Genomic DNA, 72,089 nt, shown 5'->3' on the forward strand with positions numbered 1-72,089 from the left:
ATGTTTGCTTCCACGGTACGAGCAAAGGTGGATAATCAGTCGGGAGTCCAGGAAGTTGAGGAGATAGCAATTGCACATTGGAATGAGCTTCAACATACGTAGTCCAAGCATTATTTGCCTCTTCCAATGAGGGATACTTTTTAAACGCAACCCCAGGGAAGCGAGTTACTTGTTCGCTACAAGCTATCCAACTTTCATAGATACCGGGGACTTTGCCAACAAAAACAACATAATATGCCATTCCTAGAAAAAATTCAATTTCATAAGCAAATAAATAGGGACTTCAAAACTGGGCAGCAGTAAATGACAGTGCAGGCTTTGGTTAAATTTGGGCATGACTTCAAAATTGGGCGGAACACAAACGAATCTAAGATGGTTAAAGTTTTTTTTCACTTACCATCATGAGAAGTTATGGCTAACTCTCCCATGCTCATGTATGTGGTCAGATCCTACTTGTCCTTATCTCGTCACACAAATTTTCATTGCAAAACAATATTGAAATATCACACATGTGACACCACAAGCTACAATAGTTCAATTATGAAACAACAAAAAAATCAAATAATCTGAGTGTACTTTGGTCCAATGCTTCTTTGTTAGGTCATATTGACCCCAGTGTACATTCACAATCTTGTTTTGGTAGGACCATTATGACCAATTTTTTGTCATGTTTCGTCAAAGTTACAGTCTTAAAGGTATCTCTTTCTAGCAGGGACACATAGGACTTCAAATGGCCAACACTTCTACTTAGCTGTGTCAGGTTGTTTTGTACCTGTTATTTGTGAAACTATTTTCCTTAAATTATAGAACAACTCTCTTCCAATTCTAATGCTAGAGAAACCAAAGGTAACACATCTTGCTAGAGAAAGCAAAGGTAACACATCTTGCATCTTGCTAGAGGCATGTACATATCAAAATGAAGAGGCATTTAGAAATGTTTTTTATTTTCAGTTACATTTTCAGGGAAAAAAATTACAGAGATCTCGAGGGAGATAATATCCAAAAAGAGATAACAAGCCTCAACAAATATGGGTATTTTACAACTCTGTTATTATTTTTTTGGAGTTACATTTTCTGGAAAAAAAAATAACAAAAAGATCAGCACTGATAGCTTCTAAAATACCCATTCTAAAAAAAAAAAAACCCTCCAGTCGTTACCCTCCAGTCGAGAGAGAGAGAGAGGAAAAGAGAAGTTACCCTCCAGTCGGTCCTCTTCTTCTTCGATCGATCTGTTCGTGTTAACTGAAAAAACCCAATTCGGACAAAACCCTAAACAGATTTCGACCAACCAAACGAACGAACAAACGAGAGAGAGAGAGAGAGAGAGAGAGATACCTTCATCGATCGTCTCTCAAATCGCCCTCTCTCTCTCTCTCTCTCTCTCTCTCTCTCTCTCTCTCTCTCTCTCTGCGTTTGAAGCAGAATGAAAGCTGGGAAAAGAAAGGATCCGGCTTTTTAGCCCGGATGACCCCCGGAACAAATTTTAACCCGACCCATGCTCCTTTTAACCCGCGAGTTCCTCCTTTCAAATCTCAACGGCTGCAGAACGAAGTGCGCATTTTTGTTCGCTGTCGACGTCCTCATTTGACATAATTTGAAACAATGACGGAACTATAACGGAAAATGTTACCAATCACCTCAAATGTTGATCTTGTATTTGTAGAAGTTCTGAACATCTTGCCGGCTGGGCTAGTAATTATGAGATCGTCTGCATCATGTAGTCAACATGGATTAAATTTTCATTTTGCTTGGTTATTTTGGCAAGCAAAGAGACATAATCAATTCCACAACATGTTTCACCATTTTGTTGTCTTTTACTACAAACAGTGAAAGTACTTAATTTCACTGGTGTTCCATTTCAGTCTCTTAGGAACGAAAACGAAAATTTAGTGGCTACGTATAAACCAATCTTGTATGGGATTTATTGGTAGGGTACATTTATGACAAGATTCTATGGAATTCTTAGCTGGGCCCGTTTTAAAAGGGCAGGTGGAATAGGGGATGGCTCACACTTAATATTCCATAGTCCACATTTATATAAACACATAAGTGCTCTGTGTGATAATAAATTGTACTCTTTGTTAAATAAAAGTATACTCCATGAGTAATCTTTACTTGCTCTTACTACCTCGGAGAATGATAGTTGGAGGTACTGAACTCCATAGTACATTTACTACTTTTACTGTGAAGAAATTACAGGTAAATTTCACTGACCTCCGCTGAGGTTTCTCAAACAAGAACTAACCTCCAAACACCTCAATGGCGGGAGCCTTGTGCATTGGGTCTTCGTTTTTTTTTCCCTCACAGTTTTTCTAGTTAATTCCCTTATTTGATATATTGTTAATTTTTTTTCTCAGCTAAAATAAATCATGTTATATCCAGAACCGCTTTTTTGTACAGGCTGAACAATATAATTGAGCCCTTGTAGATGATGAACTGCATCGTTTACTTCAAAGCAGAACAATGAGAGTTCTCACAACAAACGAGGAAGTTGTGGAACGATCGATAGACGCATATGGTGGATTATTGGTAAGGTCCGTCCATTCATGGCAAAATTTGTTGGACTTCTTAGGTGGGCCCCCTTTCATAGGGCAGCTGGAATAGGGATTTCCTCACACTTAAGCTTCCATGCTCACCAGTGATGTAAAATACAAAGTGCTTTTTGTGATTATATGTTGTAGTCTTTGTCAACAAAAATTGTACTCTTTGAGTAATATTTACGTGCTCTTGTTACTTGGGAGAATGGTAGTTCAGGTGCTGCATTCCATATTAATGGTACTACTTTCACTGTATAATTTATGGTAAATGATGTGTATAAATATGAAATAGGGAACTGATTTGCATCTTCATTATTTGGGTGTTGTCTTATAGAAATACTCACTTCATCTTCTTTTTGCCTCATACAATGTTTGATGGCTCCCCTCCTCAATTCCCATCCCAACTTTCTATGTACCTCAAGTTCACATAGTCATAACCCCCCAAACATTAACTACAATCCAAAGAAGCAAAAAAACCACAAAAAACCTGCATACTTTATGTAGTCCGGTTCGATTCACAAACCCAGAAACAAGCAATACAATCCAAATTCTACTTGGGTATGGTATGGGCGGTGTTGGTAAAAAACCACTAAAGTGGCTATTTACATTATTATATTGACTTTTCCTCGCGATCCCCGGCATCTTGATGAAGACTGGTCATGGCGGCCTTCTGAGCATTGTCAAGCAGCTACACTTGTATGGTGTTATGCTTGCAAACCAGGGTGATCTAAAGTGACTATCTACATTATTATGTTGACTTGTCATGGTCATGACAATTCCCATAGACTTGATGAAGACTGCCCATGTTGCCATTTACAGCAGTGTCAAACATCAAGGACTTCTGTGGTGTTACGTTTCCGTAGGGACCCCCTTTTCGTTGTCTTATGTTAGTTAATGGATGTTGTATTTATGCATGTTTGATTGACGGAACTAGGTGATCGAGATTATGTCCATCTTAAGTTTGTAAATTAGTGGGGCCATTTTAAGGCAGATGAAATAAAAATCAATTTTGTATTATGCAACAAAATGTACATATACTGCATTCAACAACATTAATTATATGGTCTACACAGATGTTTGATGTATTTTATTAGTAATATTTCAATGCTCTTACTAAGTCGGACCATGTCTGCATGAGGTGCCGAATTCCATACTACGTTTGGTACTTTCGCTGACAAATTACATATATTAAAAATGTCATAATATTAGTGAAAATGTCGGTCAAGAGTTATTGTTAGAGTACATTCATGACAACATTTATGGGGGCACCTTTTGTAAGGGCATCTGGAAAAGGGGATGGGTCACACCTAATATTCCATACTACATAGTTATCTAAATAACCTTATTGCTCTTTGTGATTCAACGTTGTAGTCTTTGGGAAAAACCAATATACTCTTTGAGTAATATGTACTTGCTCTTACTACCTCGGAGAATGGTAGTTGAGGTGTTGAACTCCACAGTACATTTGGTACTTTCACTGCCAAACTGTATATAAATAGATAGATGCATAAGGTTTGTCAAGTTATATCGGCGGTAGATTTTTTACAAGATTCACTGGGCTTCGTTGGTGGGCCCCTTTCAACAGGACTGGTGGAATAGGAGCTGGGTTAGGCATAATATTCCATACTCCAGACAGAGTTATATTAAGAAAAAAGTGCTCTTTATGATTCTAAGTTATAGTCTTGGTGAAACAAAAATGTACTCTTTTAGTAATTTTTACTTGCTCTAACTACCACGGAGAATGGTAGTTGAGGTTCTGAACTCCATAGTACATTTGCTACTTTCACTGCCAAACTATATTTAATTAATGTCTTCCTGTAGTGAAAATGTCATAACGTCAGTTCCAAATGTCCTTTGGTTTTTTGTTTTTTTGGGGGTGTTTCATTGCATAAGTGATTGATATTTGTTTTGGCTTGTAATTTGTTGTCCTCATACCCATGTAACTGGTTTATAAAAAAAGGGGACAACAAATAAATACCAAAAAATGTGGATGACAATTCAAATTGGGTTTGAGCCTTGTGGGTGGAGAAATTATTCACTACCATTACAGATTAAACTGGACATAACCCTTGTTCGTGATTTAGTGGGAGAGGGATACAATGATCCAAACAAGTACGTTGTTAGCTTCAAGATTTTCATTGTGGTATCAATCTAGAAACGTAATGGTATCGATGGTACAATAAAATATTGGCCAATATTTGACCGTCCAGGGAAAGATTTATTGTTAGACTTATCTGAACTATGTCCAAATAATGTCATAATGTTAGTCAAGAATTATTGGTAGGGTCCATTAATGACAAGATTCACTGGCCTCAACATTTCCTGTGGTGGGCCCCCTTTCATAGGGCAGCTGGAATAGGGAATGCCTCACACTTAATATTCCATACTCAACAGTTACGTAAATTAAAAAGTGCTCCGTGTGATTATAAATTATATTCCATGTGAACAAAAATTGTACTCTCTGAGAAATGTTTACTTGCTCCTGTTACCTCGGAGAATGGTAGTTGAGCTGCTGAACTCCATAGTAATGGTAGCACTTTCACTGTTTAATTGATAGTAGAAAATTATGTGTATAAATAAATATGAGATATTCAACTAATTTGCATCTTCATCTTCTTTCTGTCCTCATACAATGTTTGTTGCCTCCCCTCAATTCCCATCCCAACTTTCTTTAAACCTCAGGTTCACATAGTCATAAACCCACAATCATTAACTACAATCAAAACTCAACATACTGACTTCGTCTTCTTTTTGCCTCAATTCTCATCCCAACTTTCTTCATACCTCAGCTTCTACTACAATCCAAACGTAACTTTCCCAAGCAGTTGCTTAAAAAATTTCTACTTGTTGCGCGTGAACAAGATGCAGTCTGTTTCGATTCTAAAACCCATAAACAAAGAATACAAGCCAAACTTCTGAAATGCTCTTCCTTCACAATCTATGCTCCTAATATACACTTGTTGTTGGGTTATTCTTTTTTGGTATGGGCAGTGTTGGTAAAAAATCACTAAAGTGGCTATCTACCTTATTAGGTCATTCTCACACCCATTTGGAGCATATCTCATAATTTCGAACGCTGAGTTCGATATAAGTTCGAATACCAAGAAGTCCATTTCTTGTCATTGACAATATGTCACAAGCTTTCCCAAGCAGTTGCTTTTTCCATAAATTTGATGATAGGTTCATTGCATGCGTAAACCTATCTGCTTGGGTATGGTATGGGGGGTGTTGGTAAAAAACCACTAAAGTGGCTATTTACATTATTATGTTGCCTTGTCGTCACGATCCATAGCATCTTGATGAAGACTGGTCATGGCGGCCCTTCTGGCATTGTTAAGCATCTTCACTTCTGTGGTGTTATGCTTGCAAACCGGGGTGACCTAAAGTGGCTATCTACATTATTATGTTGATTTGTCATGACGCAGAAACAAACAATCCCCACAGATTTGATGAAGGCTGCCCATGGTGGCATTTCCAGCAGTGTCAAACAGCAAGGACTTCTGTGATGTTACGTTTTTGTAGGGATGGGACCCCCCTTTTTGTTGTCTTATGTTAGTAAATAGATGTTGTATTTACGCAAGTTTGATTGACGGAACTATGTGATCGAGATGATGACCATCTTAAGGTTGTAAATTATTTGGGCCATTTTAAGGCAGATGAAATCAATTTTGTATGCAACAAATGTCCTCCTGCTGCATTAAACTGCATTAATTATTTGGTGTAAACAGATGGTTTATATAATTGTCTTAACTTACTAAGTTCTTTCTTTTGTAATTTCTGAAAAAGTTGGTTGAGGTGGAATGGAAGTTCGCGCACTTAACTTTCCACACTTCTTCAAGTCAACACAACATATGCTCCGAATAAATAAATTATATATATGGTTTTCATTGATGTATGATTACCTGGGAGAAAGTAAGTTAGATGCGGACTACTAAATTCCCATATCCTCATGGCATATAAATACCACCAAGTTGTGCAAACAATGTTAACACAGTAAGAAAGTTCTCCCACTTCTGTGTCATCACAAAAAAAACCACTAAGAATATGTAGTTCATTTGAATTGTTCACAAACCCACAAACATGCGAGCAGAAGACAAAGTTCATAAATTGTCTTCCTTTACAAAGGTGTGTTGTTCTCCTGTTCTTCTTATGTATGGGCGGTCTTACAAAAAAACCACTAAAGTGGCCATCTACATTATTATATGACATTGTCTATCTATCACGATAGTGCTGTTTATGTTCTACTTATTTCCCTCCGTTCGGAGCAAACTGCCGTTGAGATAGATGGGGTGGGTTGAACAATCTAATTACACATCCAGCGGTACAAAGGAAAAATTGGGAAGTCGATCGGTGGGTGTGAAAGTTATGAGTGTCTGCTGTTACTTGCGAACGACTGCCGCGTATTGAATAGGGCACAGTATTTGCTTGCTCTTACAACCTCGGAGAATGGTAGTTAAACTGTATATGAATACTTGCAAATCAATGTTAGTCAAGATAGATTGGTAGGGTAAATTTATGACAAGGTTCGCTGGGGTTTCTTAGCTGCGCCCTTTTCATGAAAAGGCCAGGTGGAATAGGGGGTGGATCACACATAATATTCCAAACTCGAGTGTTATGTAAACACACAAGTGCTCTCTCTGATTCTATGTTGTAGTTTATGTGAAAAAACAATGTACTATTTGAGTAATATTTACTTGGTCTTACTACCTCGTCGGCAAATAGTTGAGGTGTTGAAGTCCACAGTACATTTGGTACTTTCACTCCTAAATCGTATATAACTAGTTGCATAATGTTTGTCAAGAAATATCGGTAATGTATGTGAAGATATATTGGTGGTAGATTGCTGACAAGATTCGTTGGGATTCTTAGGTGGGCCCCTTTCAAAAAACGTCGTCGTGGAATATGGGGTGGGTCACACATAATATTTCATACTCGAGAGTTATATAACGAAACAAATGCTCTTTATGATTCTCAGTTCTACTCTTTTTGAAAATAAAATGTACTCTTTCAGTAATTGATACTTGCTCTAACTTCCTCGGATAATGGTAGTTGAGGTTCTGAACTCCACTATATATAATTAATTAATGTCATAACGTTAGTGAAAAAGTCATAACGTCATTCCCAAATTTCGTTGGGGTTTTTGTATATTTTTTTGGGGGTGTTTCATTTTTTTGGCCTTCTAATTTGCTGTCCTCATATCCATCTAAGTGGTTCAAATTGGGTTTGAGGCGGCTGAGCCTTGTGGGTGGAGAAATTATTCAATACCTTTACAGATGAAACTGGACATAACCCTTGTTCGTGATTTAGTGGGAGAGGGATACATAAATTGCAATCTTAAAATTTTGTAATATCTTAAAAATTTTACTTCAATTCATACAAGAAAGTTTGATAATTTAATTTTTAAACATAATCCAAAAAATGACGTTGGCTCCATGATTTTCATTGCGGTATCAATCAAGAAATGTAATGATATCGATGATACAATTATACATAACGGCAGACCGTATGGACCGATACACAAGTATATAATGTTACTGGAGATCGAATGTCTCATTACTTAATGGCAGATACACAATATACATAACGCACTTTACAAGGGACATTTACAATGTTATCGGATACAATATTGGATACAGTTAGGAACCATTTCAAGCTGGTGCAAACCTTGAATTTGTTAACCAAAACATACTTCACACACAGCAGTCAGTTCCACGCAAAAAAACCTGCAAATGCACTTGCCTGTTTAACACAAACAAACACAAACACCTCTTGGATGGGCCAAACGACAAATACACCTGCTATTAGTTTTATGCGTCTACCAAGTTTAGGATTACAATGGAGGCTACCAAAAAAGAGGATAACAAATGGTTCCATACCATTTCAACTAGAGCATAGCATTGAAGGCTACTGAAGCGAACAACAATAGCTTTATCCACTAGCCTAACCTTAAGTGTAAATGCAGAGAACATAGATAACCTAGTTGCTATTCAGTAGCAGCAACTAGCTATGCAGCCTTGACTATATAAAAAACTCGAATCCAGCAGGAAGCAGTAATAGGACCACATAACAGTAATAGCTGTAGACCTATTGAAGCACAATAATAGCAGCACCAGCTATGCAGTAGCAGCAAGTAGTTATGTGCTGCTTGTGAAATGGTACAATCACTACGGAATGTACCAACAAAATACAACGTCAACGTACGAAGGCTAGGAAAAAATTACAATGCTTCTTCCTCTTCTTCTTGGTCGTCCTTTGCTTCTTCTAACTAACTCTTCTTGGCGAGCTTGGATACGTGTCGAACACTCAATTTCATTTGGCTCAGATAATTTGTAAATTTAAGAACACTTTTTGATGGACTAGTAGGCTGCAACATTAGTTGCCAATTTGACCTTGTAATGTTGCCCCGTTTAAGTCCTAAACGTATCTTCACAAAATTTATCATCATAGCCACCAAATATGGCAAATAGCTTCATTGGTGCTGCAAGCAGAATATTGGACACAGTTTGGAACCAAAACTGCATTAAAACCTTGAATCTTCCACAAATACACCTGGTCATGAACATACACACAGCTGCTGCAAACTTTTCAAACACCTGTTGAACACAAAAAACTCCACTAAAACAGTCGTAACACATGGGCACACCTCTGGACACAGTTTGTGGTGTTTCAACCCCACTTGGACATTGCATAGGATGGACACAGATTTGGACACAACAGTAACAAAAAAACGGGGCCTAACAGAACCTCCAATATCCATTAACACTGTAGATTGGACACACACAAACACAGCATAAGTAGCATTACTTCCACTTGCATAGCAATGTGCAGTAAAACTGCATTGAAAACGTTAATATTTTTTATACCATTAACCTGCTGCACACACAACACTCAATTTCAACAAAAAACAACCTATCTGCCAATTTAAAGAACAACAAGCTCAACTTAGACACAATTTCGACACATAGGAAAAACACACCACTCCATAGCTCAACACATGCACTCACACACATGAAACCTGCAGCCAACACACCCCTCCAAAAACAGCACAAGACAGCACACCCATAAAGCTGTTGAACCTCCATGGTAACCCCATAAAGCTATCTTATAGTCCCTCTGGCTCAGATAATAGATCATCATAGCCAACAATATATGCCAATGCCAAACACACACAGACATGACAGCATGCTCAACTCAGAAATAGCAGAAACACAGAGTCATGCTTGAACACCAAAGTCTAGATTTTCATTTAGTTTTCTGCAGTTTGTAGTTTTGTGAACTGCATATTCCAAACACACACCCACACACCTGCATTTCACCATAGCCAACAATATATGCCAATGCCATACACGAAGCAAGTAAATATAAATTTTTGGCTCAGAAATTTTTGAAATGTTCAAAGCAACTAAGGCGGCAACAATAGTTGCCAATTGACGGTCTACGGTTGCCCCGCCTAAGTCCTGAATGTACATATAAAACTTTTGTCATCATTGCCAAAAAAAGGTTGAAAGTACTAGTACCAGAATTTTCATCACTCCGAAAACAACAACAGTTCCAAAACAACAACAACAACTACACACAACACACAACACACACACACACAGCAGTCCAAAAACTGCATATATGAATGCAGTTTGAAAGCAACCTTAGGCTCAAATCAAATATCATCACAGCCAAAACCACAAACACTTGGCTCAGCTTGTAACACATCATAGCCACGAAATTGGTTATGCATTTCCATAATAGCTTGGTAACAGCAGAAAATAGCATGCTAAATCAAACTGCAGTAAAGCTCAACAGAAAACCATGTTCAAAACTGCAGCAGCCATGTGCAGTTTGTCATGATGTCCACTGGGCTCAGAAAAGTATTAGGACAAACATGAAGGTACTCATGGCTGCAACAAAAGTTACCCCGCCAAGGCACTACCTTCATTTACATTGTAATTGTTTCATCATTGCCCTATTAGGGGTACCGAATCAGCCATAACAAATTGGGGATGAACGTCTTATAGCAGCACCATATGCAGTAGCAGCAACTATCTATGTGGTACTTTTCAAATGGTGTATCTTGCACACAAACAGGAGCACAATACTCGTGAAAACATTCTCCAGCAACCGTGAGGTGCACCATAGGAAAACATATTGAAAAAACAGCTGCTACCATAACAGAAAACCATCTACCATAACATAACAGCTCCCAGCTTAAGAAACAGCAGCAAGATTCACCATTTGACATAATATAAAACAACACTAACCTGTACTACATAGGTATTTACATTTCGCCCTGTTCAAAGTATGTAAGAGCAATACATACATATGATACACCACTAAAATCCCTTTTTCATAATTTGAAGCCCAAAAAACATATTCTGCATATATTTTTGAAGTCTTCATTTGGTCGGCAAATATAATAAATTGACAATCGCAAAAATTTGGAATACCATGCATTAGTTGTAAATTTCCAGTTGTAACGCATTGTAGACACCCCAATTTAGACTTGTCGAATTTCCTGAATTTGTGGCCCTGAGGCTCCCCGATGATGAATGTGGATCAAAACAAGCCATGTGCCAATTGAGACGTTGCTCCATGAAAGAAATGGCCAAAATCAATCCCAAGCGCTCTGAAGCGGTCCCAAGCGCTCAAAACTGTTTTCCAAAAAACCACTGGCCTGGCTCACTCTCGAGCGTCGAGAATAAAATCCCAAGCGCTCGACACCACTCCAGAGCGCTCGAGATCTCTCCCAGTGCCTAATGGGTGAAAAAGATTCCCACTATCCATGCAAGCCATCATTGCTTTCCCTTTGAACCGGCTGAGGTGAGTCAACACTCAACCTCAGTCAGAGAAGATATCAGCTGAAGATTTCTTTCTTTAAAAAAGGGGTTTTTTCAAAATCATTTGATTTTTCAAAACCATGGGTTATATGCTCTATATATATACCTGGTTTTTTTCTGCTGAAGGAGGACGAAAAGGGCTCTCTCTCTAAACCCCTCCTCTTTTCTCTCTCTTGTTCAAGGGAAGAAGCTTAAAAACTCAAACTTCTTTCCCAACTTCAAAGGTTTTTTTCCAAAATCATCAAGGAAAAGGGCAAAAAATCCAGAACACTCTCAACTTCTGATCTCTTGTCTTTTTCACTCTACATTCACCTTTCACAACCATCCAAGGAGTAGAGTGTCAAGCAAAGGTAGAAATATTTCTATCCTTGGTTCAAATCAAGAGGCTGTTATCCTTTCTGAGGGGGGTCTCTCAGCCTGTCCCAGACCTTAATTCTGGGTGCATGGTTGGGAGACCTTAGTAAAAAAAAAGCAAGCAAAAGCAAAGAGTCCATAAACAATGTTTTCCCAAAACCCCCTATTGGAAACACTCCAGAGTGGTCCTGAGCGCTCGGGACTGTTTCCAGTCCCATGCATGACATTTTGGTGGGCAGTAGGCTAGGGGTGAGGTGCACTCGCAAGTAAAGTGGTTTTATTCTGGCATGCAGACACAGGAGATTATTTTTCCTGAAACAGAAATGTTTCTTACAAATCTCAAGTAAGAACAAAATTTTCCTAAGTCAAAAATAAGATTTTCTCTTCTTAAAAACTTAGATAAGGGTGTTTGCACGATGAAGTGGTGCCATTTTCTATTTGAGAGTAAGCTGGCATGCAGCTAACTCCCAAGCGCTTGAATCCATTCCCAAGCGCTCAGGAGTACATGCATGCCATTGCGTTTCACTTTCCCTGTCTTCTGTGTTTTTCGAGCTTCTTCATGCATGGATGTGTACATTCTCCCTTTTAAAATTGTAGATCCGTTCGTGTAATGGCAAGGATACATGACTTGAAAACTTGAGGTCCTATCTCAGTCTTTTAAGTCCTCTGCTGAGCCGGTGGTCTGCTTAATAGTATTTCATTTTGCAGTCTTTACATTATGTTCTGTCAGTACTAACAGAAAGTGCAGGTGAGGGTTCAGACACTCCCAAGCGCTCAAGAGTTCTCTTGAGCGCTCGAGAGTGAAGCCAGTAAGTTGTATTGCGTTTCTTGCTATCTTGCTGTCTTTCATCACATAATCCCCTTCTATACATGTGCACAAGCATACATTGTTATTTGGCATCCTATTCGTGGCTAACAAACTGTGCAGGATTAGAACTCCCAAGCGCTCGAGAGTACTCTCAAGCGCTCGAGAGTGAAGCCAGTAGCAGTTTATATAGCTTTGCCATCATGCATGTGTCCATTATCACTTCATCACTCCTTGTACACAAGCACCAGCATACACCTTCTATTTGCCACACCTGTGGATACCTGCTACGTGTTTAATGAAACAAAATCCATTTGAAAAATCCCACGAACGTTTAGTAGAGACCGACATCGCGTCGGGCAAGGGGGGTGCCGTAAAACCCTTCCCCTCTCGTAACATGGCTTTCGAACCCTCGAGTGATCTCTGGTTTTCAATTCAAATCAATCAATTTTCAAATTGAAAATGGTTTCTCGGGTGGCGAACCATAAATCCGGGTGGCGACTCTTCAAATTTCTCAAATTAATTCGATGGAGCGGTATGTGTTTTTCGGGCCGCCCCGATCTCACCCGGGGCTGTGGTAGCCCACAATGGCAACTCCGCTGGGGAAATGATTTTATTAAACTTGTGAGCCAAGCTTGAAAAATGTTTGTGGGATTTTCAAATTGAATTCGTTTCATCGTCTATTTCTTGTGTATACATCTTGTGCAGCCCCGCTGTTGTGTTTCGGCAATCCTACCCGGCTTGCCGGTGATAGGGAATCCTGGGACGCTCAGCAACCCTCGACCGTGATGAGTCATCTCTACCGTTTGTACCATTATTGGGTGTACACTCAATAACGGGAGGTATACTTTGACTCTAGTTCGGGGAACCCATTTCAAGCCAAAATCGGCCTTTGTACATGTTCAGCAAGCTTTAGAACATTCCAAATTAGGACAGGATCCTGCAGGGTAGGGTTATGTGCTATATCCTGTCTGTGTGCTGCATTTCATCTCACGTCATCATGCAGTCAGCCACGGTTCTCGAGACTTGCTCGCGCGGTCTTTGGGAGGTTGCCGAGACCCGATGAAGAGTCACGCACCCTTGTGCGTGTTGTCAACCGTATGAGTCCTCAAGCGAAAACCTAAAGGAAACTAGGATTTTGTGAAGTCCTTGACTAGTGTTTGGTCAGAGAATTAACCAAAGGGAGGAATGACACGGAAACAGAACATCGTGATACCGACACCGCCCAGGCTAAAAGCAAATGTGCTGCTTACGCCATTTCGGTTATCGTATCATGTTGTTCACCCCAAGTCATTCCAAACCGATGGGCAATTTCTTGATGAAATACTAGCCGAATAATTAACTTATTTTAGCATCTTTTGGGGAACGACGCTTCCTAAATGAGGATACACCTTAAAAATCCGAGGATCAAGGCAACCTCTCATAACAGATATTCAATCATTTTTCAAAAATCAGAGTCGATGACGGTGATCGTGACGCACACATTTTCCAAAGAATTATGCACAAACTTCATAAAATGTAAGCAGGGACCACAATCTGAGCACGGTTTTTGCTTTGCTATCAGTTCTGAGCAATTGGGCCAAGGAAGAAGAATATCATACCCTCATAGACCAGACCCTTGGGACAGAGATTGGAATGGCTCCAACTTCAGGCAGACCCCGCCAGTGCATCGGATTCAAGGACGGAAATGGACCTGCTAATCGGAAACCTCAACCCAAACGGAGACAACCCAAACCCTAACCTAATCCCAAACCTTAACCTTAACGGAGGCAATCCAAATCCTAACGAAGGCAATCCAGACCCTAATCCAACTCTACATCCCAATCCAAACCCGGAACCGAACCAGGAGATCCCAAATGGAGAAATGAGGCAGATCACGCAAGCTATTCAGCGTCTGGGCGAACGTACCGACAATCAAATCGCTCAACTCGTGACGATGATAATCGGGGTTGCCCGACGGCTTCCAAACCCAAATCCAAACCCTAATCCAAATCCAAACCTAATCCCAAACCCAAATCCAAACCCTAATCCAAATCCAAACCCAAATCCAAACCCAAACCCTAATCTAAACTTGAATCCCAACCCGGAGCAGCTGATCCTCGAAGTGGAAGCCCCGCAGAACACCGAGATGGCAACAGTCTTGGCAAAGATCACCCAGTTAGAACAGTCTGTTGCGAGAAACGAGAAGATTGCCTCGACGGGTTTTGCCATCAACAAGCTTTGCCTTTTTCCCAATGCAAAGCTCCCAGAGAAATTCAGACCGATCGACTTCGCTAAATTCGACGGGACCGGGGATCCGAAAGCACATTTAACGGGGTACATCGGAGCACTGTCTATGTGGGGAGTAGAGAGAGATGCCATGGCCTAGATGTTCTCCCGGACTTTGGTGGGACATACTCTTTACTGGTTCACTTCGTTGGATGAAAGGAAGAAACGCTCGTGGGAAGACATATGCGCGGCTTTCGTAGCGCAATATGATTACAACATCCAACTGGAGGTTACCACTCGGGAACTCGAATCTACAAAGATGGAAGCCAAGGAAACCTTCGCAGACTTTGTGAAAAGGTGGATATCTAAAGCAGCACAGATGAAGGATAGGCCTACCGATAGAGATCAAATCCAGATGATTGTTCGGAACCTTCAGCCCAACCTTGCAAGGCATATGGTGATGGCTCAGGCCTGCTCTGATTTTAAAACATTCTTCGATACAGGCTTGGCCGTCGAAGAAGCAGTTCAACTGGGAATCCTCGACAAACCTGAACCTCTTCCCAAAGCCAAGAAGGTCTACTCCGGTAACAGCAGCACGCTGGAAACTCCAATTACACCCAACTCCCAAACACCTCCTCAAACACGACCCAAGCTGAACCAGTCAACCAGATTGTAGCCCAAACCAGTCAACCTCGGTCTCAACCCCGTGTGTTCGCCCAATTTTTAGCACCTCTCTCCGCGGTGTTTGAAAAGTTGGTCGAAAGTGATCTCCTTAAACCACTTGCTCCCACCCCACTGCCACAAAAGCTCTCTGCCTCTCACAACCCCAACGCCTTCTGCGCCTATCACCAAAATCCTGGCCACCTAACCGATAACTGCTTCCGCCTTCGCCATGCCATTGAAGACCTCATAGACAACAAGACCATTCCTATGCCTCACCAAAAGCCCAATACCGTCTCCAACCCACTCCCGAAACATTCAAACGCTCGTACAAACCACATTTCCCTGAGCCACCCCTTCAACCCAAGCCTTCACATCATCCCTGTTGCTGAGCCCAAGCCAATTGTCGAGATTTCGGCCGAGGATGCTATCCGTGCGCTTGAAACGGTGGAATGGGATTTTCAAAGAAGGTGGGAGGACCTAGCGAATGATTTCCTGACAGTGGAACAACGAGCCATCGTCAACGGAGTGTGGCCTGTGTCAGTTAATGCTCAGCAAGTCGAAGAATTGGAACATGGTGATTGGAGACAAGCCTGGGATGAGATGATGGCAGATCCTTTCGATGGATATTCCCTGTTTGCTCTATTCTCGGAGCCTGAACCAGTCGAGGAGTTTGACGAGTGGGACCCAGAACCCGGTGGGTGGTTCTGGCAAGATGATTCGGACCCTCTTGATGAAACATCTTTGGTGTGCTTATTCTGGGAGCAGGAAGAGGAACAAGGCCCCGATCTGATGAACCCCCGCTTATTCTCTGGGCTTTCCGCTTCAACTATAATCAATATCGATAGGGATTCTGACGCCCTCATCCGTACCTTGGATCGTGTCTTCTGCCCACAAGAGTACATTATTGATGAATTTGTCCCACAACCAGTCCTTGAGATCCCTGACGAACCCCATGTCTGTGTACTGGATCCTGAAGACCTTTGGGGTAAGGCTGAAATGGTGAACGTATGGGTCGATGGTGAAGAACTAACCGTCAACAAGGCTATGTTGGACGAAGGCTCTCTACAGGTCAACAACAGCGACAACGTCGACTTCTGGAACTCTTTTGAAGAAGAGATCATATGGAATACCCGGGAGATGGAACTCTTAAATGACACCCTTGAGAAGACAAAGCTCGATAAAGGAAAACGCAAAGCCAATACCGATCTCTCCGATTTCTGGGAGGGCCTTCGATGGGAATCTACTCCCATGGCAGTCAGTAACCTCACCAGGAGCGGTAGGGTATACAAGCCCGCCAACCTCCAGCAAGGAAGCTCGTCCCGAGCAACCCCCCCCCCAACAGAGTAACCTTCGCATCCCCGAGAACCCCGCCAACCTCACCCTTGTCTCGCCAGCTCCACAAAATAACCCCTCAAACTCCAATGACCTTCCACATCAACCTGACCCGCCCACCCACCTTAATCCATTTGTCAGCTCAAACCAGAACGCCTCTCACCACCAAAACCCAAATACCGATGATGACCCCATCATCCAGCAACTTCATGAAACCCCTGCCCGCATGTCCATGTGGGGAGTATTGGCAGCATCCCGCGTGCATCGCCGAAGGCTTGTCAACTCTCTCTCCAAGTTTGAGGTCCCTTCCGACATAGCCCCAGAAGCCCTCATCGCCCTTATAACCCCAAACCTCACCCAACACACCTTGTCCTTCACCGAAAAAGACCTTCCGCCTGAAGGAACCGATCATAATAAGCCTCTCCATGTGACCATGAAATGCCTGGGAAAGTGGGTCCCCGCGATACTCATAGATAATGGTTTGGCCATCAATGTGTGCCCTCTCCGCACTGCTTACTGCCTAGGCCTCAAAAACAAGGACTTCGCGCCATCGACTCTGGGTGTCCGTGCTTATGATAACACCCGACGTGATGTCCTGGGAACAATCAACCTGGAACTAGCAACTGGGAAGTTTAAGACGGCTGTGGAATTCTGTGTACTAGATATACCTGCTTCGTTCAACCTCTTACCGGGGAGGCCATGGCTGCACCATTCTGACGTTATGGGAGTACCTTCTACGCTACATCAGAAGCTCATCCTAGGATTGAATTCTGGGACCCTTATCATCCACGGGGATTCTGGTATTCGTCCACACTCTGAAGATAATTCCCCGCTACTTGAAATCATGCACGGAGAAGAAGACGTGGCCATGGGAGGATTTGCTGTCGTAACCTCGAAGGTTTTCACCATTTGGGCCGAAGATGGTTTCTTGGTGAGTTCCGCGGCATTGGAGATCATGAAGCGAATGAATTACCTGCCAGGTATGGGCTTGGGGCTCCATGAGCAAGGAGTCTCCGAGTTTCCTCATTTCCCCGGGAGCAATGAACGCTTTGGCCTGGGCTACGAATTCAAGAACAGTGATCCAGAGAAAAGATGGCGCAACCGTGCCCGAGCTCATACAGTCGGAAAAGATCAGAAGGAAGAAGAAGCACCGTATCGAGGAGAACCCGAGCCCTTCATCGATCTCGAAACAAAAGTGAAACACCCTGGATTTGAAATCTTCGCCAATGACACTTGGGAGGATGAGGAAGAGGTAGCTAAGATGGAAGAATTGTCCGAAGCGCTGGATTGGCTTGAAGCCTTTGGTTTGGGTAGTCTCCAGTCTCTGTTCGAAGGTGAGGAACCAGAGGGTATGATAGAAGACGCGGCTGTGCTCATGCTGGGAGGAGAAGATGAATTGGAAGACCCTTCTAAGCTCATTGTGGACGCTGTGGGCGCTTATGAAAACTGCACTTTCATTCCTTTTGTAACGCGCACTCACGACACTAGCACCAAGTCCGAGTCCGAGTCTGAGTCCGATACTGACTCTTCGTCTAGTAGCGAGTCGGAGTTTGTGCCTATCGGCCCTCCTCGTCGTAGCTTTCACTTCGAGTTTGAGTCAACTGCTATATTCCCTCCCTCCGAGGAGCCTATCAATGAAATGAACGACGCCTTTGCTTACTTCCCGGATTTTGAAATAAATTGCTTGGATCCCGACAATGGAGGAATAGATTTCGATGGGGACATCCCCAAGGAAATCCGTTCCCTCATCGAGCGTGAAAATGAAAGGCATGCTCAGCCTCTAAAAGAAGAAATAATCTCGATAAACTTGGGTGATGAGGAGAACCCTCGATTGGTTCAGGTCGGTTCCGGGCTGTCTCCAGATGAGCTTCAAGAGCTCACCGATTTACTAAAAGAATTTAAAGAAGTCTTTGCTTGGTCCCATGCAGACATGCCCGGAATCGACCAAGAAATCGTCGAGCACAGGATCCCCCTCTATCCCGATGCAAAACCCGTTAAACAAAAGCTGAGAAGAATGCGGCCCGATTGGGTGTTAAAAATAAAAGAGGAACTAACAAAATAGATCGACGCTGGTTTTCTAATCGTAACTGAATACCCCACTTAGGTTGCAAACATTGTGCCTATTCCCAAAAAGGATGGAAGGATCAGAGTGTGCGTCGATTTTAGAGATCTGAACAAGGCAAGCCCTAAAGATGACTTCCCATTGCCGCACATAGACATACTCGTTGATAACACTGCGGGGCACGCTTTACTGTCTTTCATGGACGGTTTCTCGGGGTACAATCAGATTCTCTTGGCTCCAGAAGACAGGGAAAAGACTACGTTCATCACCGAGTGGGGAACCTATTGCTATCGGGTTATGCCGTTTGGGTTGAAAAATGCCGGTCCTACGTATCAGAGGGGTGCTACGACACTGCTGCATGACATGATCCATAAGGAAGTCGAGGTGTATGTCGATGATATGATAGTGAAGGGGAAGGAGCGGAAAGATCATCTCCCAACGCTGAAAAAGTTCCTTGAGAGAGTCCAGAAATACAAGATGCGCCTTAATCCACAGAAGTGCACATTCGGAGTCACTGCTGGGAAAATGCTCGGGTTCATGATCACAACCCGAGGGATTGAGGTAGACCCTTCTAAAATCAAAGCCGTTCTTGAGATGGAACCACCCCGATCAGAGAAGGAGGTCCGATGCTTCTTGGGAAAAATTCAATTCATTAGTCGATTCATCGCCAAGCTGACCTTGACTTGTGAACCATTATTTCGATTGCTCAAAAAGGATGTAAAGTTCGAGTGGAACGAGAAGTGTCAGAAAGCTTTCGAAGCAGTGCGAACTTATCTCCAGAACCCTCCGATCCTGATGCCGCCTACACCAGGAAAACCTTTGATCCTATACTTGTCCGTCACGCCCTCATCAATGGGGTGCATGCTGGCACAAGAAGGAGAAGATGGGGTTGAAAGGGCGATTTATTACTTGAGCAAGAAGATGGTAGGATGCGAGGAGCGATACACTTCGCTGGAAAAGACATGTTGGGCGCTTGTATGGGCCACGAAGAAGTTGAGACACTACATGGTCGCTTACTCAATAAAGCTGATCTCTCGGATGGACCCTCTCAAATATCTATTTGAGAAGCCAGCACTCACTGGTAAGCTAGCACGTTGGTTGCTCTTGTTGGCGGAATTCGAAATCAAATATGTCACTTGCAAGTCAGTGAAAGGGAGAGCAGTGGCGGAGTTCTTGGCAGATCGCCCGATCGAAGGGCCAGAGCACACAGAATTTCAATTCCCGGATGAAGATGTAATGTCGATGGTTAATGAGACGTGGATGTTGTACTTCGATGGGGCTGCAAATCAGAAAGGGTACGGGATTGGCATACTGTTGGTCTCGCCTGAGGGGTCGCATATTCCCCTCGCATTCAAGTTGAACTTCGAAGTTACGAACAACGAAGCCGAGTACGAAGCATGTATTGTAGGAATGGAAGCAGCATTGGAGATTGGTGTCAAGGTGCTAGAAGTTGTCGGAGATTCCAAACTGGTCGTATCGCAAGCAAACGGAGAATGGAAGGTCAGAGACGAGAAAATGAAGCCGTATCATCAACAGCTTGACGAACTCCTCCCGAATTTTCAAAAAGTGACTTTCACGCATGTACCGAGGATGAAGAACCTCTTTGCAGACGCCCTGGCCACTCTAGCATCCATGCTGGAACTTCCAATTGGGGTAAAGTTGAGGCTTGTCATGATTGAACAGAGGGGAAAACGTGTGTACGACCATATCATGAACATCGACGAACCGGACGATGGGCTCCCTTGGTTCTACGACATTCGGAATCTTGTTGAAAAGGGGGAGTTCCCTGCGGATTCAACTAGGAAAGATCGGATCGCACTGCAGCGACTCGCGTCTCAATACATCGCCTGTGGAGGACAATTGTACCGGCGATCTCCTTGCGGAGTTCACAAGTTGTGTATTCACGGAGATGACATCAGAGCGGTAATGGAAGAAGTTCATGAAGGAGTTTGTGGACCTCATATGAATGGGATGATGCTAGCTAAGAAGGTGTTAAGGCTAGGCTACTATTGGTCAACCATGGAGACAGATTGCATCGAGTACGTACGACGGTGCCACAAGTGCCAGACTCATGCCAACCTCATCCATGTCCCGCCCTCGGAGTTACACTCGATGGCAACACCATGGCCGTTCTCTGCCTGGGGCATCGATGTCATCGGGAAGATCACGCCCGCAGCTTCTAATGGTCACAGGTTCATTTTGGTGGCGGTCGATTACTTCACTAAATGGGTCGAAGCAGCTTCGTACAAAACTTTGACGACGGTTCAAGTGGCTCACTTCATCAGGCAAAATATCGTTTATCAGTATGGGGTCCCTCAAGCATTCGTATCTGATAACGGTGTTCATTTTAAAGGAAAATTTCTGGAACTCTTTGAGGAATTCAAGATCCAAATACATCATTCGACCACCTATCGGCCACAAACAAACGGAGCAGTCGAAGCAGCAAACAAGACTATTAAGGCGATTCTGGAAAAGACTACGCAGTCAGCAAGAAATTGGCATGAGCAGCTACCACTAGCTTTGTGGGGATACCGGACCTCAATCCGTACACCGACAGGGGCAACACCCTACTCTTTGGTGTACGGTATGGAAGCCGTTCTCCCTATCGAGCTAGAAGTGCCATCTTTGAGGGTCATGGCGGAAAGTGGAGTGGACGAAGCTGAATGGATCAGCGGAAGATTCGAAGAACTCATGCTGTTTGATGAAAGAAGGCTGCGCGCGCTGTACCACATTCAGGGCTATCAGCGAAGAATCGCCTGGGCATTCAACAAAAGGGTGAAGTCAAGGGACCTTCGGGAAGGGGACATGGTAGTCAAGGAAATCCGCGCGCCAATTTTCGACTTACGAGGGAAGTTCCGACCTAAATGGGCAGGGCCCTACATCATCAAGACTATTCTCTCTGGAGGAGTAGCTTCAATCGTCGACCTCGATGGCAACGAATTTGCGAATCTTGTTAATTTGGATCAACTTAAACGCTATTATCCCTGAGAGAGCTCGCTGGGCTGAAAACCGCAAGGGCGGGCGGTTCCAGGCAAAAATTAGAGCAAGCCTGCTAGGTTGAAAACCCGAGAGAGCGGCCTAGGCAAAAATTAAGGCAAATAATCAAAGAAGAGCTCGCTAGACCGAAAACTCGAAAGGGCGGTACTAGGCAAAATTTAGAGCGCAAAAGGAGAGTGTCAATACCCGAGTGAACCCGTAGCCTGAACTACGTACGGGCGTGATTCTCTTTTACGAGGGATACGTAGGCAATCTCATCCCGAGATTCGGTCCTAATTCCTAAATATCAAAATTCGATCCCAAATCAAGTCCAAAATGACAAATCCAAAACGCTTTTCAGAGCCGCATGTGATCAAATGAACCAAAAGGGGGAAACCCTTAATCAGTCGATTTTATTCAGATTACTTCTTTATTACAAGCCGAGCATGAAAATGAAAAAGCACAAAATCAAAGCACACTTTTTATTTCAAAGTCTGGCAAAGTAAGCAGTCAACCCATCCTTGCTTTCACATCCCTTTTTAGCCATTTGCGGTACCTTCCGGTCGAAGCAATAGAAAACAGTGGGTCACTTGGCTCGGTCCTATGAGTTCCCCACGACCGAGTGTAACTCCGAAGGCCCGGAATGCTGAAAGGAGGGAGACGAAGCACTTCAGAGCCCGGCTACGGCACCCCCTGACTAAGTCCAAGCTGACGGAAAACACGGAAGGGTGAGTAGAAGGAGAAGCCTGTCAAGCCAGCCACAAACACATGTGTCGAGCCCATGTTGCCAATAGTCATAGCAGGAAGCCTCAGCCAATGGCACTGCCAAGCAATGTCATCTTCCTCCGCAGAAGCAAGGAAATCAGCCCATTCGTCTTCGCTACCATACATCACTTGAAAGGGACGGTTCCATCCACTCGCACGATACCACCAATCATTGGCCGGGGGTGTCAACAGGCTTAATTTGTCACAAAGCCACATCTGTCAAAAAGAGAGAAAACAAGTAAGGAGCCAGATAAAGCCTGAACTGAGTGTTGAGGTAAAATGAATGAGAGAAATAGAAAAAGGAGAGCTGAGTGAGGTCCCTAACCTGCAGCAACAGCGGACTACCACCAAAAACCCTTGTGCGACCGGCACAAATAGCATCTAACCCCATCAAGGTTTCGGCAAGAACCAATGGTGCAACATCCTTGCAAGCCTCAATCTGAGCAGCAACCCCCACCAATAAGGAATTGGGTTGACCTACGGACGGAACCAACAAGAAAGCTGCCAGGAGGCAAATCCAACAAGCCATCATCCTACGTCCTTGGTGCTCGAAATCTGTCAAGCCCCCAGGTGGGCTGAACCTCTCGTACAACTGCACAACGTTAATGGCATTGCCCCGAGTAAGAAACTCAGCGGCATTACCACTAACACCCAGCTTTGCCTTCAGGATGTTCTTCATGCTCTCCCTGATCATAGGAACAACCGGCTCAGCAGAATCATGGCTTCCGAGGTAAACATGAAACTCCTCAACGGTGGGGCACAGTTCTTGAGAGCCAAAGCGAAAGACATGCACCTCTGGATCCCAGAAGCGCGCCGCCGCATGCAGCAAGACAGGATGAATTGCAACCTCTCGGAGATATCTTAGGGCATGAAGCCGATGCCCTCGGAAGTTCAACCAATCGATACCCTCAAGGCTGTCTAACCAAGGGCAAAGTAAGGCTTGGTTTAGCATGGTGATGGAAAGAATGGATTTTTGGAGGGAAATGGTGAAATGAAGTGTGAATGGCTTACCAAGGGAGAGCCTGGTATTTATAGAAGCTTAAATTGAACAACACCACTGCCTCACCAACTTTGAAACTCATCAAATTCATCATTTTCAAAAACCTTTTCAAAATTCAAACTTTGGAAACTTGGAAAATGTTGGAAAAACCACAAGTCAGGCCTTGGGAGGCCATTCTGTTCTGGGGAAGCAGCTAATACAAAGCCATTTAAGTACATTGAAAACGTGCAAACAGAGGAAAGCAACAAGGGACAACCAACAAGTGGCATTGGGAAACAACAAGGGACAGGCCATGACAGCAGTCCCGAGCGCTCGAGACCACTCTCGAGCGCTTGAGAGTTCTGCAGTTTTGCAGCAGACTCTAACTTCCCCACTTTGGTTTCCACGCAAACGTTGAAAGTTTGATGATTCCCAGCAATTATATAAGGAGTACAGCAGTTCTACCCATGTGTTTCGTTGTGCATTCAAGTGTGTTATGTGAAAAATCACAAGTTCACCAAAATCTCCGCTCCTTAGACACGTCGGGATCTGTATTTAGGGCATTCGGTCGAGTCAAGCGACGCACTCAAGCCATGACGGGTCCCAATGACTGTTTGATGCACCCCAAAAAAGGGCCGACACTATTAATTCAAAGCTTTCGTCATTCGGTCGTACCAAAAATCATCATTTTAAATGCAAGCGTCGAATGTCAAAAATTTTGGGTCCCCTCGAGTCGCAACACCCATTGTCGACCGCGCAGCGCGCTTGGTTATGATCAAATGTCCTTAAGCCTAAGTTTCATGATCAATCGTTCGAGAGTGGGTCATTTGGTGTCAAGGTCAAGTTTTATCCCTCACTTTGAGAGTATCGGTCGAAATTCGCGTACTCTTTACGTTCTTTCAAAGCTAGACGAACATATTTCATAAAATACAATTCTGTGACGGCAGTGCGAAAGAATAAAAGAATAAAGTGCGAATTTTCATAAATGAACATGGTGTTTACAGTGAGTGAAGAAGGAAGTACAAAAACTCAGGGCAAACACACGCCCAAATCCTAACTACCGGGGCATGCAGGCCCGAACAAAAACTGGGGCATGTAGGCCCGAAATCTACAACTACGACGGCACGCAGGCCTATGTACAAGGTAAAGCTAGCAAAGCAAAAACACGAGGCTCAGACCCGTCGAACCCTCTTCTGTCGTGGTCTTGCGGACTCAGAACTCTCGGGCTCGTCATCACCGTCGTCGTCAGGAGAACCAGAAGCAGTACTCGAGTCCGATGTCCCTAAGACACGTGACTCAGAGGACTCCTCTGTCCCCTCCTCTGTCTCCTCCTCCGGCTCCACGCGAGCGCCTCCGCTGGGACGCCTCCCGAGGCAAAACCTCGAACCGTCCTGCACCTGCAGCAGCCCGTGGCGCACGTCCTGCACCCCGACCTCGCGTGCTGGCAAGAACAAGAAGGCTTGTGGTACCGCGCGGACGCGTCCTAGCCGAACGCCGTGGCTGCACCTGCATATCACAAACATTTTATCATCTTATGCATGTTCGAAAGTAACGTTGCTCAAACCAAAATATGGAATATGTATGCATGTTATACCTGGGTAGCAGCAGGAGGAGAAGCCGCAGGGGCGGGTCTCGTCTGGAGGACCCTCCCCTTAGCGCAATCCTTCAGCAGGTGGCGCATCCCCACCATCAGCATCACGGCCTGCTCAGCCCACTCTCGCGGTACCTGTGGAATAATCCAAGACTCATGACATGCAAACAAGGATTGATCAATGTGCAAAGCAAGCAGAAATATTGTTTGTACCTGAGCAGGAAACCGCATCGGCGGCTGTGGGAGACGGGGCGCGTCAATCACCTCCCGTGCGCCCGACGGACTCGTCACGCCTATGGTCCACTTCAGCGTCGGCAACCCCGGTGGCGCTGAAGTGTCCGCGGCCTCGCGGACCCTCGTGCTCCCCTCTCCCCTACCTCCAGCACCTGCACCTCTCCCACCAGCAGGGACCCTAGCACCTCGTCCTCGGCCCCGTGCAGAGCGGCCACCGCGGCTCGGCGCTCCACTCTCGTCTCTCCAAGCCCCACACCGGCCACCCGTCTCTCAAACTCCTCCTCCACCCCCAGGCTCCTCGCCAAGTACCGGTCCGCATAAGCAGCGTAGTCCAGAGAGCGTCGCAGGTGCCTCTCCAGATCCGTGTCCGGCACGGTGAACAGCTCGAGCTCGGCGCAAGTATAGGACTCGGTCCTCTGCACGCATGGGGGGAGCAGCCCGGGAACCGCGAACGCTGGGAGGCCAAGTGACTGTCGAGTCACTCGATCCCTCAGGTACCACTGCCAGCCAGAGGGCACTCCAGCAGGACCCTGCTCCGTGTCACCTCCCGACTCCTCGGGAGGAAGTCAGCCTCCATCCCCGCCCATCGGTACCAATGAACCTGCAATTCAAATTTTGGGATCCGTTCATAAGTCGACACGGTAAAAATTCTTTTGATAAAAGAAAAGCAAGAGATGTCGATCATACCACAACCCCTGTCAGGTTATCCAGCCAACGCCGGAAAGTCATCACCTCCCCTCGTCGCTCCTTCGCCCTCCGGTACGCCTTACCCCAGGCTAAACCGCGTGGAAGCAGGTTCGGGTCCGTACAAGTATTCTCGGGCGGGAACATCCCGAGAACCTCGTAAGCCCAGAGCTGCAAAATTTCATAATTCAGGGTGAATCAATCTCAAATGCATAATTCAAGTCAAAAAGCAATCGAAAGCAATTCATAAGCAAATAATTCGAAATTAGTACCTCAAACACCCGCCAGTATCCTCCAACTGTATCTCCGACCCCGCGAGAAGCAGCCCCAAGGAGACAGTAGAGCATGCACAGAGCAGCACCTCCCCAGTCGAAGCGCCCCGCCTGTCCCAGGTCCGTTAAACCCGCTAGATATCACAGGTGCACCCGACTACGCCTGTTCGGGAACAGAGAAGCCCCGAACAAGTATAGCAAGTACGCCCGGGCCATCTGGGCTGCCTCCTCGTCAGTCGCGGGCTCGTGGTCCCAGTACTCCACGAATTGCCCGTAGGCTGCCATCCCTCCGCTGTGGCGTGGCACTCGCCCCAGGAACCACCTCAGAGCCGCGTCATCCAGCACCAGGCTCGAGTCGTAAGGAATCGGGTCTCCGCCAACCCTGAGCCCCGTGATCGCCGCGAAGTCGAGGGGCGTCACCGTCATCTCCCCGAACTGGAAGTGGAAGGTGTTGGTGGTGTCCCACCACCTCTCCGCCAGCGCCGTAAGCACGGCCCGATCTACCCTCACCACCGTCAGCAGCTGTACGAAGGGTCCGAACCCTGCCGCCTCCACCAACACTCGCACCCTCTCAGGCAAGGCCTTGAAGTGCGCCAGCGAGCTGGCCGAGCCCCCGTGGCCGTACACGTCTGTCGTACGCTGTTTCAACAAAGCAAGAAATGGCATTAGATCTCAAACATGAAATAAAATTTGGAAATGAATTGCGAAATTCGAGAAAAGATAGTGATCAGAAGCTCACCGTAGTCCACCCGGAGGAGATGTGTGAAGCTCGATCCCGGAGGAGCATCTCCTTAGGATAGTTGGCGCGGCCGGGGACGTAAGCCGTCATCCCCACAGGCTCAAAGAAGTGTAGTCGAGGAGCATAAGTTGCCGGAGTGAACTCGGGCTGCTCCCTCGCCAGGTAGACTCGCCGCCTCTCCAGATAGGCTTTCGCCTCATCTACCGCGGTAACCCACACCTCAGCAGCCGCTTCAGCATCCACCCTATCCCTCTCAACTCCTCCGCCTCTGGTACAACCGCCTCCTGGGCATCCGAGCCCGCTCCGCTCAGCAGAGCCCCCAAAAGCGACACCGAGGCTCAGTCCTTAGGCGTGCTAGCCTCCCTTAGCACCGCGGCGACCATGGAGTCGAGACCGAGCATGTCCAAGACACCCCGAGGCTCCACGCCCTTTAAGAAGTCCCCGTCCACAAAGGGAACAGGGCGTGAGGACCCAATCCCGCTATCCCCGCTCCTCGGCTCCAACGCCGTCGCCGTCCTCAGCATCGGCGTCTCGCTGAACTGCCCAATAATAACATCCTCACCGCCGAGATCGGCTGGTCCCTCGTCGCTCATCCGCTCGGCAGCCACTAGCAACTCCTCCACGGTAGGGGTGGGAGGCCTGTCCGAACCTCCGTCCCCGCTACCGGAACCCTCTGCTACTGCCACCTCTGCACCACCATCGACAGCGGCCACCGCTCCTTGGTCACCAGCAGCCGCCACCACCGTGGCGTCGGCCGTGGCATCCCCGCCGCGGGGCTCCACCCCTGCGCCGCCATCGTTCCCCCCGGTTGCCACCACCGTGGCACCGGCGGTGACCTCTTGATCGATGACCCTCGTCCCTTCGCCGCTGCTGGCTGCCCCGTCCTCGTTCCCCCGCGCCATACCAAGATCAAGAGAGTCGAGAGAGTGAGAAAGTCGAGAGAGTGAGAGCGGTCCAGAGAATGAGAGCAGTCGTCGGTCTGGTTCTCGAGCGCTCGAGAACCAGGGTCTTGACCCCCAAATCAAAAAAGGAAGACGAAGGGTCGGTGGACCCCAGCGGAGGTCTTGAGCACTCGACAGCACTCCCAAGCGCTCGGGAGTGGGTCCCCAGTGCTTGACTCTTTTTGTTGCTTTTCGTAAGCTCATGCATTTCACCTTGATTAAAGATTATTGTCTATCAAGAATTTTTTTTACAAAATCAATCTCAGTCTTGTTCAAGTCCAAGTCGAGACAGAGCAATCGATAGCGGATTTTGTTTCGTGATCTATTCTAGATCATCCTAGTTTGCCCAAAAAAGTTCTGCTTAGAGGTTGATAAAAGTTTTCTAAATTCTACGATCGTCGATTTGTTCGCAAGAAGTCTTACCCAACGAGTGATACTTCTTTCATCATTTTGTCCACCAAACAGAGTAACGGATGGGCCCCATTTCTTGCCTCTATCATTGTCAAAGCATTTGTCGATCTCTTTCCAATGCATGCATCACGCATGTTTGCATTTGCCCCAAAGAACTACGCTGGTCTGATCCCTACAAACGGGGTACGTAGGCAGTCTGAAAAGACACGACCTCATGCATTGAGTGCTTATATGCTTTTTATTTGCATTTGATTCGTAAATTGAGGATTCGATTTGGCTCAAATTGGGTTGTCTCAATCTTTGGGCGACACTCGCATCCAAACATGGTGCCGAGCGCCGTCCAAAGAGGGGCAACTGTAGACACCCCAATTTAGACTTGTCGAATTTCCTTAATTTGTGGCCCTGAGGCTCCCCGATGATGAATGTGGATCAAAACAAGCCATGTGCCAATTGAGACGTTGCTCCTTGAAAGAAATGGCCAAAATCAATCCCAAGCGCTCTGAAGCGGTCCCAAGCGCTCAAAACTGTTTTCCAAAAAACCACTGGCCTGGCTCACTCTCGAGCGTCGAGAATAAAATCCCAAGCGCTCGACACCACTCCAGAGCGCTCGAGATCTCTCCCAGTGCCCAATGGGTGAAAAAGATTCCCACTATCCATGCAAGCCATCATTGCTTTCCCTTTGAACCGGCTGAGGTGAGTCAACACTCAACCTCAGTCAGAGAGGATATCAGCTGAAGATTTCTTTCTTTAAAAAAGGGGTTTTTTCAAAATCATTTGATTTTTCAAAACCATGGGTTATATGCTCTATATATATACCTGGTTTTTTTCTGCTGAAGGAGGACGAAAAGGGCTCTCTCTCTAAACCCCTCCTCTTTTCTCTCTCTTGTTCAAGGGAAGAAGCTTAAAAACTCAAACTTCTTTCCCAACTTCAAAGGTTTTTTTCCAAAATCATCAAGGAAAAGGGCAAGAAATCCAGAACACTCTCAACTTCTGATCTCTTGTCTTTTTCACTCTACATTCACCTTTCACAACCATCCAAGGAGCAGAGTGTCAAGCAAAGGTAGAAATATTTCTATCCTTGGTTCAAATCAAGAGGCTGTTATCCTTTCTGAGGGGGGTCTCTCAGCCTGTCCCAGACCTTAATTCTGGGTGCATGGTTGGGAGACCTTAGTAAAAAAAAAGCAAGCAAGAGCAAAGAGTCCATAAACAATGTTTTCCCAAAACCCCCTACTGGAAACACTCCAGAGCGCTCCAGAGTGGTCCTGAGCGCTCGGGACTGTTTCCAGTCCCATGCATGACATTTTGGTGGGCAGTAGGCTAGGGGTGAGGTGCACTCGCAAGTAAAGTGGTTTTATTCTGGCATGCAGACACAGGAGATTATTTTTCCTGAAACAGAAATGTTTCTTACAAATCTCAAGTAAGAACAAAATTTTCCTAAGTCAAAAATAAGATTTTCTCTTCTTAAAAACTTAGATAAGGGTGTTTGCACGATGAAGTGGTGCCATTTTCTATTTGAGAGTAAGCTGGCATGCAGCTAACTCCCAAGCGCTTGAATCCATTCCCAAGCGCTCAGGAGTACATGCATGCCATTGCGTTTCACTTTCCCTGTCTTCTGTGTTTTTCGAGCTTCTGCATGCATGGATGTGTACATTCTCCCTTTTAAAATTGTAGATCCATTCGTGTAATGGCAAGGATACATGACTTGAAAACTTGAGGTCCTATCTCAGTCTTTTAAGTCCTCTGCTGAGCCGGTGGTCTGCTTAATAGTATTTCATTTTGCAGTCTTTACATTATGTTCTGTCAGTACTAACAGAAAGTGCAGGTGAGGGTTCAGACACTCCCAAGCGCTCAAGAGTTCTCTTGAGCGCTCGAGAGTGAAGCCAGTAAGCTGTATTGCGTTTCTTGCTATCTTGCTGTCTTTCATCACATAATCCCCTCCTATACATGTGCACAAGCATACATTGTTATTTGGCATCCTATTCGTGGCTAACAAACTCTGCAGGATTCGGTCAGTAGAACTCCCAAGCGCTCGAGAGTACTCTCAAGCGCTCGAGAGTGAAGCCAGTAGCAGTTTATACAGCTTTGCCATCATGCATGTGTCCATCATCACTTCATCACTCCTTGTACACAAGCACCAGCATACACCTTCTATTTGCCACACCTGTGGATACCTGCTACGTGTTTAATGAAACAAAATCCATTTGAAAAATCCCACGAACGTTTAGTAGAGACCGACATCGCGTCGGGCAAGGGGGGTGCCGTAAAATTCTTCCCCTCTCGTAACATGGCTTCCGAACCCTCGAGTGATCTCTGGTTTTCAATTCAAATCAATCAATTTTCAAATCGAAAACGGTTTCTCGGGTGGCAAACCATAAATCCGGGTGGCGACTCTTCAAATTTCTCAAATCAATTCGATGGAGCGGTATGTGTTTTTCGGGCCGCCCCGATCTCACCTGGGGCTGTGGTAGCCCACATGCATCTTCATCACTTCAGCGATGTTGTCTAAACAACGTCTCCCAAAACCAATCACTTTCAGTTCACTTCACTAATTTTTTAAGAACCACTCTCGCAACTGGTTGTGCGAGCTTAACAGCAACCGTACTAGCAGCCTTTTGCACACATCAATAGCATCAGCTCCCACATGATCCTATAATGCAACCACATGTATAAGTTTCTGGTGCTCCTAATGTTCTATGCATAGGTAAGGTGAAACAAGTATTTGGGCAAACGTTTGTTACCTCAAGTTCCCGTGTATTCATCCGGCCCCCCGTCCAGTGCTCCATTAACTTTAAAGTATAAAATCCACAATCGTGCCTGCAGCCACGCAAATGCAGTTCATAAACATGCATGCATTATGTCGGCATTAGAGTAGCTGTAGTATAAGTAACCACTCACGTGTTCGATTGCTGTGGGACTTTTGGTTCATGCACATGCCAGTCATTCCATGGGGTATGCAGTTGTTGCCTTGACCGAGTCCGACTCAATACGTTGAACAACATCCTTACCTACTCACTCAAAAAAAATAGGTACATTACACATGCGAAGGTTGGCACATAAATGACCATGTATTACCAGAAAATTAACATTCAACAAACATGACTGGCCTGTGCTTACCACTGTAACATTAGCTACCTTCTTATCGGTAGTTTGTAACACCATTGAGTCAAGAACTTCAATTCGCTTATCCACCAAGTTGACAACAACACAATACCAATGTTCAATATTAGTCAGCAACACCGGTAGAAACAGCTGCATATTCCCACAAGGATTTGCAAATAAGTATTATCGGGACCCAAGCATGGAGGACAACTACATCAGAATGATAGTTTGACAAAAATAGACCGTAAAACTTGCCAGATTGCACATTGCCACATCGTATCCCAACATGTTTGCATCCACTGGATCTTCAATGGCCTTCTGATTTTGTACTTTATCGAAATTCAACAAATTGTACTACAACAGGAACGAATGGAACAAAAATATGAATTACCACAAATATAAAAAAGTAGCCGAATGAGTAAGGAATTTGAAATTACACAAATTCTAAATTACCACAAATGAACTTGAAAACATGTGTCGTGTCGGACGAGGGACCCCGTCTTTGATTGGGGCCTTTGCCTTTTCTTGTTTCATCAACCATTCGGTCATTGTTGTCATCACCTAAAAAACCATTCCAAGAAACAGAAAATGGGACATGAATATAAGTGAAGTAAGGAAGACTGACTATGTAAGGAACACTTGCACTTAATAATTCATACAATTGTAGATAAATTTGTACAATGTACTATAACTTACCATAGTGGACATATGATTTTGAATACTTCGTGTAACATATCATGCGATAAATGGATCTTCCCGCCGTCCATTTTCACAACATAGTCCTTGCAAGTACCAACTTATTTAATTATCGCGTAGTTATGACGAAATTGAAAATCACAGGACATTAGTTTTAGAATGTAGGATTTAGTAGTCATACTCTTCTCCTGTTTTGTTTGGTGGTTGCATCACATACGCCCACACTTGACTTTCTTGTTTTGTAAGCTTTGATAGTTTGACCTCAGGTGGAGCCACGTACGGCGTTCTTGTCGCTTTACTTGGTTTGAAAGTCCTCGTACCCCGTTTCGTCGATGGTCGGGTTATGGACTTACTTTTCTAAACACGTGTACGTGGCCCTTTGTTCAATGGCGGAGTCAATGGGACTTGTTGTTCTTTTTCAACCTCTTCATCTCCTTCTCCTTCTCCTTCTCCATCTCTTTCTCCTTCATCACCATCATCATCTACTTCTTCTTCTTCTTCTTCTTCTTCTTCTTCTTCCTCCTCTTCCTCCTCCTCCTCGTCCTCGTCGTCCTCATCCTCGTCCTCCTCGTCTTCTTCTTCTGCACCTTGTTTTTCACCTTTGTTTTCCACCACAATTTTTTCTTGTAGCTCCACATGTTGCGCATGTTGTACAACATCCACCATGACATGCTCCGGAGAGTACAATGGCATTTCCCGGGCAAATAAAAGGCCACTCATGCGGCTGCCATCCATGTCCTCCACGCCTACCCCATGCCTAACCTTCTTCGGATTGACAGTGGAGGTTGAAGGAAAATTCTCCACGTCCATATGTACATCACCCATCTCAACATCATCTTCATTTCAATTCTTTCTCTTGGTGGTGGACGGCTTCCTCTTTGACGGACTTCGTGTGCAAGTTTTGGGAACATCACCCATCAATGCGCTTTCCAGGGCATCAAGATGTTGCATTTGGTTGAGGAAATTTTTCTTCAAATCATGAAACACAGCAATTGTGCACTGCACATAAGGTTAAGGAGTAATGTTAAAAATGTAAATGACATAAGAGGTACAATTGTATATCGGCGACAAAATTAAGTTTCCTCACCGGATGCCGATACGAAGCCTTAGGGAATTGCTTAGAAATTGGATCAACCAACTCCAACGTCTCCTCATTTGCAATACGTTCTTTTATTAACTTTGTCGTCCATGACTGAATAAGGGGTTCACCTTCACTCCCAACCTTCATACCCATTGGCTGTTTGTCAAAATATATAAGCTGCAACAAAAAAAATATTATGAGTCATAATAGATTACAGATGAATTTTATAGCAAACAATTGACGAAAGTTTAACATGTTGATGTACTTACCATTAGAAGTAACACACAACCAGCAACGCCAACAGAATCCTTCTTACCATCACCAACCTTGCCACTTCTCTTCTTGTACTTCGCAATTTCATTCACCAACCAATCAAGCACAAATTCTGCCCATGCATATGTAGGAGTTTGCAATAAATTGTGCACTGCCGGGTAAAATTTTGTGGTGGCCACATCCTTCGTGGTTGGACACAAGAAACAAGAAAACACAAATAGCACGTACGACGTCTGGAACTTCACATCAGCTTTCTTTTTATTGAATACTTGTTGCATCATCGCAAATGTCACTCCTCTCTTCAACGGTTAATTATTTTTCCCAAACATCTTCGTAATGTGTTCAAAGTGGGGGTCTTGAGAGTCCGTCGAAACTGGTATCGTTCCACAAGATAGCCCTAGCGCCCTTCGAACATCATCAGGCATGATTGTATAAACCCGCACCCTCCCAAACTCCAAGCTCTTGGTGACAGGGTTGAAATGCTTAACTAACCGACTTATAAAATCACGGTTCAACATTCTACACTTCAATTGAAGCATTGAATCAAAGCCCACTCTTTGAACAGCATCTTGTTGGGCTTTGGTCAATGCCTCATTTACTTTGACCAACTTCAACAGCGAGCACCGACTGCGAAATACCGGCTACACATATAAAGGGTTTACGATTTAATACAACCCATCATTGTTACACACATGATACGTTAACATAACGATTAACTATACCAAAAACAACAACAATAACTACAACCATACCGAAGCATTTTTCTTTTTTTCCTTCGGAATTGGCTTTTTAATGCGGGCTTTTCTTTCATTGGTCTTGTCCATGAATGGCGCTCTTTCCGCATCAGACATGTGATTCCATATTTCCGCAGCTAGTTTGGTATGCTGGATAGTGGAGACAAAATTTTGTGTTAATACAAACATGCACTACAGTTTACCAAATAACCATACAAGCTACAACCGCATTAACTCTAACCCGTGCAATTATAAACCTCGGACTCTTATTGGCAACTTGGCTTCTTTAAGATAACCTTCACTGTAGTTGGAAATTTTAGAAAAGGCATTACAACACAATCAAATACAAATGGAAGTAAACACATTAACAAAGTAACTATATTCGTCGTACAATATGTACAGGAAAAGCAAATTAGGATTGGTGTGGGTACGTCCCTCTGCTGCCTTTGACCCTTCTACTCCTGCCTTAGACCCTTTTTCAACTCGCAGTCGCTTCTTTCCAGTTGTCATCCTTCATACAGCGCAAAAATAACAAAACTTTAATCATTCAAACTATTATGAGCAAACATGATTAAGTACTCAAGCTGCTACTTCCTTATGAGTTCCTAGGTTGTTGCGAAGGAGCTACCTACCTATCAACAACAAAAGAAACAGTCATGTGAGCTCCATATCATATCTCCTTCTATTGAGCCTTTGCTTGCCAAAACAAAAATCTTGCCTTTAGGTGCCAAATGTCAGCTCATTCACAAACTGTTTCAGCATCCATGTATAGACAAGAAAGGAACTCAACTGATCCATCATCACTCATCACCATGTGGGTCAAACATTTTGTGCTCTTCTCTGTGCATACTTCTCTGAATTAATTCATGCATTCTTTGCTTGTTTTGTAAATTCAATGTGCATAGCAGACTTGGATTTGCTTGAATCATGAATTTTCAGAGGGCTTTACCAAGACAAAGGACAATTATGAGCAAAACAAAGTAATGGTCTTTACTTCATCTTTTCCTTCACAGCTACTATTAAAAGTTTTCCTTGCATTTGACCACAAATTTCATAAAATAGCTTCATTCATGGCGTGGTTGCAAAATTGGGAGGAAAAAGATAGCCGGTTTCATAAACAAAATTTGGAGATGCTCCAAGACCAACTCCACCCCTAACCTGTTTTTTAGACTCATAACCAAACTATGAGTGAAAACCTCCTAAATTTCAAATCAAGGGAAACACACACCATCACATGATCAGACCAGTACAAACAACATTGGCTTTCTATGCCTCCTTTTTGGACAAGAAAACTCATTTATGGACCTTATTTTCATTTGTAGAATGACCACAATAACATATAACACACAACACACAACACACCAGAAGTAAACCATTGATTACTAGGAACTACAATAACATATAACACACAAGACAAGGATTTACACCCATTTTTTTAAATGGAAGAAAAGGATTGAAACTTAAATGAACTCAATAACTAGGAGCTAAATATGTTTGGCAAGGCCAAACAAAAGCTATGGAGCATCTAAACGTGAACATATATGCACCATCAGGTTAGGGACCTTCAGAGTAATGCATTCATTTCATCCAGTGGGTAACAAGTAGAGTCCAAGGTTAGGTATCATCCCCTTGGTGCTAGAGAGGTGACCTACCCACGCTGACGCCGGTTTCAGGCATACCCAAACGCTGACGCCGGTATCGAGCGGCAGTGTGCACCGACTAGCGACAGAAAACGAATATGCAATTGATAATGAAAGTTACTCATGGCCAAGACTAACAACTACTAACATTGCAACTACTAACAAATTATTGGAGAACAAAACCCTAACATTGCAACCAAAACCCATAAATCGCAAACCCTACCCGATAAAAATAACTTACATGTGAAACGGATTCAACGAGATTGAAATGGATTCGGACGGAATCAATGGCCAGAGGAAGTATGCGCACGTCTTCGATTCTTCTGGAGCACAGAGGAGAACAATGGAGACCAAACTAGAGAGAGATGTCGTCGACAGAGAGAGAGAGAGATGTCTGTGTTTGAGAGGAGAGAATGAGAATGGAAGAGGGTTTTAGCCCTTCTATTACAAACGGGGGAAACGGTGTCGTTTAATATTGAGGGCAAAATTGTCCACACTGATCCACCGGTATCATGCTCACCATGTATTGGTCATTACAAGAGAACCTACCATGCCTTTGTCATTTGGAAATGGCACACCATCAAAGTGGGGAATAATTCCGGTCCACACCACTGTCCGGTCATTTTCCCAACAAGAAAGAGTACTAAGAGTAATTCTATTCTTCAGGGCATCCATCTTCTTTGACATTTTGCTCAGCACCATACGCCTCTAAATTATACATCTCCCTCTATTCACCAAAGTTTGGAATAACATGCCAGGGTCACAAAAGTAACTCCATGAGTGATTAGATTAAGCTCAGTAGCTAACTACTACCCTTTTGTCCCATACTTTAACAAAATAACATATAACAGTTTATCTATTCACGAAAATCAAACATCACAGAACTGAAGTGTCAATGTCTTTTCAAAGAGATCGTAATTGCAGCGTATTATAAATAGTGTCATCATTTTTCATGTGTCGATTTCACTTTCCATTTTAATGCTTCAAGCACTAGTTGTACTAATCCTACCAGCCTCTCATGCCCACATAATCATTAATCTTTTCACATTCCATTTTTTCATTACTTTTAGCATTTCACTTTGTTTCTCTTTTCTCGTAAATATGCATCATTTTCTCTATTCTTTCAAAACTTGCTAAAAACATGGAATAAAATAAATCGCTAATTTCATGCATTTCTATTTTCAATCAACAATTAAATTTATAACGGCGCAACTTTATCAAACAGGTATAACATTTAAAATCATGCGATCGTTTCTACATTCCAACAATAATATCAAACTTTCAACTAAATCAATTTTTTTTGGGGGGGTAAAACAGAAACTAAATCAAATTAATCATGTAGTACTTATAAATTCTATTTTTTTTTATATAAACGAACATTATTTATTGTAACAATCCTAATTTAAATAAATAAATAAGTAGTATAAAAAAAAATTGAAATGTTAAATTCAAATTCAATGATTAATTAAATTAATTAGTTAAAACTTATGATTATGTTAGTACATGATAATTTACACTTATTGTACATGCATTCATAATTCTATTTACCTTTCTAAGGAAAAAAAAAACTCCTAACCAAAAACTTTTCCCCCATCCCAGCCGAGTATATTGCTACCCATCACCCCATGTGCAAATTTTAAACTCCCCACTTCTCCCTCTATGCCATGAACCCACTACAAGTCTACAACTCCCCACCCCCCACTATCTCATTCCCTTCCATTATACACACCCATATATTCCGAAAATCAAAGTAAAAAAAAAAGTTACTCATTTCCATTTTCCTACTCAGTCCAGAGAAAGAAAAAGAGAGAAAAGGAGAGAACTTGAGTTCTCATTCATGGAGTTTTAAGAGAGAGAGAGAGAAAAACGTTTTTTTTACATAACACTACTCCACACATCAAATTCAAGTTTCCAAACAACCACTACATCACCAAGCATCCACAGCCTACCTTCCATTCATTCCGAGGCAGCCCCGAAGTCCTCCGATTCCGTCATCTTCTCAAATCGCTAAAAATCGACCGAACCCATTAATCACTTTTTCGGCCGAATTCGAGGTAGGATAATCGATTCCCTACTCTCCCCTAAGTATACTTTTACTCGTATATGTTGGTTTCAATGCTTAGAAGGGACGGGGTTTGGTTTCCATGTCGAAATAACAAAGACAGAAGCTATACTCTGTTTCTGTTTCTTTTTTTTTTTTTGTTACTGGAGTTGTATTAAAAGTTGAACTAAGCTGTTATTGCACTGCTAACCCTGAACTTTGCATGCTTGCGGATTCAATCCTAAATTGTTTATTTCTTTTATAAGTTGACCTGAAATATATATATATATATACATACACACACACACACACACTCTCTCTCTCTACTGTATACACCTGTCTTGTTATGTACGTGGTGTTAACCTTTAATGTTCACAAATGTCAAATACATGGTGTAACTATTTTCCAATCTAGATTGAATAAGATGTTATTCACTTTTTTTTTTAAGAGAGAATGAAGTCCTAAAAGGAAAACATAACATTTTACTTAAGAGAAATATGTATAAACAGTACATACTTAATAAACTTATTACTATCAGCCTAAGTAAAAACCAGTATACTTTTCTATATAAGCAAGTTAAGATTTTAGTATAAGTTAAGAATATAAGAGTATACTAAATATTATCAAAGTAGAAAACCCATTAAGATAGTGGAAGACACAATAAAAATCTATAACAAGATCTAGATGAAAAACTAGACCGGTATGATAATTTAATGAAACCATAAAAATACATTGGTTTAACGAAAGTTATTAAATCTGTGAAATTAGTTGGTTATTATTTAAAACCTAATAAATAAATAAATAATGAAATGAACTTCCTGGAAACCAAATAAAATGAACACTTCACCTCTGTACTAATAACCTTAGGAATTAGGTTTGACCCTTCAACATAATTGCAGTAACCAATGGACACGAAACATTTCCTAGACCACCAACTTATTCAAAAAAAAAAAATCACAAAATTATTAAGTAAACTCTCCCTGGAATAAAATTGTTAATACTTGTCAATAAGATTTAAATCAATTAAAAAGGCACCGCCCAATCTCAAACTCTTATGTGTTAAAACTACTCGCACAATATCAATTGCCATGCTTGCAGCTTTTACATTGAAATGTATCATGTTGGATTTAGTTGTTATTGGAGATATGTGATTGTACATGCTAGATCGAACTTAGGTTCACTGGGTGGTTACGAGTAGTGACTCACGTAGACGGTGTTAAGTAAATGAAAAATGGTAAAGTGTTAAGGTGTGAGATTGTGGATTGTGATTTGAGCCATGACTATGGCAAGGGTAACCAATGGGGCCCTGTGTTGAAAAGGGTAACCAATGGGGCCTTGTATTGAGAGATGTTGTGACGCTAATATATAATGCGTCATGGGAAAATTCACTTCTTTTGTTCAAGAGGGAATAGGTCCCATAAGATGGTTATAGTTAGTGGTAGGTGATGTCCGACCCTAAAGTACGATGCGTCATGGGATGACTCGATCCTCCTGTTATGGTCTTAAGTGAGAACATGCTAGATATATAATTTAGGTGAACTCACCTAGGATCCTGGTACAGGATAAGCAAGAGGAAGGGTGGACCCATGAGACGGTTGTAGTTAGTGGATGTGGGAGGAAAAGGATCTCGTGGAGAGAATCCTTAGATATCATGTAAGTTGATGGATAGTAAAGAAAAAGAATGATGTGCTATTATTCTGTACCTTCTGTATGTTGTCAATTTTTATATCATCGAACTGCTAACTGTAGAATAAGGGGTTAGTAGGGTTGCGATTATCTACTGAGTTTCAAAACTCATTATGGTGCCGTTGGGCTGGCGTTTTATGCTAGGTAATCAAGAGACCGAAGAGCAGAATCATCTTCAAGATGATCAGTATCAGGGTGAGGACCTCCCAGCTGAGGAAGGGGAGTTTGTCGAGCCTTGGATACCCTACCCTTAGAAGCTCTGTTAATTTAAAGTATTGTTATTTGAATTTCCAAAAGTGTTATCACATTTGTCAAACTCTGTTTTTATCTCATTGGGTTGTAAGACAGTTAAGTTGTTTTGAATTCGGTATTTGAGATTTTCGCTGCTAAACTCTGTTTAATAAAATTTTATTTCTTAAATCAGTTTTATGGATTATTAAATCAATTAGAAATGATTTAATTAACGTGTCCGAAAATCGGGGCGTTACATTTATATAATCAATCAAGCATTATAACGACTATATACATAGGTGGGTAGATAAGAGGTTTCTATTGTACTTCTTGGTAGTAGTAGTAGTGGGCTATGGTAGCATCGGATCAGAATGTGGGCGGAGTAATGTCTCTTTAGCTCAAATCGAAATAATTAAAAAGAAAGCAAAATTTATTTTACTATAAACTCTAAAAACTTCTAAATTTGAGAGACTAAAGATTGGAAGCTAGGTGTTAGAAGTGGTGGCTAAAACTAATTTCTTCCTCCTCTTTCTCTGCTAGCCGAATACCCTTTCTCTTTTCCCTCTCACTAGAACTTCAATCAAATGGAAAACAAGGAAGTCAGGATAGAGTGAGGTGTGGCGATTTGGTGAAGGAGTGGGATGTATTTATAGGCAAAGGGTCCTCTCTCTCTCTCTCTCTCTCTCTCTCTCTCTCACACACACACACATTATTCTCACCTTATTTTAAGGGATTTGAAAGTATAAGGTTTAATGAAAAATCTCCAAAGAAATTTAGAAAAATCTTAGGGTTTTTAAAACTAAATAAACTAAGGTTTATGGGTTTATGGTTGTGAGTACAAGATTTTATGAAGGAAATCTTGCAAATCTCTCCCTCTCTCATCTCTCTCCTCCTCTCGGCTTCTCTTTCTCTCTCTTGCAATCTCTCTCATATCTTTTCCTAGATTTCTCTCTCTCTCTCTCTCTCTCTCTCTCTCTCTCTCTCTCTCTCTCCATATCTATATCTATATATATTATGATTAGATTTTTGAAAATCTCTCTCCCTCTTATCTCTCTCTTACTCTATATCTCTCAATATCTTTCCTAGATATTGCGAATAAGGGGTTATTCTTTTAAAAAAGCCATTGGCTTTCCCGTAAAAAATGAGCCAAATAAACCCACATAAAAACAAAAATAAGCCAATAAGCCACTTTTTTCGTCTTTATTCAAAAAATATTGGATTTCGATCAAAATTTTATATTTTTTAGATTCCTCTCGTTATGAGGATGCAATAATCCCCAAAAAAAATGAGGATAAGCCAAGTGATACGAAAAAAATTTGAATAAGGACAAAAAATAAGTCACTTTGGCTTATTTGTCCAAACACCCCCTAAATACCTTGGTCTAGGGTTAGGGTTTTAAGTGACTAGATACTCCATGGATTTGAATTACAAGCAATCCTCCAAAATCCTAGTGTATTTCAAATCTCCCTCTCAAATCTTTTCCATGTACTCTTTCTCCTTAAATTGGGGAATTGAGTTTCTCGGTTTAGGTTAGGGTTTAAATGTGATGAGGTCACACCTCCTCAAATCCTTGGAATATATTCTCCAAGTGAATCCTAGTAGTAAATGGTTTGTTTCAGAGGAACTTGTTGGGACTTCAACTTCAACTTTACTATTGGTACACTTTCTCTCTAGACCTTTCATCTTCCTTCTCTCTAAATCGTCTTCCTCTTTACAACAACTTTAGGGCTCCGTTCGGGGGAGGCGGCACCGTCCTCCCCCCTCCCTCCCGTTTTCCCTCTTGTTTTTGTTTTCCTCTATTTCTCTTTGATTGGCATAGGAAATGAGACTCAATCTTTGTACTACGAATTTATAAGTATCAAGCGGTCGGCGATGATGGCTATGGTGGATAGTGCTTAAGGGATTTCAGAGGCCAGTTTCTCTTGGTCATTTATGGGGGCCAAATCAACGATTTCTCGGCGATTGGTTGTTGGGGTTTCGGTCCTCTCGACGAGATCGACAGCTGGTATGGTTCTCTGGTCCTCGTCTTCTCCCTCTCCTCTTTTTGTTTTCGACCCCACACCCTCTACCGTTTGGGTGTTTCTCTGTCACGACAACCCTGCCGCCTTCCATTCTCTGTCGTGCCCCTCCTTCCTCTTCGATCTCCGGTCAAACTACTACTGGGTTTTCTGATTTATGCCTAATGGCAAGGTGGCTTTAATGATGGAGTGGCATGGCTGGCGTGGCTCCCGTCGAGGTCACTACTTGGCACCTCAGTATTTGCCTAACAGTTTGGGTTGAGCCGGCGGCAGGTCGAATGGTGTGTGCACCGTGGGGCCTCTCTATTGGGGTGGCTATTAGTTGCGTGGTGGATCTCAGAGGTGGTTATCCGGTGTGTGGTGTTGGCTGTTTGTTTTGGTGGGTGGCGGCAGAAGGCTCCTAAAAATTTAGGGTTCTGTTTTGGGTTTCTTGGGCTGGGCCTAGCCCACTTTGGTGGGTTAAGGTTTTTTGTGCTTAATTGTAATATCTGGGCTTTTGGCCATCAGGTTTTTGGACTTTATCTGTATTATCTGGGCATTTTAGGCCTTCAGGTGTAATGGGCTGTGCCCCTATGGTGTATTTGGGTTTTGTCCCATCTATATTTTACAACCGTTGGTTGAATTTCCCCTTTCCCCAATCCCTTAATAAAATGTTACTTTTGCCGATTGAAAAAAAAAAAGGTGAATCCTAGTTATATAAGTGTGGATGCACCAAGTACAATATTTTATGGTAAGCAAATCCATGGTACACTCTCATCTCTCTCCCTTATCTCTCTCTCGGCTAGGGTTTTATGGATTTTGAAAAACCATAACTCTCCTAGGTTTATAGATTTGCTATCAAAAATCTCTTAATAAAAAAAAAACACCAGCCGATAAATAAACCAATTGCAAGAACGAAAAGCAATAAATCAGAGAACACCAAGATATACACGGAAAACCCTAAATAGGAAAAAACCACGGGAATGAATCAAACACTATAACGTTGTGTATTTACAAGTAATCTTACCCTACGATTTGAATCCTCACACAATTGAACCTAAGACTTACTTGCCGAATCCACACCCAGTGCTTGACCGCCACTGCCTTGCATCCACAAGCCTTCCATTTGACTCCTAAAAATCCACCGAAGAACTTTAACTTGCCCAAGAATCGTCCTTGGGGCATTTCTCAAATATGTTGGAGAAGATATTGAAACCTCTTCTCCATCGATCTCGTTGTACTCCAAGATTCAAAGCAAAGCCACTTAGCGAATTTTTCTTTTCAAAAAACCGTGTGTGTATTGGGTGCTTTCTTTTTCTTATAAATCAGCTATATACGTGGCTTCCTTTTCTTTATATGTGGCTATGTCTCCTTTTGCTGTCACTTTTCTTCTTATAATGCTACTATATACCTCAGGGAAAAAGAAGACGACCATATTTAAACCTCTTGATTGGGCCCCCTTTTTTCCTTGCGTTATTTTTTTCTTGAAAAGTCAGAAGATGTCAATTGATAATTAGATCAATTCCTCCATCGATCCGTCTTCGACAAAATTTGTCTCGCTGTAGTCAAACTCCTTTTTATCCAAAACTCTCACTCTCGATTATAAATAATGATGACTCATTCCTCTCTAATCCTATACAGACTCACTAGGTTAGAAAAAATAAAAAGAAATTACAACTCAATAAAGAATGGAACACAAAAGCAAATGTGTTTTGTCAATTGAATTGCCATATAAGAGAGACCACAAAATTTGGACCTTACAATCTCCCCCCTTGGCACTTCCATGACTAAACACACTAATATAGAAAAATCTTTCCTCTAACAGAATGTGAGCACGACTTGTAAAGCTGCAAACACCTTGAAACACACAATCTATTATAGTCAACAAAATTCTCCCCCTTTTTGTCAAGGAAGGACAAAGGTAGAAGAGGAAATCAAATGCCAACTAAAAAAATACAAAGAATGAACAATCCATCAATAGTTGAACTAAACTCATTTATAAACCATAACCTTGTGAACCAAATATATCAGCAACCAAAGACACAATAATAAATCAAATGCGATAATAAGCCATAATAGTGGCATAGCCATAAATCTGTGTAAGTGGAGGCACCTTTTAAATACATTTCAACCAAAAAATATCGTACTAAGTAATGCTAAAATGTTTGTCCTAAGAATTAAAAAACCTAACATATTTATTAATATAGTAAATTATATAGAATAAAAAAAACAATCTAATTGTTTGAATTGTCTCAGCGTATCTAGTCTAAGAGCAATTCACTATACAATATTTAGCAATATTGCTCCCATTGATAACAATTGCTAAACTATAAAACATATAGCCCATGGCTTAGGCATTTTGAATTTTGGACATTATGAATTAGAGAGTTCTAATTAGTAAGTGACTGCTATTTTTCACATTAGACATCTCATTTTGCCAGTGTAATGACAAAGTTCAAATATGTGAAACAAAAAATTGAGAATGAAATGATATTTGACATGTCTTAGAAAGATTAAAAGTAAATTTATGAAATATAATTAACTAGACAAAGTACAAGTTATTCATTTTAAAATCTTAAATTTAAAAAAAAAAAATTGAGTGGGGGCGCATGCTCCCACTCGTCCTATGCTCCCTCCGCCACTGAGCCATAAGCCAACATAGATAGATCCATAAGTACTAAGATAATCCTACAACAACTAGCTCCCAAATAAAAACGACAATGCAAGATATTAGCCAATGAACCAGAGTTAGTCCCAAAGATCAAATGCCGCACATAACAACTTTCTAAGAGACCAAAACAAACTTAAAACCACCAAAACAAAGACACCTCATTACGATGACTAAATAAAATAACAAAAATAAATGCATCAAGGTAATACACCAACGGAGGACAAGTTCTTGGATATGAGACTCAATGAATGTGAATAGTTTTAAAACTCCATATGTCACGCCCTTGACTTTCAACATAAACAAATAAAGCTTTTCCTTAAACAAAATACTCACCATATATAACACAATACCCCAGAAGAAATCATTGTCCTCGTAGCATAAAGTTATAGACTTAACCGCTGTTGTTCTCAATATTACAACTTTGGCACAACGGCCCAAAACGATAAGTACTAGATAATAAGAGTTAAAGGTTTACAGCTATCCATAGTCAAAAGAATATAATTAAAGTTACGGTTACATCTTTAAAAGGCATAAACAAAAGATGTAAGAGTAACTTTCCTGTCACCTTCCAAAATGTATGGTCAAGCATGTGCAACACCCAATGTCACTATCCTTGGTCAGTACCTGAAATAATGAAGGGTTGAGTTATACTAGCCCAGTAGAAAAATCTCAACTAACTCTACATGTTGATGAGATGATAAGCGTGGAGATAGTGAATCATGCTAATTGGAAAATCATATAACAAGAAGTGATCTAACAATCATTTTAAATCACTAGGGTACAAGGAATTAGCACACAAGTATAAATCCAGGAACAACACATACTAACACCATTTACTAGAATTAAAGCACTCTCACACACACCTCACACTGTATTTTCACCCCTTGCGTTACAGTAAACTCCACCCCTTGCGATTCTGTATTTCCACCCCTTGCGTTACAGTTCGATTATCCCCATTTGGGCTTCTGTATTTCCACCCCTTGCGTTATAGTAAAAACCCCACACTTATACTTCTCAACAACAACCACAATATCATCATAATTAACACCGAAACCATTTATTTACTTCACTCATCCCAACATTAACTAACATGTCAGCAACAACTCATGGATCACAACAATCACAGAGGAAAAATACAAACTTTCCATAAAATATGATCCTCAAGCCCTAAGGTGTTCCACCCAATCCAAGTATAGCAAAAAATACTAACATCACACGAAATCACCACATAACATGAAGAGAAAGAGAAAAATCCCTACCAAGATGGGTTTTGAGCAAAACCCTAAGTGAATCAAGTCCGAATCCACCAAAAACAAGCTCCTCTCAAGTTTTGCTACGAGATTTAGGGTAATTATAACCCAAAAAGCAAGATAAAACAAGTGTGGATCAACAAGTGATTGAGAGAAGAAAGAGAGAGATCCGAAAATGGTGGGGTTTTACCTTTTTGAGTGCAATGACCTTGAATTTGGTTGAAATCAAGAGGGACAACACATAGATCTTGAAGATTTAGAGATGTTTGATGTGCAAATCCAAGGATTTGGGCGAGGGATTGGAGAGAGGCAATTTTTAAGGGCTTGGTTCGTGGTCTTGGAGTGAGAATATAACATAATGGGCCTATTTTATAATGCCTTGGGTCAGGTACAAAATCATCAGAAATTTCTCAGCGAGTACCAGTACTGGGAATATGTAGTATTGGTACCGGCACCAAAATGTCAGCATTGCATAGGCTCTGGTCGATGGGTATTGGTACTGGGAAAAACGCAGTATCGGGACCACCTGAAAAATTTCATAATTTTACCAACGTTCATCGAATCGAACCCCGATCGCTATCAACACCTCCAAACATCATTTCAACACCTGAAATTCACAGCTTAACTATCCACTGATTGTCCCACACATGACGACACATCAATTCGTACGATCACATTAATTAAATAACCAATATAAATCAAAGTATAATTTGAAAAAACAAAATCAATACACGGGTCTTCACAGCATAAGCCAATTTTTATGAGAATCAACCATGAATTAATCTAGAAGTAATTGGCAACATGCGACATGTGTCCATGACAAGATGGAGTGTGTGACACATCACAAGAAATTAAGATTATCAGTCAAGGATTCAAGAATTCTCATGTAACGCTGGACTGTCAAACACTTCCCCCCTTACGAAATCAAACCAAGCATATTGATACAAGTTATGTTCCAAGATTAGGTACAACTCCTCCTCAACTTATGAATACCCCCACCCCCTTCAATCAACAGTTTTTTTTAATCATTTTTTATTATTTCTAACGAATAGATGGAGTGTTCCCTTTTGCCCCACTGTCGTTTGATGCGAATATTGAGAGTAAGAATGCCTTATACCCAATTTCCGATTACTAAGCATGTGGTCCAATAAGGTTGCATTCACAAGGTATATCCACTTTTTGACGCAAACGCTCAAAGTAAGAATACCTCACCCCAATTGTCTAGTTACTCAATGAATGCCCGGATAAGCATTATAGTCTCGCACATAATACATGTATATTTTTTAATCAATTGAAACAAGGGGAACACTATATCCACAAAACTATGCCGAAACGGTCAACGTCGAGGGAGTGCATGAGACATGCCCAAGTACATGGGAATTAACTTGCCTCTACAAAAACAAATCTCGCTAACTCTGACGTGTAGAGGTGGGATTACAGAAAACATGGGACATCTAACATCCAAATACATCTCATGAATGGAATCATTAAAATATGTGCATGGATTGTTAAGGATGTTCATATGCATTAAAATCCATAGCCAACTAAAGCCTCAAAAAGCATACCCAATGATTCTCAACTCAAGCTCAACCCAAAAAACAAATTTAAAAATCTTTATGTTTTTTTTTAAACAGAACGAACAGAACAATTTTTTTTTTTTGATTTTTCAATTAACTATGATGGATAAAAACCAAGCGCGCGCACACACACACAAAAAAAAAAATACAAACAATAGCTCTATGTAAACAATAAATAATGTAAACCAATCTTCTGACTATGGAATGCATGTACATTTATATATACAACACACACACACCCCACAGCCTTTACATGGGGGCACCTTTAACTTGCTAAAATACGGACCTCCCCTTTCCCAATCAAATTTTGATGATCCGAGCCGTTCATTGTGTTCAGAACATGATTTCAAGGGTCTTTGCAACAAAATTGGCAAACAAAAAGACCGGGAAGGATGTGATTTGAGCACTTTTTTTATTGAAGTGTTCAATGAAAATTGCTCGAATGAAGTATTTCCCGGTCATATTTTTTGCTAATTTCTCGTGGAGACCCTTAAAATCAAGTTATGATCACATTGAATGGCTCGGATCATTGAAATTTGTTCAACAAAGGGGAGGTTCGCATTTTGCTGAATAAGGTCGCTCTTAGAGGAAAGGGACTGTGTGTGTATATATAGGGAAAGTTTCAAATGAGGACCTCTTAAAATGCAGACTCCTCTTTTTCAATTGAATTTCGATGATCTAAGCAATTCAATAAAAACTTGCTCAAATCAAGCCCTTCCCGGTTATTTTTTTTGCTGATTTCACGCGGGTACCCTTAAAATCACGTTCTGAACACATTAAGCTGCTCGGATCATTGAAATTTGATCAAGAAATGGAAGAAATGGGAAGGTCTGCATTTTAACTAAAATAAGGTGGTCCTCGTGTGAAAAGCACTATATATATATATATATATATATATATATATATATATATATATATATAATATTGTGTGTGTGTGTGTGTGTGTGTGTGTGTTAGCTCCAAAAAGCGGCACTAATTTTTAGTTGGCAATTCCATTGACAAAAATGCATTTTCCTTTGTATCTCATTCTTACACTCCCCTCTCTCTCCCCTATCTCTCTCTTGACTAGGGTTTTATGGATTTGTAGGCTTGGAGGAGAAGAAAAATCTTGAAGTAAAAGATCTTTGGATTTAAAGAGAGAAGGTGAATCTTATTAGGGTTTCCTTAGGCTTCTAGGTTAATAAATGTATACATTGGTACAATTATGTATATATGCAAATAATTAGTATGCATGTGTAAGAAATCTAATGATGGATGCATATCTTTTCTCTCTCTAATGTTTTGTTTGGATGGAAACTTGAAAAAAAAAATTCAACTCAAAAAACACTTATTATCCCTACTTTCAATCATTACTCTCATTTCTCTCTTCACTCTTCAATTATTATTCTTATTTCTGTCTCTATCTCTCTCCACTCATTTTTCTTATCTCCAATCATTATCATATTTCTCTCTCCACTCATTACCCTAAAAACCAAACTCAAAAATTCTCAAAAACCCATCCAAACACAGCATAAATCTCTCCAAATCTCCTTTAGATTTTAAGATATAAAATCTAAAGGTCTAGGGTTTGAACTTTGAATGCATGTACATTTATACATAAAAGACACACACACACACACACACACACACACATATATATATATATATATATGTATGTAGAGAGAGAGAGAGAGAGAGAGAGAGAGAGAGAGAGAGAGAGAGAGAGAGAGAGAGAGATAATAAGGAGCGACGGTTTTCAAATCTCATACATAACCAACGGTCCAGATTTAGCCTCTCTTTATGCATAAATCTAGATCGTTGGTTGACCTCTGGATCTTTTTCTCTCTCCCCCAACCCACGTTCTCCACTTCTCCTTCACGAGCAAACCATAACCCCCTCTCTCCGTCCCGAACAAACCCATTCTCCCTCTCACGTTAATCTAGCACTTCTCTTTCTCTCTCTCAATCGTGTTCAAAAAGTGAGAGGTCTTTACCTTTTCGGTTTGGATATTTTGTTCACGTTTTTGCAACATCAAGATCAGTTAATCCAATAGCGTTGATGGCATCACGGGTTGACAAAGTTCTATTCTTCCCATACTCTTTTCCCCATCCATTCGGTTGAGGTCTTTTTTTTTTACTACATCAAAACTCGATTTAGTTCTATTCTTTTTTTAATTAATTGTAAGTGGACAAAAATGAATAGTGCTTAGAACGGCTCAAGATCGTAATGGCTTCTCATGGTTCTTGACCAGAATCCTAGTTCGTCGTTGGAACCCTAATTTGAAAAATAGACAAGGGGTGAGCGCACCTTTGCCTCTCGTTGCAAAGGCCCTCTGATGCCTAAGTTAGTATCATGTACTATAGAAACCCTAATTATCTAAAGGAAAGTAATAGTGCAACGTATTGCGTACCTTTTACCTCTAGGTTAACCTTATTTATATAGGCATAGGTATGCTTGCTGCCCAAGCATCCTTATTGCCCTAAGTTTCCTACTACGTATAGGAAACCCAGGATCCTCTAGATTCTCATTCCCTTATCCATTTATTGCCCTTATCTTTTTAGGACTTCTTTCCATGATTGGCCGAACATCCCATTCTCGTTGGGTATCTTTCCTAGATCCTACATTCTCGGGATCTTATTCCTTACGGGATCCCGCTATTCTAAATCCTTCTAGAGTGTTCCTCCCGCTTTAGCATTTGAGGCTACTTTCTCAATAGTTCTTTCCCTGTTTGGCCAACTCATTGCCGAACAATCCATCTGGACCAGTGACTTCACATGCCTCTGGTCTTTGTCAATTATTTGGACCAATGACTTCTCATGTCTTTTGTCCTTATATGCCGAACAGATTGCCTGGACTAATACTTCTCATGTCTTTGGTCCATATCGCCGTTCACCGCCATTCTCGACAATATGACCTGTCTTATCTACCATGTGCTCCTAATTACCACGTGTTCGGCTACTTACAGTATCTGTTTGGGAATACCTCCCTACATTAATGATGTTTGATTTTGTCTTGCTGCAGGTTCACCTAATGGGTTTATCGGAAAATTGAGGTACACTTACCATGTTCTATTCTCGATTACAGTTTTGGTTTACAATTATCCATTCGCATGCTTCTGAATTTTTACTATATTGAAGGCAGACAATAACTTAGGATATGTGTGTTGTGAGTTCGAGAGACAAAAGAGAGGGTACGCGGGTATGCTGGAAGTAAATTGGAGAGTTGAATAGTTGCATAAACGAGTTATTTGTGTGGCAATGGGTTGCTCTAAATTTATATAAGTATTGTATGTGTGTGAATGTATAATGTGTGGTTAAATTGAGAGACAAGAGAACAGAGAGGAGAGGAAGAAACAGGAACCCCTTAGGGGGTTTCCCCCACCATGTTTGTGAGTGAGATTATTTGTATGTGATCAGTGAAAGTGATGAGTGTGATTATGTAATTTTGTATGTTATTCATTTGAAAATTGGAAGAATTTTTGGGAGGTCCACTATAGCATTTTCTAATCCCACTAGTCCACTTCTTAAGTTCTTAACCTCTCTAGTCCACTAGCCTAAAAAAACATTTCTTATGACAAAAATACTCATCCTATATAACCATTCATATAGATAAACCCTAGAAACATTTCTAGATTTGGAGCACAGCTCCTTTCTCTCTCTTCGATTACCCGCAGTCGCTGCCGTTGTCGACAACTCTTGGAAATTTTGTTGTTGGATTCAGGATATCACACACGGGAAGCAGTGTGCCAAAAGAATTGTTGACTCAGATGTTTGGAAGTGAGGCGAAAGCATCCAAATAAGGCATTAGCCTACTTGTCAACAGAATAATTGGGGATGCTCATTGCCTGAGGAAGCAGGAAAGTCCATCATATCAGTTGAACTTGTTGCTACCAATAAGCCTCGAGTTTGATCAATTCTCAAGGGAACATGATGAACACATCCTGTTCTATAATATCGAAAGAGGACGGGAATTTAATGGCGTATACTCATTTTGCATTTTCCTTTTCTCCTCGAATCTTTTGTTTTGTTTCGGTCTATAGGTTGTAAATATGCTTCTATGTCTTTGATGGACTTGCTTTGGACGTTTTTCTTTGTAACTTTATGTATGGTGAGAGATATTTTCCATCTGTTCACGTATCAATTTTTGTTTCTCTGATGCTTTCAATATCCCTGGAGTGTTGGTAAAATCAACATATCTGGTTCAATGGACCTCCTCTTTTCCAGCAGGGTGTCCTAAATAGAGCTGAAACTAACTTGGATGGAAGAGAAGCTAACCCTAGTGCAGTGTTGTAGCCTTCCACTATGTTTCAGAAATCCTCTAGAAGATGAATCATATAGTTGAATATAACATGATTGAACTCCTTGGAGTTGTAGTTGTATCTCAATAATTATTAGATCTCATTCATATGCCAAGACCCAAAGTAAATCACCACCTTTAATGTTTTCTAAGTTTTAAACGAAATATGAGGCGGCTGTAAAGTGTGTGGTCGTCTGCAAACCCTAACATATCTCTTATTTATAAGCTATTGAAAATAGATAAGTTGCTCGAGCAACTCTTGTAGCCCAAGCACTTTCCTGAAATAATGTTGACATATATCGAAACCTTGCTTTCCTTGATTTCATTCCCTATGAAGTTGCTATATATCAAAACCCTTGATTTTCTTCCACTTCAATTACCTAAAAAACTTGACCTCTCAGTTACAAAAAGATTTGATTTCCTTGCACTTTCTAAACAAACACTCTAGAAATAAATGAAAAAAGAAATTTCAACTTGATAAATGGGATACAAACAAATATGTGTTTTGTGGTGATATTGCCAACAAAGAGAGACCGCGGCATATGGACCTTACAATGTGAATATGAACTTGTGGCTAATAAGTAGGGGAAAGCACTTGCGGAATTCTAATCCCGTACAACCCCTTTGGATGGGGGTTTTTCAAGAGAAAAAAAAGTCCCATGTTTGTATGGCCAAAGAGGTGAGAAAGGATGAGAGAATATGAGAATTAAGAACCCTTTAATGAGCCATTTTTGTTTCTCATCAAAAGTGATGAGATTTGCAGAGAAAGAGAAATCGGAAGAATCCAAATAAGATGATCAGAAAGCCTAATCCTTTCTTTTCTTTTATTTTCTTTCCTCACCCAAGTAGCCAAAGGGGTGTAGGGTTTGGTTCTCCTATTCCCTCCTCAGACAACTTCAGGGGTACTTTTGGTATTCAGTGTTGGATAGCATAAGTTGCGTACTAAAATTTCCCTTTTACTTTAACGCTCTCTCTAGGGTAGGGTCGATCTTTCGGCTCTGGCTATGATGCTCCCAAGTGGTTTGGGAGCATCATACTCCCAAATTGTACTAACACACTACTCACCCTTGGATCTAAGAATGAGAATCTGCACTGTTGTTTTTTTAGTTGTGTTAACAAGTATAGCCGGTAAACTGAACTTGCCTTTCATCTTTGGACAAATTATTCAGTGCTCCTGTTGCTTCCAAAAATATGGCTCTTCTTGATTGTAGTGTTCTATAATTTATTTTGACGAGAAGAAATGTATAAGTTTGCGTTATTGATTTTTTTTGTTAGACGGTTAGAGATGTTCAGGCCAATTTATGCCCACTTCAACTAATCCCAAAGAAATTCACAATAAATTATTCGATCTAATTATATATTTGCTTGCAGCCTAACTCCAAGAATCGAATCTCGATCAATTGTGTGGGAGCAAATCCACCAACTAACCATTCACCCTTGGGGCTTTGCATTATTAAGTTATATATAATTGTAATTTGTTGGTTGTTGTTCAATGTCGTTGCCTCTAAAATTATTAAAACTAGTGGCGGAGCCACCCTAGGTCCACCAGAGGCACGGGCTTCCCCACTGCAAATTTTTTTTCAGTTATAATTTTTTTAATTGGTAGTTTAAGTTTTAGTTTAATCAAATAATATTATGTTTATACATTTGAGCCAACTAGATAACACAATTACGTACATATCAAAGAATTTTGTCAATAACTGAAAATATGGTGAACATTTTATGAATTAATTATTACCATTAAAAAAGAGTTTAGAATCACAACAATTAGACATAATAATAGTGATCCATTCCAATTATTGAGTTTACTAGACTTAGGAAGTGGTAAAAAACATCAATGCCAGGGTTTGTGATAGATAAGTAATACAACGAATTTATGGAACGTATGAAATGATCAAAAAACGTCTTAATGCATGTTCATTGTTTCCATTCACAAAGGTAAGTACCAATAAAAACATGGTAAGTTTGCGGCTTTGCGTAAAAAATAAGAGTGGTAAGTATGATCAGATTTTGTGGTATATATTGTCATACAACATGGTAAATGTGACTAGAACATAATGTAAAAACACGATTAATTTGCTAGGTTAGCTTACTGTGGAAAACTTAGTTGTGATTCTTCAATTTATTGACTTTGAATAGTATAAATCAGATTAAGATAGGTAAGGAGAAATCTAGTACAATTAATGCCATAATTGGTGGTAGGTAAACAAGACAATTGTCAAAACGTGATCAGTTTGCGTGGTAAGATTGGTTTCAGCATATAGTCGTTTTCCCTTATTTCATGGTAAGCATTGTCAACCATGTAGTAAGTGTTATCAACAAATATTAGTCCATCGTAAAACAAATTGCTTTTGTGGTATTTGTAGCCTTATGCTATAGTAAGTAAGCCTTATTCTATAGTAACTATGACATTAATGACGGGTAAACAAGGCAATTGGCAAAATATGACTAGTTTGCGTGGTAAAACAGGTTTAAGCATACAGTTGTTTTGCCCTTATTTTATGGTAAGTATTGTCAATCACGTGGTAAGTGTTTGTCAACGAATTTTAGTCCATCGTAAAAGTCAGCTTTTGTGGTATCTCTAGCCTTATACTGGTAAGTAAGCCTTATTCTGTAGTAAGTATGACATTAATGACGGGTAGATATATATTTATGTATCATCATTAATGTCATAGTACCTACCACATTAAATTTTATTTGGATCTTCTTGTATTACTTTTATGTAAATTAAATAAAAGCATTTATATTAATAAAATTACTTTCAAAAAAGGATCAATTAAATGAGATATTTCAATTTACTGGTTCATTAGTGGTTACTCCTACATTAGCCAAGTGATCAATATTAACCACAAAGACTGTTACTCCGTCATTTGCCAAGTGATCAATATTAACAACAAAGACTGTTACTCCGTCATTTGCCAAGTGATCAATATTAACTATCAAATAACTATTTTTGAAATTTGCTAATTATTTAATTTGAAGGATTGAAATAGATAAGTCCATGGTTAAACAATTAAACAAATTAGTTAGCTTACTTTAGCCAATTGTATTAATTTTCACTAATCACTATAAATCAATATCATTGTTAACTATCACACTTGCCAAATATGATCTTAATCGATTCAAATCGTCTGATCAATTGGCTGAACATATAATCAGATCAATCAATTACGAATGAATCAATCCTTATTGATTGATCGCTGCCAAGTATATTAGTATCAACACTATTAGTTGTTAGATTTGCAAAATATACCATATTGATCACTATAAACTATATTAACAAAATTGAATAGCCTAATTTCATTAAATACTACCATAAATTCAATTGAGAATCCTACAAAATTATTCAATAGTTATTAAACAAGAATATATTTATTGTCCAATTTTGTTGTAACAATCAACTTGTAGTTGTATTTTATAATATACATTAACTAAATTTGTAAGCTATCAAAATATTAAATAAATATCTTATTTTTTCATAATATTTAAAACTAAGTTACTTAAATATTTCTATAATAAATGATTATTTGAAAATTAATTAAAAAAATACATTTATAATGTCATTTGGAAATTATGAAAAATATTTTTCAAATTTTTTGTTTTTAGACAAGTCTTCTAATTATATTTTCATAACAAATTAAAATTTTAAACTGGATTTAGAAACGAATACCATTTTTTAGATAATTCTTCTTATATATAAATCCCTAAAATCTCCAAATTTTCCCGCCAAAAAATAGGGTACTCTTTTTTTTTTTACTTAATGGTAACTTGTTACCTGACCGACCGGTTGTAATAAGTGTTGTCTGTTTGTGTGGTAAGTATTGCCTTAATCAATGATAAATATTGTCTATTTTTGTGGTAAGTAATCCTTCATTTTTTTTTTGGTCAAAATCACCTCGTTTTTAACAAAATCATCCTATTTTTAATTTTTGGTTTTGATCTAAAAGCTGTGATTTATCTATTTTCAATCCAAAGGCTGTAATTCATTGGGAGTGGAGCACCACATAAGTTTTGCGATCTTTCCCATGGCCATTCCCTGGTTACTTTCTCTCACTTAAATTCAGATACAGTGGCGAGCAGTGCGCCGGCTTCAACAACACTCCCCTCTCCTCCCCTTTCGGAAAGCAATTGTAGATAATTTGACAGTATCAAAAACTCAAACCCTACGCGAACAGTCTCTCTCTCCCTCTACTCTGGAGAAGCTTATGGAGATCAGGCTGTCCTTTTTGCCCGATAGCCCTCCGCTGGCAATCATTGCTGCCACTGAAATCGCCGGGCTCCCTCTCTCTCCTGATTCGTCTCTCCCCGCTGGCTCTCCTCCCACTTTCCTATTCTCCAATGGGTAAACGAGCTCTAATCCTCTTTATGTATCCATATGTGTGTATCTGATGTTTGGAACCCATGGAAAGGAAAGGAAAAGAAAGGAAAATAAAAGAGAAGGAAAATGAGAGAAAAATAGGAGGGAAAATTTATTATTCACTGCACTTGAAATTCTTATTTTCTTCATTTTTCTCTTCTAACCAAACAATGGAAGGGAATTTTTTTTAATTTTCCTTTCCTTTCCATGGGTTCCAACAGAGGTAATTTTCCTTTAAAAAGTACTTGTATCCTCGCATTTGGTTCATTACATTTTGCCGAGTCTGTTCAATTTTGCTGTCAATGAAGGAAGCATGGTAATGAGCACAGAGATAGATTTGGGCCTCTAGGCTGCCTGCCCTTTCCGATGCCTTTAGGTTTCAGCTTTGATTTGGGGGCAAGCAAAATGTCCCTTTAGCTGCTCAGTTCTTGGAGTTGGAGTTATAGGGGCCCATTGTTTCAGTGGTATTCTTTGAGCAACCACTTTGTGCATACATTACCAAAGGTTCGGTTTGTCTCCAATCCTCCCTGCCCATATCCCAATGGCTGGGGCCTGGATGGGTTCTGTTATTCTTGTGGTGTTCAATTTTTGTGCCTTGTGCATTTCAGATGTTAGTGTTACTCATTTGAATAGAAAGCATGTGTACCCATATAGCCGTATAGGTGTATGTGTATGTTGGATAATGTGGTTGTGCTATTTTTTTGGGTGCTAAAATTGGAATTGTTACGGTGTCCCAATTGGAATCTGCGTTAGTTAGCTAAAGGTGCAGGTTTGGACTGAGAAACTTCAATTAGCGTTTATGCGCTAAGATTTTTGTGGTCTTTGAATCTCTTCCTTCCTAGAGCTTTACAGTGATTTGTTAGGACCCGAGGATTTTAATCGGCTTTTCTCAGCTTGGGGTTTATTTGAAACTTTTTTCTTACATCGGGGATAAATTTTCATTAAGTGATAATTGATGTTTGCTTATTCTTTTGGTACCCAAATATAATGATTTATTGTTGCTATATATGGAAAAGCATGACACCCAAAACATACTAGAATAAGAGATTTATGCTTATTTCAAGTCCTGTGATTGCTTTCTCCTAAGGTCTGATTCCTTTCATTTGTGCATGAGTTAAAAACTTAAATGCGGTTATAAGAGCTGTGTTCAATTCATTATCAATCATGATGCATTGTGAGCTGTTTGTAATGTACCACCATTGGAAGGACTGATTTCTAATGTTGAAATGAACCAAACTTGTATGCAGACTCAAATTGCGTGGGACGAAGGTGTTGCTCAGTTATGTTGATCGCATGGCAAGCATTTGCAATTTTTACGGACGTGATGCCTTGGATTCTTGCCAGGTACGCTAATCCACGTTTGTCCCCCAGTGAGGTTCTTTTTTTTCTCTCTCTGTTTTTATTTTGATCATTGAGGTTCTTTGTTCAGGATTGCTAATTTCTTGTCATCAATGTTGGTTTTTTCTTTTTTCTAGATGGATGAATGGTTAGAGTACGCCACAATTTTGGCATCAAGTGTGGAATTTGAGGGAGGATGTAGCTCCATTGATGGATATCTGTTGAAGCATACATTTCTGGTTGGACATTGTTTATCTATTGCGGACATAGCAATCTGGGTGGGTCTTGCAAGTAAAAAGTTTAGGTTCTAATTGTTATAATATTAGAGATAACTGCAATATATCTCAGATAAGTTCTTGGTGAAATGCAGGGAATTTTTTCCAATGGTTGCTCCTTATTTTTACTAAAAAATGGTATAATTACTTATCCATCGTCTAATGGGCCTATTGCATCTCTTGACTACAAAGTTCCATTTGGATGTGAACCTTGTATTTTCTTTATTGTGGTAGTTGTTTCCAAGTGATACCTTCAACATTTTTTTTAATTAACGGACTTACAATTATTTAGAATTTCAACAGATCGATCCATCTTCCATTTCCGTTAAATATCAACTGTTTAGTCATTTGGCAGACTATCACTTTTGTGTATTTTCTTACTTTTGTGTCCATGAAATATCAACTATGTTTTCTAAATTAAGAGTTCTGTTAATGCTTAAGATTGTGCTCTTTGTAGGAAATGGGCAGAGATGGGAAAGTCTGAGGAAGTTGAAGAAATTTGCAAACCTAGCGCGGTGGTTCAACTCATTATCTGTGAAATATAATGCTGTCTTGAACAAAATCACATCAACTTATGTTGGGAAACGTGGCATGGGAAAGCAAATTGTAGCTTTAGTGAAAGGAAAAGAGCAAGCCAAGGGGGATGTTGGTGACAAGGTAAAAGCTGGTATAGATCTTCCAGATGCCGTAGTTGGAAAGGTGCGGTTGCGGTTTGCACCAGAGCCCAGTGGTTACCTTCACATTGGACATTCGAAAGCAGGGTTGTTGAACTAGTATTTTGCTCAAAGGTACAGAGGGCAGGTCATTGTGCGCTTTGACGATACTAACCCTACTACAGAGAGTAATGAATTTGTGGACAACATATTGAAAGAGATTGAAAATTTGGGTATCAAGTACGAGACGGTAACTTATACTTCAAATTACTTCCCCAAGCTAATGGAAATGGTTGAAAGATTGACCATTCAAGGAAAGGCTTATGTGGATGATACACCACGGGAGCAAATGCAAAATGAGAGAATGGATGGCATTGAGTCAAGGTGTAGGAATTACAGCCCTGAGGAAAATATGAAATTGTGTAAGGAGATGATCGCGGGATCCGAAAGGGGTTTGCAATACTGTCTCCGTGGTAAATTGGATATGCAGGATCTAAACGAGTCACTATGGGATCCGTTGTATTACTGTTGCAATCCAATTCCTCACCACCGTATTCGATCGAGTCACAAGATATATCCAACTTGTGATTTTGCATGTCCATTTGTGGATTCTATTGAAGGTATCACACATGCATTGCGATCTAGTGAATATCATGACCGCAATGCTCAGTATTATAGGATTCAGGAGGATATAGGACTTCGAAAGGTTCAAATTTATGAATTTAGTCGCCTTAATATGGTGCACACACTTCTGAGCAAGCGCAAGCTTTTGTGGTTTGTTCAGAACGGCAAGGTTTAAGGTTGGGATGATCCTCGATTTCCAACTGTACAAGGAATCGTGTGGAGAGGCCTAATAAATTGAGGCATTGATAGAATTCATTGTTGAACAAGTAAGAAATACAGCACTGCAATATTCATTAAATTTGGTCTTACATGCAGTACTATGTTGTATCTCAAAGACTAGATTTCTTTGGTGAAATTCTGCACCGTGATTATTAACAATAACCAAACCAAACTAAGCCTAAATTTTTAAAATGGCAGTTGTGGACCGTTCTTTGTTACTTTCCCCCCCTCTTTTTAGCTTTATTGTTAGATGGCTTTTAAGTCAGCACAAAATAATATCTAGTTCTGAGTGAGCTTATATATTGATGAGGATTTTCTCTCCCCTTCTTATATTATGCAACATGTTTTACAAAAGACAATAGATAATTTGTTCCTCTGATGCTTAAATCTAATTGTAGTTCTCTTGTCTCAGGGAGCTGCAAAGAATTTGAATCTCATGGAATGGGATAAACTCTGGACCATTAATAAAAAAAATATTGATCTTGTGTGTCCCAGACATACTGTTGTGGTTGAAGAAGGACGTGTCATGTTAACCCTAACCAATGGACCTCAGAAACCATTTGTCTGGATCATACCAAGGCATAAGAAATTTGAAGATGCTGGACAGAAGGCTACGAACTACACTAGGCAAATATGGATTGATCGCATTGATGCCAAATCCATCTTAGTTGATGAGGAAATAACCTTGATGGATTGGGGCAATGCGATAGTGAAAGAAATCATGAAGGATGACAGTGGAAAGGTTGTGCAGTTAATTGGAGTTTTGCATCTTGAAGGATCTGTCAAGACCACAAAGTTGAAGCTTACCTGGTTACCTGCAATGGAGAGCTGGTGAATCTCTCTTTGGTGGAGTTTGATTATCTAATTACCAAAAAGAAGGTGTGTACTGCTCATATTCTTGTACTCTTTTTATGTCTTGTACAGGGTCGCTGTGTTTTTGACTTTTGTCATTGTTATAGTCGCATGTTTCTTGAGGTCTACTTTAGGATTAACCCAGCGATAATAATACAATATGTTGGACGATGGGTGAAAACACTACGTATTTTTTCATTGGATTTATTCTTCCTTTGGTGTATGTTTTATCGTAGTAAAACAAGTAATAGTGTACTACTGATGTCTTGTTGTGTATGATTCACTGATATTTGCACGTCTAGATTTGATGAGTATGCATTGTTAGGGTGTAGCAAAATCTTGATATGTAGATGCAGAATATAGCTAAAATATCTGTTTGTAACTGCATCATTTTCCTTTTTGAGTCTATTCTAGTCTATTTATTTCTGTGTCTAATTTCGTTTTTCAGAAACACAACACAATTTTTGAGGTCAACTCAAAATGTTTACAAGCTGTGATAAAATGTTGTTGCATGTGTCCTTGCCAATATGAGCATCATAAATATAGAGGACGAAAGTAAAATGGTCAGGATTCATTAACTCATGTATGATGAAGATGCCACATACCTTCTAAATCTTTTTGTGAATAAATGCTGACTAAAAATTGTGGCGTGAGCAATGTAGACAAAGATATCCTGTTAGCATTCATCTAATGCACCAAATGTCCACTTAAAATAGGATGTTGTATTGCTGTTGTTGCCCATGTTATGACTGTAGGTGTTGGACTTTAGTTATTGATTCAAACCATTTCTGGTTGCAGCTAGAGGAAGGAAAGGATTTCCTTGACGTGCTTAATGAAAATACGAAAAAGGAGATTGTAGCACTTGGGGATTCAAACATGTGGAACTTGCAGCGAGGAGATATATTGTAGTTGGAAAGAAAAGGCTATTTTAGATGTGATGTGCCCTTTGTTAGGTCTTCTAAGCCCATCGTTATATTTGCTATTCTAGATGGTAGGCAATAGTCGGTATTGAATTAAGACTTATTTCAGTTTTGACTTCTCTCAATTGGACTGGTGTACTTTAAGAAATTCAGATGCAGTACTGATTAACCTTTGCAAACTTTACAAACTTGATAATCAAAAGTTTACTGAATCTGTTTTCTAATTCGAATTGCTGTTGGATCTTGGGCAAATCAGAAATCGAGTTCATTTTTGTTTTAGATTTGTAGAAGTACATAGGTGTAGGTCATCTATATATCTCCTTTAGCCTATTTGCCTATTATGTTGGCTACTTATCAAAAAGGAAAAAAAAAGTTTGCTTGTTATATTTGCTGGATCTTGTTGTCGTGTTTCTTGTTATTCAGAAAGCATAGATATGCATTTCCATCTTATGTAAATCCATGCTCCTTCCAGGAGAAGTATATTGGTATTTATACACATTACTACTACGAAAATGGTATTTACATTGGAACTGGTAATATCTTGGAATTAGGATCATAATGTAATTCGAATTATATTTTCTCAAAATTAGTAATCGATTTATTGCTTCGGGCAGCAAGTTGATGTGTGCGAAATAGAGCCGTGAATGAGCTGAGTCTCTGGCTTAGACTAGGAATGTTGTTTGGATAAGGTTTTTGTAGACACCCTATTTTGGACTATCCAGACCAGCTTGCTTATGGTTTTTGTCTCCCCAATGATGATTACGGTCAAGAACGTTTCGAAGTTGGTGGTGTGTTTGAGCTTTGAGCGTCCAGAACCTCGTTCAAAACCTTTGTCAAGCCTTACCCAGACCCTGCAAACCAGAACCAAATGGCCCCAGCAAAACCCTACTTGCTTACGCCAGTGTTCTCTTGGCGCGCGCCAATCAATTGCCACGTGTTGGTCATCGACCGTTGACTCAACTCTAACCGGCGCACGCAAGTAAATATTAGGCGTACGCCAGTCAAGCCTAGTCAAATCAACTTTATTCAGCCACATGGACGAGACTTTTGTGCCACCCTGACGTGGGCTACAGTCCCCCTGATGATTACACTCGGTAGGGACGTTCCCCCTTTCTCCTACACCTTCCATCAAGCCAAGTCCCATGCATTTAATGCATGGGAGGCTCTCTCCTAACCTAACCCAACCTCCTAACCCAACTGATCAACCCCTCCTCCTCAGTCCATCTCTTCTATAAATACCCCCCTTGCATTCATTTGCAAGGGGTTAGCCACATTAAAGAGAAAAAGCCCTCTTCCTTCTCTCTATCTCTCTTCTCCTCCATTGAAAGAGGAAGTAAAGGGGCCTTTCAGTCACACACTCCACTGGTACACCCCTCACATTGCCACTCTCTATCTCCCCAAAATCAAAGCTCAAGCCATCCTTTCATCCCAACCAAAGGTAAACCACCTTTGTGTTTCTTTCTGTTATCAACTCCTTAGGGGGACCAGTAAGGTCCAGGCTAGTAGTCAATACTAGTTCTGGCCTCAAACTGGTAAAATACAACAATCGTGTGAGATGAGACATGGCGCACGCCAGTAAACTCATGCCGTACGCCAGTTATGGCGGTACGTGCACTACTGGCGTGGGGATCATTGATCATCATTTCTGTTAATTTATATTTCTGTCAATCACCTTACCATGCTAATAACCAGTTTACTGCTTTTTATATATTTAAGGCTGCTTAGCTGTAGTAGTTAATGTTTACTCCTCATTTGTTTAAAAAGGCCTCTGGGATCCTTCTAGTCATGTTCCAAAGCCCAGATGATGCAAGGCTAAGCACTAGATCAAGGCCAAACTAGCATACGGTATCCTGTGACTGGCGTACGGCAGTTTCTCCTAAGATCCAGTGGCTGGCCCTTGCATCTTAGCTTTGTCTTGGCCTCTTTTCTGTCCCCACACTGTTTTTGGGGCATTCTATTGTCTTTCATGACTTGAAGCCATCTGATCTGTCTGTAAATATATATATTCTGCTCTATTAACTACGTGATTTGTCCTGAGTGTGCGCTGGTCCTTTTCCAGAGCCCAGAGGATTGAAAACAAAGACTGAAAAACTAGATAAATGGAGTACGCCAGTGGGGTTGTGGCGTGCGCAGGTCTTATCAGCATGCATTGGTTCGGCCAGTGCATGCTGGTGTGGGGCCTGCTCACCTCCCTCCAAAGCAGCGTACTCCAACTTATTCAGGCTGCTCTCAGTGCTTGTTCTCAATCTATGTTTACTATTGCAAGCAAATCATCCATAAACATTTTGTCACATAATTGCAACTTGTTACAGTTTTAACCCCCATTAACTGTTCCCCCTCCCTAACTGGCTAAAAATGATTAATGAGAGAAAAATGTAAAGGTTTTACAAAAATGCTCGAGTAGAGACCGATCTCCGGATCGGGCGAGAGGGGTGCCATAAAACCCTTCCCCTCTCATAACCTGGCTCCCGAACCTCAGATATCGAAGGTGACGACGGACCGGTCTACGCCTTTTTCAAAATCAAGCAAACGTGGCAAACATTTCGAGTTCGGTTCCTTGGGTGCGTTCCGCTAAAACCCGAGTGGCGACTCTGAATCGAAGCGTTTCGCCGCGCTTTTTCAAAGAGGGCCGCACCCGACCTTAAAACAAAAATCGAGAATTTTCGGGGCGCGTGCCCACAGTGGCGACTCTGCTGGGGAATCATTGCATTGATTGGTATTTGGCAATTAATACATAATTGAACAATTTTCAAAAGTCTGTCAAAACAGTACGCTTCGCGCTGCTGAAGAACGGAATGGTAACGTAACAGGATCTCAACATCTGACCAATCGGAACTGGGGCTTTTACTATTGTTCACTTGTGTAATTTTCTCCAAGTATTGATTAATAAAAGTGAGCCATACTTCAAAAGGCATTTTTCCAAAACGTTGCATTTCTCTCTCGTCGAATCATTCTTCGACATTCTCCATTCGCATCGATGGTTGGTCAGCCCCGTTGAGGTGTTTTGGGTAACCGGCACAATTTATTGGAGCCCGGGGTCCTCGAACGCCCAACAACCTTGGACGATGATGAGACGTACTACCGTTCGACTATTGCTTTGCTCTACGCGTCGCAATGGGAGGTATATCGCGGCTCTAGTCAGAGGAACCCCTTTAGCCAAAACTGGCCTCTACAGCGCTTACAGAGCACTAGAACCTTTCAACCTAGGACAGGAACCCGCAGGGTAGGATTATTTGCTTCTAATCCCCATATACTGTCTATGTGTTACTGCTTTCCTTATCGCATGCCTGTACATACATTCATGACCGTTTTGTGTAGGAGCATGCTAGGGCGGCTTTTTAGGATATCTTTTGGTCGAGTCTGTCTTGCGCCCGTTCGACGTTGCCTTGGACCGATGACGAGTCATGCATCTCGATGTTGCATGTTATCAATTTTCAAAGTCCTTGGATCAACGAGACTTTGGAAAATCAAGACTTTCTAAGTCCTTGTCTAATGCCCGATCGAGGTTTCAAACAGAAAACTCCAAAGTTGAAACTTAGAGAACGGAATAGTCAAAGGCTTAGACTATTTTGATATTTCTTAGTGTTAGTCGATTCAAATAAAGGATACACCCTCGAAAAGAATATCCGAGGATTCGTGGCAACGTCCAAATGTCATAAGATACACACTCTTTAGTCATAGAGTCTAGGAGGATACTGACGACGATGACATGCGCATTGCATTCCTTCAAAAGCTTACTGCAGGAACGCCACTGAGTTCTCATTTACTTTGCTGTCAAACGCTCTAGGCCATTTCACCGAAGGAAAGAGCCAAACCTACTTAGGAGCGTCTGCCAAGGCTATTTCACCGTCACTTCCAAAGCCATATCACCCTCCTCACTCATCAATCCAAAATGGCAGCACAAACAGAGCTGGCTGAGCTGAAAAGGGTTGTTCAAGAAATGAACTAGAAAATGGACAAACAAATGACTATGGTCCAGGGATTGGTTGACCTTTTTACCTCTGTCATGTCAAAGCCGGATCTGGGGCTAGTCAAAGAACCTCTTCAGGCCCGCCACACTGCTGTTGTCGGAACCCAGCTGTGCTCGAACGATATGTTTAAAGACCTAGCTGAGTTTCATGAAGCCAGGACTCACCCGAAGGAGAATGTTGAATCCTTGTTCAAAGCCAACGCCGAAAGGGAGGATATGTGCGACAAAGAAATCAATCCCAAAGGCAAAAGACTGCATCATGTTCCTTAATCAGGTCGTCGGAACCCACCAAGGACCTTCTCCCGCTTCTCCACACCTTTGTCCTCGGTTTATGAGAAGCTCCTCGAAGCTGGCTTCCTCAAGCCACTCCTTCTAACTCCTTCGCCTCGAACATTCCCGGCATCCTACAGTCCAAACACCTATTGTGCTTTCCATCAAATGCCTGGCCATCCCACCGATGCGTACTTCTGCCTTCGACATGAAATTCAAAATCTCATTGATAATGGCACCATTCAAGCTCCACTCCCATCAAAGCCCAATGTCATATCCAACTTTATGCCTCAACACGGTTCTAACCCATGTGTTAGCCAAATATCCATCAGCTCTACTCAAATCAACTCAAGCTCCACTCAAATCAAACCTAGCTCCACCATATTCAACCTAACCCTTTTCATTATCCCAGAAAATCAAACAAAGCCAGTTTTGTCTCTCCCATCCGAACCTGAGGTTAACCTATGGCCATAGGTGCAGTCGAGGTCCTTACCGTTGATACCTGGGTTGATAGTAATGAGGAGCCTATAAAGGAGGAATTCAAGAGGAAATTTAATCAATCAAAGGAGAAAACGGACTGGTTGAGATCCTTCAATCATGAGAATTTGGGGCTGTTGTTCAAGGAGTTCTCTCAAGTGGGTTTGGACGAAGAAGCTGAAGAAGCCGAAGTGCTGTTGCTTGAGCGTGTTGTCCTCTAGCTCCCACCTCTCTGCGAGGAAGTCAAGGGTAACTATAAAAGTTGCATTTTCAAATCGTGTCTCTTTTGTATTGACACTTTCGAGTCTGAGTCTGACGCAATGTTTGTCAAGTCGTCTAAGTCTAGCTCTGAGTCGGAGTTTGTGCCTCTTGGCCCTCCATGTCATAGCTTTTATTCTCAATTTGAGTCTTTTTGCTGTACTTGGCAACCCCGAGGGTTCTTATGATATGCATTATCCTGCTTTTAAGTACTTTGCTGGCGTTTGAATAAACCGTGTCGACTCCGACGACGAAGGGATAGATTTTGATGGGATCATCCCCAAGGAAATGTGTTCCCTCGCCAAAAGGGAAGACGAAAGGCATGCTCAGCCTCTAAAAAGAAGAAGTAATTTCAAATAAACTTGAAAGACGGGGCAGACCCTCGGATGGTTCAAATTGGTTCAGCGCTGTCCCCATAAGAGTATTTCGCCCGTTCAGACTTGTTCAAAGAATTCAACAATATCTTGGCATGGTCTCACAAAGACACGCTTGGCGTTGATCATGGGATAAAGAAGTATCAAATCCCCTGTTACGGGATGCCAAGCCAGAAAGCAGAAGCTCAGAAGGCTCCAGGCCTCATACCATGTTCAAAACAGTAACAACAGTGTTCCATCAAGCGCACATTAAAAGGGTGCAAAAATGGCTTGGAGCGAGGCATTTCCAATTGTAGCAGTCAGGACCCTTTCACTATCAAAGCCGTTCTATCTGGGGCTACAATCAAAGATCATCGACCTCGGCGGCAACAAATTCAATACCTTGGTCAACCCAGATCAACTCAAGCGTTATTATCCCTGAGAGATGCTCGTTGGATCGAAAACCACAAGGGTGGGCGATTCCAAGCAAAAGTTAGAGCAGCCTGCTTGACCGAAAACCTATGGAGGCGGTCTAGAAAAAAAAATGAATTGGCAAAAAGTCGAAAGCTCGCTAGACCGAAGACCTGAAAGGGCGGTACTAGGCAAAAGTTAGAGCATAAAAGGAGAGGTAAAACACACGAGTGAACCTTTGCCTGAACAACGTTTTGACCTGATTCCCAGAAAGGGATATGTAGGCAGTCTCTCTTCGAGGCTCGGTCATGCTTTATCAATTGGATCCAAGGTTGATGTTTTGGTGCACATCAAGGGTCAGGAAAGGTCGAGAACAAGACAAGCCGAAGTGCTGACTGGTAGGCTGAAGTCCATTGATTCATTGGAGAATCAGAAGGGGAAAATCATTCGTCTTTCAAGTTTAATGCAAACTGCTGTTTCAATTTTAAAGCTGAGCAAAAGCCTTAAAATATTTTGAAGCATCAAAAACAGAACGAAATGCTTATGAGGCCTAACGGCTTCTAGTTTATTCTAGGTTCAGTAACGTTTATTTTAAGCGGCTGCAGCAGCTTTGCAATCTCGCGCGCTAGTTGGAGGCTCACACACACTCGTACAAAAGTGATGCGCGTTGGTCTCAAGCCTGCGCGCGCTTCTTCAATCCCTGCAGCAGACAGCAATAGGCAGCCATCACGCCTAACAAAGATTTTTGGACCCTCGGGGGCACATTTCAAATTCTAAGCACCTCGAATCTTGTCCAAGGGGCTTTTACCAAGTCTTGTCATGCTGTGCAAGTCATATGGTCCTAATGTGGCTGCACAGGGGTGTCGGTTTCAGTCCGGGCCTATATGAGTCATCATTTGAGTCTTTTGTCCATCTTTGCGAAACTTTTCAAGTTTTTTTTCAATCCATTGCCATATCGGGATGCTTTTCCAGGTTTTACCGATTCATACATGTCATTGTACATTTGTTTGACCTTACGCAAGTGTCAGTTTCACCTATCTAAGGGATATTGTGAGTTTAGGCTCGTTAATGCCCGAAATTTCATTATTTTCCATGTGTCTAGGAGTCCGTGACATATCCAGGGCTCTTCTTCCTTTCTCATTTGAGCTAGGTGAGTCTGTACGTATATGTGTCTGTCTGTCAATTCAGTTCGCTTGTCAATGCAAATTAGATATTAGCGATTAGTCTATGCATTCTTTCAAACTTTCTCAAAAGAGAGTCAAATAAATTGGAAAATGCAATTTACATTGCTACCCTACCATCTGTGGTCCGCAAGCAGTGGAATCTTGTGAGCAGTGAGGGCATGTCGGCTCAAGGCCAAGCAAAGCTTATCTATGGGGCTTATCCGCCCAAGAAAAAAAAGGCACGTCGACCCAATGCCACTTCTAAATGTCAACTGGGGCAGGCCAGCCCACTCAACGTCTATCTATCTAGGAGCACATCTCAGAAGCAAAGGACAGTAAAGTAAAGAGGCTCAGTGGTAGTCCTCAGTGGTAGAGCTCAGCCTTGTTCTCGTCGTTGTCGTCACTCTTGATCTCTTTGAAGTACCTGAGGCTCCTCTCCCATCCTCCTCTTCTAGGGAGGCTTTCGCTGACAAGCTCTCTTTCTCTCTCATTCTCTCTCAATCCCTCAGACTTCTCTCTTTGAATCTCTAAAAACTCTTTGGCGCGAGCCACCCTTTCTTTGGGCCTCTTTTTCAACTGCACACCTCTAGCCGCTGGTTATCTATTCCTCTCATATCTCTGAGCTGTGGCTAAGGTGACAGTATCGCTTTGTGTAACTCTTGTTCATGTGGCCATTCTAGGCCATCATCCTCTAGGAGCTGCCCTAGTCTGCCCTTGTATTTTCAATTTATGCATTCAATTTAGTACATATCATTGCATACTGTATATCAACTATAGAAAACAGGAAAAGCCAATCAAGTGCCAAAACATGCTTATCCAGTATCGAAAATGGCAGGTAGTTTGGATTTTGGGGGTTCATACTTGGGATCTAGTCACTACTGGAACTAGAGCCGGAGCCGCTGCTCTGGGAAAGTGCAATTGTAAGGGGGGTGCCACATGCTGTTCTCCCGATCCATTTCTCCACGGCAAATTTCAAGCACACAGCCTCACTGTCCCACACCACTAGCACCTGGAGCACATTTTGGCAATCAAAATACAATTCAAAGCAACAATGGCTTGTGCTACCCATTTCAAATCAATCAACGACGGTCTACCCATCCTTCAAATCAATTCAATCAACGACGATCAGTCAGGTCGTCCTTTCAATCAATCAACGACGGTCTACCCGTCCTTCAAATCAATTCAATCAACGACAATCAGTCAGGTCGTCCTTTCAATCAATCAACGACGGTCTACCTATCCTTCAAATCAATTCAATCAACGACGATCAGTTAGGTCGTCTTTTCAATCAAATCAACGATGGTCTACCCGTCCTTCAAATCAATTCAATCAACGACGATCAGTTAGGTCATCCTTTCAATCAAATCAATGACGGTCTACCCGTCCTTCAAATCAATTCAATCAACGACGATCAGTCAAGTCATCCTTTCAATCAAATAAACGACGGTCAGCCGTGTCGTCTGTCGTCCTTCAAATCAAATCAAATCAACGACGATCAGCCATGTCGTCCTTCTCAAATCAAATCAACGACGGTCAACCGTGTCGTCTATCGTCCTTCAAATCAAATCAAATCAACGACGATCAACCATGTCGTCCTTCTCAAATCAAATCAACGTCGGTCAGCCATGTTGTCTGTCGTCTTTCTCAATCAAATCAATGACGATCAGCCATATCGTCCTTCTCAAATCAAATCAACGATGATCAGCCATGTCGTCCTTCTCAAATCAAATCAACGTCGGTCAGCCATGTCGTCTGTTGTCCGTCTCAAATCAAATCAACGACGGTCAGCCGTGTCGTCTGTCGTCCTTCAAATCAAATCAAATCAACGACGATCAGCCATGTCGTCCATCTCAAATCAAATCAACGTCGGTCAGCCATGTCCTCTGTCATCCTTTTCAATCAAATCAATGACGATCAGCCATATCGTCCTTCTCAAATCAAATCAACGACGATTAGCCATGTCGTCCTTCTCAAATCAAATCAACGTCGGTCAGCCATGTCGTCTGTCGTCCTTCTCAAATCAAATCAATCAACGACGGTTTGCCCGTCCAAGTTCAAATCAACAACGGTTTGCCCGTCCAACTTCAAATCAACGATGGTTCGCCCGTCCAATTTCAACTCAACGACGGTTCGCCCGTCCAACTTCAAATCAACGACGGTTCGCCCGTCCAATTTCAAATCAACGACGGTTTGCCCGTCCATTATCAAATCAAACGAACGACGGTTCGCCCGTCCAATTTCAACTCAACGACGGTTTGCCCGTCCAACTTCAAATCAACGACGGTTCGCCCGTCCAATTTCAACTCAACGACGGTTCGCCCATCCACTTTCAAATCAAACGAGCGACGGTTTGCCCGTCCAACTTTAAATCACCAACGGTTCGCCCGTCCGATTTCAAATCAACAACGGTTTGCCCGTCCAATTTCAAACCAACGACGGTTCGCCCATCCATTTTCAAATCAACGACGGTTCGCCCGTCTATTATCAAATCAACAACGGTTCGCCTGTCCAATTTCAAATCAACGACGGTTCACCCATCCACTTTCAAATCAATGACGGTTCGCCCGTCCAATTTCCAAGCAACGACGGTTCGCCCGTCCAATTTCTAAGCAGCGACGGCTCGTCCTTTCCAATTCAACGATAGCTAGTCCTATCCAAAGTCAATGATAGCCTGTCTTGTCCAGTCCATTTGCAGCATCACTCTGTTCTGGTCTACAGTGATCCAACCATTAACACATCTTCCAACAGTCTTATTGCTCTGTCTCGGATGGTCCTTGATAAGGAGATTGGCTCTGATTCCCAACAGATGGAATTTAACCTCCCTGACACGACCTACCCGTGATTGTTGGAGTTCTTTGTGTGCCGAAGAAGGTTTAGTCCCCAAACAGTGGCAATTTGCCCGTAACTAATCGTTCCTCAGGGGAGTCCACCCCAGAGTCAGCCTATTTTGTCCAAATTCGACAAGCGACGGTCTTCCCATCCACTCAACTTATCCCCAGCAAGCGGCGGTCCTCCCGTCCATTCAAATCAACAAGCGACGGTCTTCCTGCCCTTTCAAACCAAAGAGTGGTGGTCTTCCCGTCCCCATTCAATCAATCAGGTTCTTTAAAGTTTCATGTTTACATTGACCCTTATGTTTTGTTCTGGATAGCCTAGAATGGGGTGTCTAGAAAACCTTTGACGTTACTTGTACCAAGTCAATGGTGCTCCAAGTGCCGTCAAAGAGGGGCTACTGTAGACACCCTATTTTGGACTATCTAGACCAGCTTGCTTATGGTTTTTGTCTCCCCAATGATGATTACAGTCAAGAACGTTTCGAAGTTGGTGGTGTGTTTGAGCTTTGAGCGTCCAGAACCTCGTTCAAAACCTTTGTCAAGCCTTACCCAGACCCTGCAAACGAGAACCAAATGGCCCCAGCAAAACCCTACTTGCTTACGCCAGTGTTCTCTTGGCGCGCGCCAGTCAATTGCCACGTGTCGGTCATCGACCATTGACTCAACTCCAACCGGCGCACGCAAGTAAATATTAGGCGTATGCCAGTCAAGCCTAGTCAAATCAACTTTATTCAGCCACATGGACGAGACTTTTGTGCCACCCTGACGTGGGCTACAGTCCCCCTGATGATTACACTCGGCAGGGACGTTCCCCCTTTCTCCTACACCTTCCATCAAGCCAAGTCCCATGCATTTAATGCCATGGGAGGCTCTCTCCTAACCTAACCCAACCTCCTAACCCAACTGATCAACCCCTCCTCCTCAGTTCATCTCCTCTATAAATACCCCCCTTGCATTCATTTGCAAGGGGTTAGCCACATTAAAGAGAAAAAGCCCTCTTCCTTCTCTCTATCTCTCTTCTCCTCCATTGAAAGAGGAAGTAAAGGGGCCTTTTAGTCACACACTCCACTAGTACACCCCTCACATTGCCACTCTCTATCTCCCCAAAATCAAAGCTCAAGCCATCCTTTCATCCCAACCAAAGGTATACCACCTTTGTGTTTCTTTCTGTTATCAACTCCTGAGGGGGACCAGTAAGGTCCAGGCTAGTAGTCAATACTAGTCCTGGCCTCAAACTGGTAAAATACAACAATCGTGTGAGGTGAGACATGGCGCACGCCAGTAAACTCATGCCGTACGCTAGTTATGGCGGTACGTGCACTACTGGCGTGGGTATCATTGATCATCATTTCTGTTAATTTATATTTCTGTCAATCACCTTAGCATGCTAATAACCAGTTTACTGCTTTCTATATATTTAAGGCTGCTTAGCTGTAGTAGTTAATGTTTACTCCTCATCTGTTTAAAAAGGCCTCTGGGATCC

The 72,089-nt window shown here is 41.7% G+C and overlaps 3 protein-coding genes, 1 non-coding gene and 1 pseudogene across 4 annotated transcripts; 3 read left to right on the forward strand and 2 right to left on the reverse strand.

Annotated features, from left to right (window-relative positions):
* Positions 1–19,339: 19,339 nt before the first annotated feature.
* LOC131327696 (uncharacterized) lies at positions 19,340–21,700 on the forward strand. Its single transcript, XM_058360838.1, has 2 exons — positions 19,340–20,736; positions 21,662–21,700. Exons 1-2 carry the CDS (start codon positions 19,384–19,386, stop codon positions 21,698–21,700), a joined length of 1,392 nt encoding a protein of 463 aa, XP_058216821.1. The 5' UTR covers positions 19,340–19,383.
* A 9,226-nt stretch (positions 21,701–30,926) lies between these two features.
* LOC131327697 (uncharacterized) lies at positions 30,927–31,668 on the reverse strand. Its single transcript, XM_058360839.1, has 4 exons — positions 31,496–31,668; positions 31,277–31,386; positions 31,120–31,195; positions 30,927–31,028 (listed from the first exon to the last, which is right to left on the reverse strand). The coding sequence occupies exons 1-4, from the start codon at positions 31,634–31,636 to the stop codon at positions 30,927–30,929; spliced, it is 429 nt and encodes a 142-aa protein (XP_058216822.1). The 5' UTR covers positions 31,637–31,668.
* A 1,351-nt stretch (positions 31,669–33,019) lies between these two features.
* On the reverse strand, positions 33,020–34,071 carry LOC131327698 (uncharacterized). Its single transcript, XM_058360840.1, has 3 exons — positions 33,527–34,071; positions 33,264–33,434; positions 33,020–33,175 (listed from the first exon to the last, which is right to left on the reverse strand). The coding sequence occupies exons 1-3, from the start codon at positions 33,809–33,811 to the stop codon at positions 33,020–33,022; spliced, it is 612 nt and encodes a 203-aa protein (XP_058216823.1). The 5' UTR covers positions 33,812–34,071.
* A 21,581-nt stretch (positions 34,072–55,652) lies between these two features.
* On the forward strand, positions 55,653–61,258 carry LOC131326544 (glutamate--tRNA ligase, cytoplasmic-like; annotated as a pseudogene).
* On the forward strand, positions 56,290–56,397 carry LOC131328167 (small nucleolar RNA snoR100). Its single transcript, XR_009200442.1, has one exon. It is a non-coding gene; the product is annotated as a small nucleolar RNA snoR100 (small nucleolar RNA).
* Positions 61,259–72,089: the final 10,831 nt, after the last annotated feature.

The sequence above is a fragment of the Rhododendron vialii genome, chromosome 5a (genome assembly GCF_030253575.1).
Source record: "Rhododendron vialii isolate Sample 1 chromosome 5a, ASM3025357v1".
In the NCBI taxonomy this organism is placed as follows: domain Eukaryota; kingdom Viridiplantae; phylum Streptophyta; class Magnoliopsida; order Ericales; family Ericaceae; genus Rhododendron; species Rhododendron vialii.

Coding starts and splice junctions, on each gene's coding strand:
- LOC131327696 (XM_058360838.1), top strand. CDS start 19,384: ATGGAACCACCCCGATCAGAGAAGGAGGTCCGATGCTTCTTGGGAAAA. Junction 20,737..21,661: donor TGGAAGAAGTTCATGAAGGA/GTTTGTGGACCT, acceptor CTAAATGGGCAG/GGCCCTACATCATCAAGACT.
- LOC131327697 (XM_058360839.1), bottom strand. CDS start 31,636: ATGCAGCTGTTTCTACCGGTGTTGCTGACTAATATTGAACATTGGTAT. Junction 31,387..31,495: donor AGGTAGCTAATGTTACAGTG/GTAAGCACAGGC, acceptor TTGAGTGAGTAG/GTAAGGATGTTGTTCAACGT. Junction 31,029..31,119: donor TGAATACACGGGAACTTGAG/GTAACAAACGTT, acceptor GTTGCATTATAG/GATCATGTGGGAGCTGATGC.
- LOC131327698 (XM_058360840.1), bottom strand. CDS start 33,811: ATGATGCAACAAGTATTCAATAAAAAGAAAGCTGATGTGAAGTTCCAG. Junction 33,435..33,526: donor GTTGTGTGTTACTTCTAATG/GTAAGTACATCA, acceptor TTTTTGTTGCAG/CTTATATATTTTGACAAACA. Junction 33,176..33,263: donor AGGCTTCGTATCGGCATCCG/GTGAGGAAACTT, acceptor CCTTATGTGCAG/TGCACAATTGCTGTGTTTCA.